The 72,089-nt window shown below is 37.9% G+C and overlaps 3 protein-coding genes, 1 long non-coding RNA gene and 1 pseudogene across 6 annotated transcripts; 1 reads left to right on the top strand and 4 right to left on the bottom strand.

Moving 5' to 3' along the window:
- The first annotated feature begins 2,870 nt into the window (after window positions 1-2,870).
- Window positions 2,871-6,357, top strand: LOC121049767. Its single transcript, XR_005801294.1, has 4 exons — window positions 2,871-2,990; window positions 3,211-3,295; window positions 3,435-3,531; window positions 6,328-6,357. It is a non-coding gene; the product is annotated as an uncharacterized LOC121049767 (long non-coding RNA).
- A 10,661-nt stretch (window positions 6,358-17,018) lies between these two features.
- Window positions 17,019-21,180, bottom strand: LOC112173869 (glutamate receptor 2.8). The gene is made up of 5 exons (XM_024311556.2): window positions 21,063-21,180; window positions 18,633-19,966; window positions 18,219-18,531; window positions 17,671-18,077; window positions 17,019-17,558 (listed from the first exon to the last, which is right to left on the bottom strand). Exons 1-5 carry the CDS (start codon window positions 21,163-21,165, stop codon window positions 17,019-17,021), a joined length of 2,697 nt encoding a protein of 898 aa, XP_024167324.2. The 5' UTR covers window positions 21,166-21,180.
- A 24,192-nt stretch (window positions 21,181-45,372) lies between these two features.
- On the bottom strand, window positions 45,373-59,885 carry LOC112169530 (annotated as a pseudogene).
- LOC121050192 lies at window positions 50,480-59,103 on the bottom strand. Of its 3 annotated transcripts, none has more exons than XM_040509561.1 (11): window positions 58,903-59,103; window positions 57,884-58,016; window positions 56,815-56,994; window positions 52,445-52,792; window positions 52,122-52,346; window positions 51,938-52,030; window positions 51,707-51,805; window positions 51,379-51,624; window positions 51,230-51,298; window positions 51,101-51,142; window positions 50,480-50,793 (listed from the first exon to the last, which is right to left on the bottom strand). In XM_040509561.1, exons 4-11 carry the CDS (start codon window positions 52,787-52,789, stop codon window positions 50,512-50,514), a joined length of 1,401 nt encoding a protein of 466 aa, XP_040365495.1. In that variant the 5' UTR covers window positions 52,790-52,792; window positions 56,815-56,994; window positions 57,884-58,016; window positions 58,903-59,103; the 3' UTR covers window positions 50,480-50,511. The 3 variants fall into 3 exon arrangements, with proteins under 3 accessions (XP_040365495.1, XP_040365496.1, XP_040365497.1); XM_040509562.1 differs by having other exon boundaries at window positions 56,815-56,942; XM_040509563.1 differs by lacking the exon at window positions 51,101-51,142.
- Window positions 59,886-69,723: 9,838 nt separating the features above from the next.
- On the bottom strand, window positions 69,724-70,506 carry LOC112171153 (uncharacterized mitochondrial protein AtMg00810-like). Its single transcript, XM_024308379.1, has one exon. The coding sequence runs from the start codon at window positions 70,504-70,506 to the stop codon at window positions 69,724-69,726; it is 783 nt and encodes a 260-aa protein (XP_024164147.1).
- Window positions 70,507-72,089: the final 1,583 nt, after the last annotated feature.

The raw sequence follows: 72,089 nt of genomic DNA, 5'->3' as shown, positions 1-72,089 counted from the left end.
CTTGAAAAGCCTTGGGTATGGTTGTTGATGCCACTATGAATTGAATGACCATTATTGTCGGAATATATTTGTGCATTAAATTTGGATAGGAGGATACCCTAGTGACCTAATTTCCACTTCTTGATAAGTTTCTATTATCTTTATTTTTAATTTTAATTTTAATTTTCAATTGTCAATTTTATTTTCTTCGCAATTAAAAAAAATCAAATTTCACTAACCACTTTCATTGTCCATAGCATTTGGTTGTGAGCTAACTTCCGCATTTATTTGTGGTTCTCTTAACCCATTTTAGGCTTGGTTATTCTGAGCCGGGCATGTAAATAGCTTGGTGCTATTTTTAGGTTTTGTTTGTTAAATTGTTGGTGACTTAGTAATCGGCATAAACAAGGATTGGAGTTAGCTTTTCAATCCCCGTGGTAAGATAATTTCAGGTTCAAATATTTTCCCTTACTTTGATGAGCATGCCCTTATTGCGTGTAAGTTGCATTTAAGCACCAAATCAAATAATAAAACAAAAATAAAAATCATATTGAAACTGAAAATTGTTTTACAAAGTATCAAAACCTAAAGCATAAAATAGGTTTCATGGTTACACTTTTTGATCTTCAAGGACGCAAGAAGCTTCAAAAGGTGGTGGAGTGGATGAGGATCATGACAATGATGCTTGAATGGAGATGGAGGACGCTCACGGCCTTGAACTTTGGAACTTGATGAAGTTGCCGAAATACTTAGAGGAGAAGGGGACGTGTTTGTGGTATTTGATTCAGAATTTTGTGGTGTGTAGAATGTCTTCACAAACCCCTCTATATATAGTACACGGCAAGGGCTAAGGTTTGAAGGTCGAAATCTACTTGTGACATCATTCAAAACAATGAAAATATTCCTTGAGCATTAGAGAGCAAGTCACCTCTTTGTCATAGCCGAAATCTTCAATGTACCTAGACTCTATTTCGGCCTCCTTGTATCTAGAATGGAATTAGGAATCCGATTTCAATATTTATTCCTTTATTTCCTTTTCCAAAATTCCATAGAAATCCAAAACTATCCCAAATTAGTCATGTGGAAATCCTTGTATTTCCTTTTAATTCTCAAGGCATAAATCAAGCAATATTGGATTAGGATTCCTCCAAGACATCATAGATGATTCTAGAGACTCATGCGCAAGTCACATGCTTCAATCTTCGGGCCAGACTTCTCAAATGGGTCAATTCGAAAGTCCACTTTAATTGTGACGCCATGCTGCTTCTTCTAGAACATTATTGAACAATCCTGAGTCATCTTCAAGACACAGCATCTCTTAGTCTCACCAGGTCTCCTAACAGCATCATGACTCCTAGTGTGATCAAGTTTCCTAGTCCAACTAAGACTCTGTCATTCCTCATTTCCGAACATCATTTTTCCGAGGTCACTCCTAGTTGAGTTAGGATTCCTACTTCGACTGGGATTCATTTTCCTGGTAGAACTTGGAAAACTTCATTTCTCTATTTCTTCTCATTTATGCGCTCTTTACTCCTTGCCTTCCATTTCTAGACTCAAAACTACCTAAAAACACAAAATAAGTTAGAAATGATAATGTTAAGAGAATAACCAAGCAAATTGTCACTATGCCAAAAAGGCCTTCAGACGACACGCATCAGACGACATAAGTCTTGTTTTATGTCGTCTGAGTTTTTCAGACAACATAATTTTTTTTTTCTGTCATCTGAATATACACTAAAACCATACTGGTTTAATTTGGAAAAATGGTGAGCATTCAGACAACAAATTTGTGTAGTTGTAGAAAGTGGTGATTTTCTATCTCAAATTTGGATAAATGGTGAGCATTTAGACAACACATTTGTGTAGTTGTAGAAGGTGGTGATTTCCTATCTCAAATTTGGATAAATGGTGAGCATTCAGACAACACATTTGTGTAGTTGTAGAAGGTGGTGATTTCCTATCAAATTTGGAGGGATATCCAAAAATTGATTGAGTCTTTTCCCTCTCAAATAGCCACGCTCTAGTTGACTAGAATTTGTGACATTCAGACAACATTTAAATGTCGTCTGAGTGTGGAGCTTGTTTTAAAATTTTCCAAGGTATTTTGACTTGTGCTTTTGGACATAGATCCCTCGCAATTAAGTCATTTTCTGTCATTCTCACTCGATCAGCTCTCTCAGCTTGACCTAGAACTCGCAAAACTGAAAACCTCAAAAACCAGCTTCTCTCCTAGCCTTCTCACTCAGCTTTCTCAAAACTCGATTCTTACTCTCTCCTTCGTCTTCTCGCTCTCTCGATTCTTCTTCTTAGTCTCTCCTTCTTCTTCTTAGTTTCAATTTTAGGTTTGATTTCGATTAGGTTTTTCTTCTATTTGGGGTGATTGGATTTTACTTTTCCTCTTATCCTCGTCAAAATGAGGTGTTCCAATTACTGAAAACCCAGACCTCTCTCTCTCTCTCTCTGACTTTCAGCCTCCTTCACTGTCGATGGTGGCAAACGGCGGCATTCAGTGACTCTTGTCTTGGTCTCTCTATGAATTCGAAGTCAATCACTTAGTGACTCGTCGTCTCTCTCTCAATCTCTCCTGGACGATTGCCGGCACTAGCCCTCTCCCTCTATCCTCGAAGGTCAATGGCACCGACCCTTTCTCCTCGAATTAGACTGGAGCAGTGGAAGACGATACTGTTGGAATCGAGAGAGCAGGAGAAGAAGTCTGTTCGCGTTTCATTTGGATCAATCTTGAAAGCTTAGCTATCGAAGGTATTGTTTCCCAGATTCCTATTTTTTTTTGTTTTGATTGGGGTTTTTGTTGCGGTTGGGTTTGGATTGATATGGGTTTCAATCTTTTTACTGTGGTTGGTTTTGAATTCAATTGGGTTTCGATTTTGTAGGGGTATTGTTCGGTTTTGCTGTGAGGAGGAAGAGGACCTGCGTTTTGGATAACTGTGTTTTGAGCCAAGGAGAAGTGAGGGACTTGGGTATAGGGTTGTGATCGATACTTAGTTTTTGGGGTAAGTTCACATAATTTCGATTTTGATTGAAATATTGAAACTCTGGTTTTGATTTGAATATGGATTCTATTTGATTGCTGGGTCAGTGAACAATTTTGAGAGTTGTTATACAATTTCTGCTTAAACCTTACTTTGGTGTTGAATGAATATGGTTAATGGTTCTAAATGTTTAATGAATGTCTTTGAAGTTTTCCCCTATTACGGCTTTTGTCATCTGCAGACGTGTTAGTGCAATAATGTTTGCGAGAAGAGGTCCAAGAGGCTGTGCTTATGCAGATCCAGAATGACACCTTATTAGTCCAAAGGTATTACAATTAGTTTTCTCTCTGCTTTGTCAGTGTCATGCTGATTAACCTGCCAATTACAATACAATTTCAATTCACAGAGTTAGTTCAGTTGTGATATGTCCTTGAATGGCAAGCTTATTATGCCTTTTACTTGCAGGAATATCAAAGTTGGCAATTCGTAAAAGGGCTCAACTCGTACTAACATGTGAGACATATTCTGGGTTGAGAAATTCTGGGAAAAATTTCAGTACAAGGTGCGGTTACTCGATCCTCTTTTTTTTTTCCCAATCTTTTGTTTATATAATTTGTTTGATACGTCGACTGTGTATTGATATTGGATTGTGTTATACTGATGATAATATAGTGTAGATATTGGATTGTGTTACACTATTGATAAGATGGTGTTGGAATACTATTGATAAGATAGTGTTGGAATACAATGAGATGAATTTCATATTTTCTTAGATAATCTTAATAAACTTTGTAGTTCCAGCATAACGTACAATAGCTTTGGATGTATAAGGATTGCCACATTCTTGAAGGATAAGTACTTTGGAAGTTGAGAAACTCCCGACTCATAGCTGCAATGAATTAGATTATATACAAAGTTTTATTGATAGGATATATTTTGTACATACTGGGGTTGTATTGTACATTAATAATTGACTTGCTCGCAAAAACGTAATATTCCTATGGCTGAGGTCGTCTATAAGACGCCCTATACGTTAGATGATGGAGCAGTTACATTTGGATCAAAGAAGACCACTATTGATGCGGCTGAAATAGCCTCACAATTTAACCCTGCAAAATGTAGTTGTCAGTATAGGATAAGCAGGGATCGTTCAGTCCGGGGATTGTAGGGTACACCTACACAAAAAGGTCAATTAACAAATAAAAGAATTAAATGGGGGGTTTTGAAATTTGGTTCCTAATCTACTTAAAATAAAAACAAAACAAATAAAACTATATACAATGATCGACTTCCCTAACCTAGACCACTACCACTCGGAAATTACTAAGTGTAAAAACAGAAAATCCATTTCAACATGCTACAAAAACGTGCCCATCTTAAATGCCTAGATAAGCACTCAAATGAAAAGCCTCAGCGGATCAATCCACTTATCTGATTCGCTCTAATGTAGGCTTGGATCGGAAAAGTCCTTACCAAGCCTAATACTACTAATTTTCGAAAACACTCAGCGTAATTCTCTTAACTAGTAGTATTAACTAACCCTCGAATCAACTCACACGTGCAAATTAACCATTAGACATAGAATTTAACAAGTAATTTCCATAATCATTTAACCATTGAACATAGTTTTTACCACTTTTTAGAACTAATTGCTACTTGTTTAACTCAGCACCTTATCAAATAACAATTACTCTTGGCAAATTAAGCAAACACACAAGAACTCTCACCGTTATTCTAGCATGCAAACTTATGAACCTAACTCTGAAAATTACCTAAACACATAAAAGGACACAAGATTGTAACATGCATCATAAAAGAATTCTCGAAATTAACTCAATAATAAACTGAAAATCTCAAAAATATTAATAAAAATATTCTGAAAATTCCGTGTCTCCAATTACACAACTCGCAAATTGAAACACACAAAACCGAAACAAAAATTATAAGTAGAGTCATAGTTACACTTTTAAGCTTTCCTCAGTGGCTTAGCAACACGGTGATGAACTCGTCTCTGCTATGGTGGTGGAGCGTCCTTGACTCAGCGCCTTAGAGCTTTGTAGATTGATGGATGGATGGTGTCACGGTCTTGTAGGTGATGGAAGTTTAAGGAGTGAATTAGGCAGAGTCTTGGAAAAGTTTTTGGCCAGGAAGTGATAGGCAAGGAATTATCTTGGCTGGGAAGTGATGTCAATTCTATTTTGGACGTTGCCTATTTATAGGGGAGCAATGGTTGGCTTTTGTCAATCATACCCTTCATCATTGGACGGATGAGATTGCATCGTAATTCCTTTAATTTTCCAACTGAAACATCTCCTTTAAGGCCTTAACTCCTCTCATAATGGGGCAATTCCTTTAATTTCCAAGTTGAAACATCTTTCTCCTATTTATTTTCCAGTTGAAACATCTTTCTCTTTTATTCCTCAACTGAAAACGTCTTTCTCCTTTATTCCCTAACTGAAAACGTCTTTCTCCTTTATTTCCCTTCTTCATTGCTTGGTCAAATATCTTAATGCTTTATTTTATGACTCCATCATTGTTGTTTCCAAGAGTTCCACCAGGCAAGGTTTCCTACAACAAGCAGGAGAATATCAGAATTTTCTAGAGAAAATAAAGGGAATTAAAATGTAAAGACCGCAAAAACAGTCGACAGTGAGGAATCCTGATCCAGCTAGGATTTTTCATGAATTTTACTTTTTCCGCCTATTTCACTCCAAACACTCAATAAGACTCTCAAAATGACTTAATGACTCAAAACACTAAACTAAGGGAGAAACAAGGCTAAAATGGGCCATATATTCAATAATATCGTCACACTTTTTGCTCCTATCAACTATCTCTGTGATTGATCCGATGACTGAGGGATAATCACAAATACACTTCATCTGGTGGAGAGGAGCAGGGTGTTCTGTACCCTGGTATTATTAAAGGAATTAAGCAATGGATTAAGGCTGTTCCAACTAATCCAAATGCTGCTAAGCCGCTACTATATGTCACGGTGACAGTTCCCTTGCTATATATTAGATAATGCCAACTTGTTAGATAATGCCCTTCTTATTTCTAATCATTGTAGTCTGCTTGGGATTTTGATCAAGGAAATAAGTTCACTTGGATTGTTGATAAAACCTTAAAAGCAAACTTTAGTCATCTCCTGGAATTAATTGAATTAAATAAGTCAAGGGATAAAGGGTGGTAGGGAATAAAGTTCTGACATAATCTGTTAGATGAGTTTCGAGGGCTGTTTTATATATATATATATATATATATATTTTTTTTTTCATTTTATATTTTCATTCTGATCATACCAAAACCTAAATAGATTTTAGTATGCCTCTCTAATATTGTTTTTATATTCTTGCAGGTGCTACTAATAAGCCTCAGGAATTAGATGACGCGGTTCTTAGGAGATTGGTTAGTTTTATTTTCTTCTCTCTTACACAACAAGATGGGGAATTTTAATCAAGCTTTGCAGTAACAACATAGTTGGTTAAAGGATCTGTGGTTCTGTTATGTGTATCCAGTTGTTTAGGAGTTTCATTTGGTGTTGGTTGAGTTCCAGTTGCTTAAGAGTTTCGCTTTTATCTGCTGAAATTAATGGGTATAAATCATGAATGCATTTGTGCGTGCTATATTTGTCTCTTCCTTTTTGTTCATAAACCCAGTACGAAAGAACTTTGCTTGCACTTTGTTAATTAAAGCCTTTTTGGTCTTATGCATTGCTTAATTAAAGTATCAGAACATTCATTCTTCTTTATAGTTATCATGCTCTGAACCATATTTAGCAGAGGATTATGAGTTCTAAATTCTTAGAAGCTCTTTTATATAAGGATCCTGTGGTACTATGTCTTTATGGATTCTGTATTACAATTTTGTTCCAAGAATATTTGAGGGAGTAGTACAATATAACCCTCCTAATGCCATATGCTCTTATTATTGAGTTATGAAATTTATGTGAAGAGAAAGGTTCATTATTGTTTGATGCACATCATTTTAGTTAACAAAAAAAAAAAACAAAATGGTTTGCTATCTGTTAGGTACAGCACGCTATGCATTACGTGAAAAGAAAAGAAAATATAGACAGCCCGTTGTTGTATGACAAAGAATAACCACTATAGTTTTAAAGTTCAAGCTTAAGGCAGTATCTTTTTAATAAGATAAAGTTTTATTTAACTACAGCTTTCTTTGACTTTTACTTATTTTGTCATCAACAATACTTCTGAATTGAAGAAAATAGGAGGGATGGTTCGGTTTTACCTAGACTAAGTTTTTTTTATATTTTTTTCACTAATCAATAGGAATTTAATTGATAGCTGTGTTTTTGGTTTTTTTTTTTTTAATTTGAAAATTTTTAATTGTATTGTTCATAGGTTGAGTCCGGTTTTTCATTTTTGTTGTCTGTTTTTAATTTGCAGGTATTACATATTGAAGGGGGAGAAATTTCGAATGGAAACAAAGAAAAGAGGTTTGTTGTTGTGCTGTAAATTGTATTGGTTGTTGTTTTGAATGGAAAATGTTGCCTTTTCTTATCTATTTCATCTCTGCTGTGGATGTTGTCTGTGTTTTGAAGACAAAATATCTATAGATTTTGGGGTTAAATTAAATTACTTTACTCATTTCTATGTTTTTTTGGTTTTGATTGAGTTCCCTGTTGTGGTTGCCTTTGAATTAATATGGATTTTGATATTTTAGGAGTATTGTTTGCGAGTCTGGGTTTTGAGCTAGCGATCAACTAGAAAAGGTTCAAGGTGAGGCTTTAATTTTGGGTGGTTTCAAGACTTTCGTTTTTGACTGATATGGGTTTTGACATTTTGAGTATTTTGTTTGTCTTGCAGTTTGTAAATTTCTTGATATCCTATTTACTACATTCATTTGCAAACTCTATGTAGGTTGTTTATATGGATGAGATTTCCTTTTTACTGGCATCTTAATTGAGATTTCCTTTTAACATGTTATGTTTGTTTCTCCCCTATTTTGCTGATAATCATGCATGCTTCTGTGTAGGAAGCTGTCAAGGGACAATTATGGAGATTATGTGATCCCCAAGGGAAGCCACCAGGTGTAATACAGTAGTACAGCTAGCTAGTTCCTATATTTAACTTGTGTCTAGTAGAAATTCTTCCTTCATTAAGAATGTGGACTTGTTTGCATATTCAAATTAGTAGATATGGGCCATTTTGAACTGATGCTCATGATTAGGTTTGTGTACATGAGACAATGATGGATTAGTGGAAATTGCAATGAATGATTTTGGATGTGGATTTTATGGTTTCATGAACGGGTAATTTTAATTTCCAGATGCATGCATACCAATTGTAACAGGAGACTATTAATGTGTTATTTCAAATTGCAAGCTACAACAAAAGCACACCAAAATGTGTGGTTGCAGCTAAACAAAAACAACACAAAAATCAAATAGAAGTCTATTGTCTTTTTGGCATTGGGACGACAGAAAATTGTAGTCTAAAGGGCAAAACAACAACATAAGTTAGACAAAAGTGTTGGCTAAAACGTATAATAACAACAAATAAGTGTAGTTGGAATCAATCACAGACAATATAAAAGACCTCATAAAAGACCTTTCACACAACACTTAAGTGTCGTATGTATGTACCCTAGAACGACACTTAATTGTCCTCTGATGCTCTTTACGATCACATATAATTGTCATTTAAAGTAAATTAGCACAACCTTTAAATGTTGTTGTATGAGATAAGACACTACATACGAGTCTTCATATTTCTTATTTAAGGGCATTCAGACCACACAAATAAGTCTTGCAAATATGCTTCACACAATAGTATTTAAAAAATACTGTGGTTGTTTTGTTTATCAGACAATACAAAACTGTTGTTTGAATGCTTTTAAAGATACAGATCACAATGTTCCCAAAATGCAAAACTCATCAGACAACACAAGACTTTTATTTTTTTATGTCTTCTGAAAAATCAGACGACAGAACACTTCTGTCGTCTGATGCCCCCAAGAGACGACATCGTACTAGACGACACATTTTTGTTCGTTTAGACGACAAAACAGTTCTGTCGTCTGAAGGCCTTTTTTGGCATAGTGTGTAGAGAGAAATGCACTAAAAATATAGTCAATATTAGTCTCAACACTTCACAAACCCACTTGTGATATCCGGTGCCCGTTGACAATGGAGCAAAATCTAATTTGTTTAGGTTGTTCGTGTGCGACATCCTGAAATAGAACAAGAGAAATGGGGTAGTTTTGGAGTTTAAAAGCTAACTATGAAAACAATAGGAATTTCTGAGCGTATTCGCTCCAAAGAAATTTGATTTCAAGAGATATTGGATTAGATCGAAACAACGTTTAATAAAGTCTCAACAAACCGAAGTTTGAAAATAGCACAAACCCCCCACAGTTTGGCTCAAATCCCACATTACAAAAAGGTGGGAGGTAGAAGAAGGGATATCAGAATCCCTGAGTGCAAGAAAGCAAGAAAGTAAATGAAAGCAGCAACTTTTAGAGAAATTTACCTCGAAAAGTCGCTTCAGAGGCTAAGTTGTGAAGAGATGAGTGGAGGTGCAGGGAAGCGAGGAAGCGCACGTGCGACTAGCTGCTGGCTGAAGGTCTGACCGAGATTCGGCCGCATTTCGCCGTGTTTGGAAATAGTCTAGCCACGTCTGACCGAAGTTTGGCTAAGGTCTATCAAGGTCTGGCCGTGGGCTGGTGGGGGCTGGCTAAGGTGTGGGATTTTTAATTTTGTAGGGTTTTGGCCTTTTGATTCAGGGTTAGGACTTTATGTCAAGAACATGTTATAGAAAAAGAGATTCGGGAGAATGATTGCATATATTCATTGATAGTAGGGGCCTATTTATTTATTAAAGGATTATAAGTACAGAATCTGAATCATACAAGGAAACCTAATCGAAGATTGATCAGGATATCTAGAAGATTCTACCCTATTATAATTGAAATAAGTAATCGTGTTTGGGCTAGGCACACTTATTCGGGTTTCCTTCAACAAAATGCATATTTTGGAACCTACAAATTTTTAGGGAGTCTAGCAATATATGTACTATTCCTCCGTTAGCTCTTATAGTACTTCCGTCAATTATTCTGTTAAAACTTCCTATCTGGTGGCCGTGTGACACTAATATGAGTAAAATATTAGGGGTAAAATAATTTTATCATTCATATATAGAATTATAATATTTATTATATTGAACATCTATACTTAAAAAATATTTTGGCACATAAAAAATAAAAATAATACCCAATTTGTTCTTTGGATTTTTTGGGCAATTAATTTAAGTACTTTTGTTTGTGTTTGGTTATTTTTTATGAAAATTTAATAAATATTAATTTGGGTTAGCTAATGAGATAATTTTTTTTCTTGAACAATTAATAGGATTAATCAATGGAGAAGGTAGGCAAATTTAGATATTCACTAAAATTCAATTCTAGCTATTTCTTATCAATGGTCCCCGTGGTTTGGGGTCATGACTACGTTTGTCCCTGTGGTTTAAAAATAGCTAATCTTGATCCTATGGTTTGATAAATAAGCTAATCTTAGTCAAACTATACCACCACCATTGGTAGAAACCCATTCCCTCAACTGGTGGCAGATTTTTCCTGGGCAATCGCATTCTACCTCAGGTGCCATACCCAAAATCAGATTCAGAGGTGAAAATCATTCTTCCTTTATCAAAGTCTGAATATGGCCATTAGAATTGAAATTTCAAATGATTTGGTATTAGTCCTCCTCTTTTTCATCAGTTTCGAACAAAACTTTGTCAGTTTGCCATGATTGCTGAAGGACAAAAATTGATTATGGGAAAGAGAGAAGAAGAAAACTAAGAAAGGGAATAGAGAAGATTAATTTAACCAATTAGAAAAATAAGCAAGGAGAGGAAGAAGAGAGAGAGAGAGAGAGAGAGAAACAATATGGTGCAGTGGTGTTGGTCCATGGCTGTTGCGCTATGGTAGTGGTGCAGTAAGACGTTCTTTCTTGTTCTTTATTTATCTTTTTTTTTTTTCATTTTTCTTATATCATGAGATTTTATTTTTTATTTAATAAAGATTGGTTGACTTTATCTTAAATGTAAAAGACAAAATTACCCCAACATGTGCTATACATGTGAGGGCATCATTAACGAAATGTTACAGGTGGATTAAGATTAGCTGATTTATCAAACCAAATAACCAAGATTAGATATTTTAAACCACAGGGGGTAAAAATAGTTATGACCTTAAACCACAGGGATCATTTATAACGTTTCAAATATGTATATATTGAATACATATCCTTTTTTTTTTTTTGAAAGGATTGAATACATATCCTTAAAGAGTTAAAGTTGCAAGATTGATATGCCAAATATATATTCGAGTATTGGTTTTGAACCAACAATAAGGTATGAAGAAAGATAGAAAGTTGTATGGAGCTGCAAGTCCTAATTCCTTAGGTACAATATCCTTAATCTAAATTGTTCTAAAACCATTACGTGCGGTTGCATATAGTCATCAACAGATCAGACCAATCTGAGTCCAAGCCAAGCCAGTGCATCGCTCAAGCAATCTCTGGCACTATAATTAGTTTTCTTATCGCCATTAATGCTTTACCTTTTCAGATCCTAAATTTCGTTACTAACAGTAAATCTTATAAACCAAGTGATCATAAAAGACGGTGCGAGCAATAAGTCCCTATAGTAATTGCGTAGGGTTAGTTGGGCTTTATGTCTGTGTGTGCACTTTAAGTGCCTTGTCTGCTCTAGGTAGGCGGTGAGTTCCTTACTTCATCAAATGGTCGCTACCTCCTGGTGGCAGCAAGACTAAGTGTTTTTGGATCTATTCTACTGCGGCAACATATTAGGAAAGCTGTGCTTATGGTAATAAGTTACGTTGTAATCGGATTACATATCGAGTTATCTTTCTGTTATGTCACCGCTATGTCAAAGCAAATAGAGTAACCAGTAGAGCACTATTTGCTAGTTGGTTCTTGTTAGAATACATGTTTTATGTAGAGATTTCTGATATTATTTCAAGAAATACTCTAGATATATTGAAAGAAATTGACTTATGTGTGCCTATTCAAACTAGGATTAGTTTCATGATTGTAATAGGAGGGAATGTTCTAGAATTCCTAGTCCTATTCGGAATAGTTTTCCTTGTAAGATTAGTACATGTACTTTGTAATCCCTATATATAGGGCTCCTATTCTCAATATTGAATACACAATTCTCTCATCAATTCTCTTTCAAATCTCTCATTCGTAAACACGTTATCAGTACGAGTTCTAACCACAAAAACAAAAAATCCAAAAACCGAAATTCTCTTCAACATCACCTTTTCACCGTTGCACCTACCCCGAGCTAGCCTAGCCACTGCTGCTCACCTGCGCACCCCTGCACCACACGCTGCTCCTGCATCCCTTACGCACCCGTGTGCAGCCTACTGCCCCTGCAGCATCGCCGCAAGCCTGCTGCCCCTGCAGCACAGCAGGACGCTCGTTCCTGTGCAGATCATCCTGCTTGTAAGCCCCGAAACATCTTGATCAGGACCTCAGATCAAAATCCTTCCTTCATCAAAGTTGTTCGTCTCTGTCTCTTCTATCTGACCTCCGAATTTCAGCTATATCAAAGTTGTTTTGAGACCCGGACAGCAATCGAAGTGAAAAATGTTCAGAGGCAAATCTGCTCCGAATTTCAACAAAAAAATCCTTGAAAACCGCCGCTTCCACCTTCAAGCATCACTGCAGCAGCTCCTAGCCCACGCTAGCCTGATATGCGTGTCTGCCCCTGCAGCGCCTACGTGCCCCTGCGCACGCATCCGTTGGCCAGCTCCTCAGCTTACCTCGGCCAGACCTGCATCGGCCACACAGCAGGGATTGAAAGATAGCTTGCAATCCCTGACCTAGGATCGATAGCATGCCTGCAATCCTACACGCCTGCATCAACACGCGCGTGTATTAAGAATTTCAAGTTTCGAAATTCATGAGTAAGTTTTCACAAGTAAGTTGTTCCCGTTTTTGAAATTTAAATTTACTTTTGTTCGGGGATTTACAAAATCCCTTCTTCTACATCCCACCTTTATGTACCGTGGGTTTGATTTGCTAAAAGCAGAATCGTGGGGATTCACGCTATATACTAACTAAGAGCGTTCGTGATCTTTAGACTAAGAGCGTCCGTGAGCATAGATTTTTACGAACTAAGAGCTTCGTAGGCTGCGGACTAAGAGCGTTTGTAAGCATAAAAATTTGACCATATAACGTCATTGGTTTCAATCCAAATCCAAAAATTTGGAAACTATCAACAAAAGACAGTGGTTATAACTCTTTCTCACTAGGCGTACTCAAGAGTAATTGTGATGTCTAGGAAAGGTTTGAACTGAGAGAACGGTTTTAAAAGTGAGCAACACTCCACCAAAATTTCGCCTTACCTTACATATTCACAACCAAATTGGAATTACCAAACTGATTGAGTAACTAATACTTGTCTAAGCTTGATTAACCTTTTTGGATTAAATTTAGAAACTTTGACGTGATCATTGGCTTTCATTGAATTAAAGTATCGATTTTGATTCGAACTTTATCCATTCAAGTATGTTCCCCAGAGAGCTAGAATGCCTCGTGGATAGTGCTACTACGCACACCATACTTCGAAATAGGCAGTTATTTCTTGAGATGACGCCTACTCGATCTTCAGTGACTACGATGGCAGGGTCATCTAAATTGAATCATGGTCGAGGACCAGCTCACTTCTTGTTGCCACATGGCACAATCATTATTGTCACTGAAGTTCTCTACGCTCCTAGGGCCGAAAGAACCCTTTTGAGCTTCAAAGATATAAGAGCCAATGGTTTTCATGTGGAAATGTGGAAACACATTGTGAGAATGGACAAGAGTTCCTTTGCATCACCTCTAATGACTACGGACAAAAAAGAGTCTTAGAGAAACTTATGTGTCGATCTAGTGGGTTGTATGCAACCACTATTCGATTAATTGAATCCAATCATGTTATGAGAGATGATTTATGGGATTCCGACACATATAGGCTTTGACACGACTGTTTGAGACATCCAGGTCGTGACATGATGATCCTTATATTAAAGACTTCGCACGGACATCCATTTTTCAGAACGAAAAGAAGTAAAAATTGAATTTTGGACCCCGAAAGAACCCATGAGCCTCATGGCGCCGTTCACCCCAAAAACCGGCCATCCTTGGCTTGCGCCGCCGTCCCCCTGCGGCCTCAGGGTGGCATTGAAGCTACCAATGCTCTTTCAACTCCAAATTTTACTTCTACAGTCAATTGTGACTTCGTGGCTCAACCAAAATCCTCATTGGTTGTTTCTAAAGCCCATCACTCGTTCTGCAAAGCCTGCTTTTTTGCAAAATTAGGATCGAGACCATCCTATGCAAAGGTCACTAAAGAAAATATACCATTCTTGCAAAGAATCCAAGGTGATATTTGTTGACCTATTCAACCACCATGCGGACCATTTAGATATTTTATGGTGTTGGTTGATGCATCGACACGCTGGTCACATGTCCTGCTTTTGTCCACAAGGAACGCTGCATTTGCTAAACTCCTAGCCCAAATTATTAAGTTAAGGGCTCACCACCCTGATCATCCTATTAAGTCTATAAGATTAGACAACGCTGGGGAGTTTACATCAAAGACTTTTGATGATTATTGCATGTCCATTGGGATTGAAGTTGAACATCCAGTTCCTCATGTTCACACCCAAAACGGTCTCGCAGAAGCCGCCATTAAAAGACTACAAATGGTCGCTAGGGCTTTGGTAATGCGCACCAATCTCCCCATTTCTGCTTGGGGCTATGCAATATTGCATGTAGTTGTGCTTATTCGTCTAAGGCCCACTGCCACTCAACCCTTCTCTGCGTCCCAGATGGTAACTAGGTATGAGCCTGATGTCTCACACTTACGCATATTTGGGTGTACAGTTTATGTGCCAATTGCGCACCAAAACGGGTCCTCAACGACGATTAGGCATTTATGTTGGATATGATTCTCCAATGATGGTCCGCTACTTAGAACCCTTGACAGGAGATCTGTTTACCGCTAGATTTGCGGATTGTCACTTCGATAAGACAATTTTCCCGTCGTTAGGGGGAGATAAGAACATAAATGTTCAACAGGAACAACAGGAATTGTCGTGGTCTGTCCCCACTCTGTCTCATCTTGATCCCTGAACCGCACAGTCCGAAATTGAAGTGTGGAGAATTCTCGATCTTCAGAAAGTAGCAGAATCGATCTTTAGAACGTAGTAGAATCGATGCCATGATCGGTCGTAGTCTTGAGCTCGGAAAAGATCCGTTTCGTCCAAGGGATGAGGACGAAGAATTATTAGAGGCCCTTAGCTCTATTTAAGTGCAATAGGCGCATTATTGTACTTAGCTCAATGCACAAGACCGGACATCTCATTCGCAGTGAACTTGTTAGCTCAACATAGCTCTGCGCCAACACGCTGCCATTGGATTGGTGTAAAGACAATCTTTCGATACTTAAGAGGTACAATTGATATGGGCCTATTTTATCCCTACAGAGAGAAAAGAAACGACGGAAATTTGGGATCGGACCCCAATAGGCAAAATGCCACCGTCCAAGGTTTTGGCACCGGCCATGTTGCCGCCGCCGTCCATGGTGGCCGGCGTCCCCCTACTCCCCTCCATCAAAACGACAATGATATTTTGATGGGTTTTGCTTATGCAGGGTACCTCTCTGATCCTCACAAAGGTCGCTCCCAAATGGGTTATGTCTTTACCATGGGAAGCACTGCAATTATGGAGGTCTGCAAACAGACTCTTGTTGCTACTTCCTCAAATCATGCAAAAATTATTGCTCTGCATGAAGCTGTATGTGAATGCATATGGCTAAGGTCTGTAAGTAGACATATTCAAGGAAGTTGTGGTTTGAAATCTACCACGGATGAACCTGCATGCATTAATGAGGATAATGCAGCTTGTATTGAGCAAATGAAGTTAGGTTTCATCAAGGGCGACAACACCAAGCATATATCGCCTAAGTTCTTTTATAATTAGCAACAACAATCACTTCTAAAGATTAAAGTGAATCAAATCCGATCAGAGGATAATGTAGCAGACTTATTCACTAAGTCATTACCTAAATCCACCTTCGAGAAACATGTAAAGAGCATCGGATTGAGAAAGTTATCCGAACTCCCACGATTGCAGCAATCAGGGGGAGATATCGACATCAGGGGGAGTTATGATGTCTACATGTTCGTTCTCGAAGAGTGAAGGACGTGTTGTACTCTTTTTCTCCTCCTCGAGCTTGTTTTTGTCCCACAAGGTTTTTGACTCGAGCAAGGTTTTTAACGAGGCAACGGATGAAGCGTCACCACCAAGTTTGAGCGGCACAAGGGGGAGTGTTGAAGGAAATTGACTTATGTGTGCCTATTCAAACTAGGATTAGTTTCATGATTGTAATAGGAGAGAATGTTCTAGAATTCCTAGTCCTATTCGGAATAGTTTTCCTTGTAACATTATTGTACTTTGTAATCCCTATATATAGGGCTCCTATTCTCAATATTAAATACACAATTCTCTCATCAATTCTCTCTCGAATCTCTCATTCTTAAACAAGATACTTATTGTAATTAGGGGTTTAGGCTCAATGTCACCCCCTGTATTCGATAGTTTCATTAATCAAGACTTAAAGGCAGCTACGCCAGCCCTTTATTCAAAAAGAAAAAAGAAAAAGAAAAAAAAAACGGTGCTAACATTTTCTTTCCTTTAGTTTCAATATTAGAACTAGGATTTTTTCTTTCCCACCAACTATTGTTTGAACTCTTTGCTAGCTGCTCAATTTGGTTTCTATATCAGTTGCTGCATCTCCTAGTTATATTGTCTTGCCGCTTTTTCTATAGTTTTGGTAAAGCTTTTTCGGTCCGGGACTGGCACTGCAGTTTAGGGCAACTAGAATTTCTAGGACGAATGTCAATCTGATTTAACAGCACCTTAATTATCATAACTAAATACAAATAAAAATCATGGTAACGATTGTGTACCAAACTGTTTTCTTGAGAAGAAGTACGTTCTTTACTTCTTTAGGCTTCTGGAAATGCAAAAGAAAGCTCTTCAAAATTTACTTCAGGAGACGCTTGACCCGTTGATGGAGTTTGTTGCTCTCCAAAGAACACAAGATTCCTATCAGTCTGGTTTGTATTATAGCTAAGTGGACTTTCTGGGAAGTTGTTTGGTGACGCCTTAACTGAATCATGTGGTGGACTACTTTTGAATGTATGACAGTCGAGGTCTTTTTCATTGAAAATTTTGAACATGACCCGAATCCTTCCCCATGTCGATGCTCTTGAATCAGGGTGCACCAAGATGTGTCTATGCCTGTATGTGAATGAAGCAAAAAAAATGACAAGAGCAATTATTGAAGCCACTCCGGCAACGAGGAATAGGCCCCAAAAGCTCTCAAGGCCAAGACTATAGCTAGACACTTTTGGGGCACTCAAGTCTTCACAGTTACTATCTTTCTTGAACCATTTATTTTCAAAGTCAAGTATCTTCTCTCCTTCGGTCACGCTTAGAACTGCATGCGAAATATCTGGTATAAGCGGGGAGCGTTTTGGAAAGACCTGCACAGCATCAAGCTCATCAAATTAACGAAAAATAATTCATGAATATATATATGAGAAACGCATCAGTTTTACATGGAATGAAGAGTAATAGTTTAGAAAGAGATCTTACAAAGGCAAATCCATCCGTTTTAAAGATGGGTCCAATCATTGTATATTTGGAGCAATATTTTCCAAGAAAAACCTTCATGTTGGGTGTTTCATCAATTGCAGCAGCAATCCCACCATTTGCACTTCCTTTCGAAAGAAGAGCATCCAAATCTTCTGTAGATTTAAACTCCTTAAGTTTTGAATCATCAAAACCTACTTCTCTCAAGACATTGTAAACGTATGTATTCTCTGCATATCCGACGGTATCCCCGTTCCTTAACAGATCCTTTATATCGGTGACAATAGGGTGGAGTTGTTGAACAGTTAATAGTGATGCTAAACTAGCCGTGTAACTTTGTGTGAGGATTAGCATCACAAATACCCATATTATCATCACGAATCTGGCCAAGTTACTAACCACTTTCTCCCCTGTATAGTGTGGACCAATACTAAAGTTAAAATCAACAAAAATATATATATATCCATAGTTGCATGGTGGAAAACAAAAGAATGAACAGAAGACCACTACTGATATAGTGATATATATTTGAGAAAGAGAAGAATAGTTACTCTGTGCAAAAACCATTGTGGAGAAAGAGAACCAGATGCTGGTGCCGACCTGATGTAGGGGAGGGCCACGAAAATCGTCATTAATTCGATGTTCAAGAACCCACACCACAAAACCAATAAAGACCAAGAAACAAGAAATCGTGAGCCAAAGGTCCCATGTCAAAGGTTTCAAGAAAGCCCATGCATTTTTACTTCTAGTGTCTACTATTGGCACAACCATCACAATACCAGATTCCGTATACGGCATTGAAAAGTCCACATACAAGGACCTATTTGCTCGGATTGTTGTATCCCCCACCACAGCATCAAATGTCTGTCAAGCAAATATATTTCTTTAAATGTCTTAGTCTAGTAAATATAAAATTGAGTGAAGAAAAATTGTTTTACAATTCTAATAAACCTAAAAAATTTTACCTCAAGAAACACTTGATAGACTAAATCATTGTAAGTGCCTGCACTGGTGCCATCAGGCTTTGCAAATGGAATCAACTCATAAGGAAGAGCATATGGTAACAATTCCACCGCAGCCTTAAACACGTCGATACTAAACCCAGTGATATCTGTTCTGTTGGTACTTGGATCTTTGGTTACCTTAACAAACTCAGTAAAGCCATCCTTCATTGGAACTCCTATTCTCAACTTCTTGCCATTTGTCGGAATCTCCCATCCCTTGGGAACAGAGAAGGAATCTCCCGGCCATATAATTGGGCCAAGATTGCAATTCAATGTTGAACAGTTTGCGGAGGATTGACCCAATGTTTTCTTGATTCCACTTTGTAATGTCCAAAATCCAACTCCTCTTGCTACATCCCCATTTATATTGACTATCTTAAAAGTGGATGATTGAAGCTGCCCATCAATGAGGCTAACGTCTCCAGCTATGCCGTTGAATCTAGTACTTGACAATGCTTGAGCAAGTTTTGGACCATATTGAGATACCTTAAGCGTATCAAGATCTGTTGAGTTGAAGGAAGCATTTGAGTTTTTGAAGCCAGAGTTTGTAATCCCAACGTCTTCAACTGCCATGGCTAGTGCAACTGTAGCATCATAAGCCCATAATCCAAAAACTTCATAATCAGCATCAATGATGGCTGGATTCTCTTTTTGAAATTGTTGTTTCCACCTTTTGTTGAATTCATCGAGCTCACTTGTTATTGGAACGTAAGTTTGTACACCCAGTAAACCACGCATCGAATGGATTACTGAAGATTTCATCGACTTTAAACTGTTTGGTATCTCATTAGTGGTTAGCCAAGCATATCCTTCTCTCATCATTCCAAGCTCTTTAGCTTTGGCAAACAGCCTAGAAGATAGATCAGAAGTCATGTGGACTATGAAGACTCTAGTTTGCATGGTCATCAACTTGTACAGTTCTTCAAGAATTTGATTATCTGTGGCTGATGGGGAAATGGCACTCCGGTAGGGGACAAAAGCATCAACCTCTTGTAGAGCATCAGTTATATGTGACATGACTCCCTCCCCAAAATCATTGTCTATATAGACAAGCACAACTTGTCTCCATCCAAAACCTTTTACAATAGCACTTATGGCGTTCACTTGGGATGAGTCATTTTGTGTAAATCGGAAAAAGTAGGAGCTCCGGAGAGAAGTGAGAGAAGGGCTTGTTGCCGAAAATGATATAATAGGTACATGAGCTTGGTCTCCCAGGTTGATAACAAAGTTTGCCTGCATTGATGTCACTGGCCCTAATATTGCTTGCACTTCTGCATTTTTTATAAGATCCAGAGCTGTGTCCAGTAAAAAAAAGAGAAGATCATGTTTCATACTTGATACGATTCAATATTTCTTATATTGCTTATATACTATTATCTAGCTTATTAATTATTTGAGCTAATTTCATTTTACCTCCCTAACATTTACATGTTAAATCACTTGTAGCCCTGCACTTTTAATTTCATCACATATACCCATATGCTCTCCAATTTAATCAATCAAGTCCAATAATTTATTTTTTAGTCAAGCATTTTGTAAATTGAAAATGTGGCTCTAATGGTCTCCCTAGTATGATGATGATTCACTAGTGTGGCATGCAAAATTTTATTGTATGTGACTACAATTTCAAAATACATCACACAATAGTTCGCCAAAAAGCCAGGGGTTAGACAAAATTGATTGAAATTGGTAAGTTCATGGGCATCCGTGATGAAATTAAAAATGCATGAGCACAAATGATTTAGGGTGTAAAAGTCAGAAAGGTAAAATGAAATTTGGTCTTATTTGAATTTATATGATTAAATAATCCTCATATGCTTACAAACAGGTAGTCCTAACAATTCAATATAAGCAATATTGAATTGGTAATGAATCTGTCTAGAACAAAGTTTATCAAAGAAAATAAACGAATAAAGAAATGTATCTGAAATTAATGCAGCTATTTTTCTTTATCTTCAGTTCATTTAATCAACAATATATACAGATTTTTAAGGTAGCTAAACCAAGTAGCATATCTTTCCATCTTAATTGTAAGCGTATCAAATTCAAGAACCATCTTTGTTACGCACCTAATATGATCCATTACAACATATACAGTGGTAGTTTTCCCCTACACATAACATACTATTTTTAAGTTATCTCAATTAAGCCATAAAAAAGCGTTCTCTAATTTCCACCTTTCCCTAATTTTTATTTGATCCTTCTGAGTTATATATTTGGTGTAGGAATTTTGATTTTTCCCAGTTTAAAAGAACAATTTATCGCTCATCTTAACCTAAAAGAGCGATATGCTAGTTGACCAAAAAATAAAATAAATAACAAAATAACAAAAACAGAAGGGAGATATTAGAGCTAGAAAATCTTCAAGAAATTTATATGAGTAGGGAGAACCTGCAGCAGCTGCCCCTACAACGTTTTGATTGGAGTCCCTAACGTTCAAAACCAGCCTAGTCTTGTAGTGAGAATGAGAAGCATAGAAATCTGAAAGGGCCATTTTGATACAGCTCAACCAAGCCTTCCCCTCCATTGAATGAAGATCATCAAGAACAACCCCCACATTGACGGGGATGGTTTCATTTCCTAACATGGCCAAGCCAATTCTTGATGAAACAAAGAAGAAACAAATGAAAACAACAAGAGTAAGATTTGCGAGGTTCTTGTTGATCATATTTGAATCTTTTGGAAGCTGCTTAATGGATCAGGCCTTGTATTAAGTCCAATGTTATAGTCATGGATATATATGGAGATGGTGTAATAATTTGAAAGAACGCAAGCGATTTCTTTGGTAACCAGTTCATTAGAGACGTTGTTGTTTGAATATTTTAAGAGTGGGAAGAGGCAACAGCTATATAAGTCGGTCTATAATATGCTTGGTTGATCACCATTATTAAGGGGGGAAGAAAAAAATTGAGAGAGACAGAACAAAATAATTAAACTAATTAAAACAATTAAGTTGACTTTTTGCGAGTTATTCTCTGGACAAAATAACTAGTTGAACTAATGCAGACTAATCTTTAGCTGACAACAGGACACAGTTGCATTTTTCTATAACTAATTAAACTAAGCCCCTTAAAACTTATTTAAAATAGAATAGACTTTGAAGACTTCGTTGAATACTGTAGTGGGTGCCAGACAAAGAGGGACATAGTTTGTCCTACCGTCAAAAATGGTAACTAGGGAATAAAAAGAACAAAACTTCAGGGATTCTAGAGTTCTACTTTGTGTCTGCTGGTTCAGGTCAATTAGCTCCATTTACTTTGAACAAATCAAACTATAATTTGGTTTATAAAATACACATACTGGTGATGGTCAAGTTTTGCGATGATAAAAACAAATGAAAATCTAATGTTTCAAGCATTCTTGACTAAAATCAGTGTCGTTAGAGTTCGGATTACAATATATAATTATATCTCTATGCAGATATTCTGTGTATGTTAATTCAAACCATATTTAATCATGTTTTAATGAATCTTGTATTATATTTAGCATGTTCATGTTATTCTTTTGATTATCTAAATGCAATTGCAGATGCAGTGGTTTGTTAATTTGGCAAAGCTAATCTGGCAATTGCAGTAGCCGTCTCTGGACTTTAAAACAATTGACTTTCTTACTCTAATTAATTGTATGCTTTCTCGTCACTGCTTTCATATCAAGGAAATTTTTTTTAGTCACTATACTTCACTGGAAAACTCCAAACAGTTGGTTTAGAGAGGGCAGCCTTTGAGAGGGGGGCAGCAGTTGCAATATTTACAAATTAACTTTCCATAATGAAATAAGCTTGTTGAAGTTTTGTTTGTATATCTTCTTTTCTTTGTTTAGTCTTAGGTGTCCAAATTTGTTTTATACTTTTTCTTTTGGTTAAATTACTCTAAAACAAAAAGAGATAAACAAGTGACCTACTTGTTCTCCTTGTCTTGTTTATTTTCAAACTTTAACATTATGATCAAGTGATGGCTTTGATCATTTGTTGTTTCAGCTTGAGGAGAATTGGAGACATTTTTCCACTGCTTCCAATTTCTGTTTATAAGTATGTATTTTCGTAAAAGTTACATGCAGCACAACTGACTAGTAGTAACTGCGCTTTCTGTTTCTTGGTTTTCATATTAGGTTGTGGATGGTCATTTTTGACTCTCCCGTACTTATATTCTATAATTCTATCTCTTGTGAATATATTTTGGATTATCTCTCAAAAAAACTTGTAAAGCTCCTAAGAATTGGAAATGACAGTTCCATAGGGGGACATTGGCAACCTTTGCAAATTGTTCCGAAACAAAAATTAAAAAAGGTTTTGAAAGGCATCAGAATGGTTCGCTGAATATTTACAACCTCTTATGTACGCTCGCATTTGTCTACTTCTTCAAGATGTTATAATACCACTCATACTTGTAGAATCGCTGTAAATCTGTATGTAATTAGGATTTTATTTAATTAGAATATCCTGTAATTATGGAAAGATTGTTTCCTATTAGAGTTAGACTACTCCTTTGTATTTGTATATATATATCCCCATTGTGGGATGAATAGATTTATCGAATTAACCCTGAATTGAAGTATTCTTTTCTACTTGGTATCAGAGCCTAGTTCAATCCTTTGAACTTGCGCTGCATCCTTTGAATCCTGAACCCTGAATCCCGAAGAATACCACAAACCGCTGCGTACCACCACCGTTGAAATCAAACCATCCTGAATTTCAAACCACCATCACCCTACCTTTTTTCCAAAACATTCATATCCATCTTGAAACCCTTGAAAATCCAATCCTGCGAAAATCATGAATTTCTCAATGATGCAATCAGAGAAACAGGCTATGGGGCATTCGGTAACTACCGAATTTTCTATTATGGCCCAACGCAAATAGGGTCCTCCTCCAGGCTTCTCAGGACCTTCTCCACACCATCCTCTAGGTAAACCAAATCCATATGCAAACAAAAGGTGCATTATCTGTGGGGAATTAGGTCATAGCAAGGAGCGGTGCTATGAAGTGATTGGTTACCCTGATTGGTGGGACTTCACCAAGAAACCGCGAAAGAATCTGGGCAAGGCCGCTGTTGCTACTAAAGAGGAAGTTTACCTAGACAATGCCTCCGCTAATGTAGCGCAGTCAGGTATGAAGGGTAAGGTTACTTTTAATAGTACATGGATAATTGATACAGGTGCATCTGACCATATGACCAATGACCTAAGTCTTGTGAAAAACCTTAGACTTTCCCCTCAAGACGTTGTCTCTACTGCTGATGGTACTCCAACTCCGGTCACCGGAGAAGGTTCTATTGCTTTATATGATACCTTAACCCTTGAATCTGTCTTAGTTGTTCCATCACTAGCTTATAATCTCCTGTCTGTTGGTCAAGTTATTTTAGCTCTTGCATGTATTGTGACCTTCTATTCGTCTTTCTGTGTGTTTCAGGACATTCTGACTCGACGGATTCTTGGTTATGGTGTTAGAAGGGGGAAATTATACTATTTGGATCTGACAGAGACTGGAAAGAAACAGAAGCATCTTTTGGGACAAGCTAATCAGATCAACGGGGTAGAGAATGCGAAGGAAGCTGCATGGTTATGGCATCGCCGTTTAGGTCATCTATCCTTTCGTTATCTTAAGAAGCTGCAACCTCAATTGTTTTCAGTTGTTAGTGATTTGGATTTCCACTGTGACATCTGTGAACTGGCCAAGAGTCACCGTATTTCATATTCACCAAGTCTTAATAAAAGTCCTGTTCCTTTTATGAAGATTCACTCCGATGTCTGGGGTCCTGCGAAAATTCCTTCTCTTTCTGGAGCTCGGTATTTTGTAACATTTATTGATGATTGCACTCGCATGACATGGGTGTCATTACTGAAGAATAAGAGTGATGTATTTGGAATGTTTACCGAATTTCACAAAATGGTGGCAACTCAGTATCAACAATCCATCAGAGTGTTTCAGTCTGACAATGGTGGAGAGTTTGTGAATGGCCCTATGATTGACTTTTGCCGGTCACATGGAATTCGTCATCAAACCTCCAATTCTTATACTCCTCAATAGAATGGTTTAGCAGAACGGAAGAACAGGCAGTTGATGGAAGTTGTTCGTGCTTCCTTGTTTGGCATGAATGTACCTTGGTCCTATTGGGGCGAAGCAGTGAAATCAGCAGCATATCTTATCAACCGTACTCCTTCCCGGGTGATTGAGTTTCAGAATCCTCATCAGAAGCTTCATACACTTTTGACCATCCCTTCTATGCCTAATTTGGAGCCCCGGGTGTTTGGGTGCACAACTTATGTTCATATTCCCAAGCCTCAATGTAGCAAGCTTGATCCCCGTGCCCGTAAGTGTATATTTGTTGGTTATGCTGACTTCCAGAAGGGTTATCGATGTTATGATCCTCTTACTGGCACTATACATATATCTCTTGATGTCTCATTTGAAGGTAGAAATTCCGAAACAGTAAATGCGACTGCCGAACAGAGTGTTGTGAATTCCGAAACAAGTAATGTGACTGCCGAACAGAGTGTTGTAAATTCCGAAACAGAAAATGCGACTGCCGAATGGAGTGTTGTGAATTCCGAAACAAGGAATGCGACTGCCGAACAGAGTGTTGTGAATTCCGAAACAGAGAATGCAACTGCTGAAACTGCCGAACAGAGCGTTGTGAATTCCGAGACAGAAGAGACGACTTTTCTGGATAATTTGAAACAAAATCAAGACGTATCTGAAGCTCACACATAAGATATTTCCCCTTCTGCCTCACCAACTGAAGATCCCAGTCAGAATGATCCACCTCAGGTACCCCTAAACTTTAATGAGTCTTCTGGGTTAGAAAGTGTCGAACCTAGGAAATCACAAAGGGTTACCAAGGGAATTCCTAAGAAACAATATGAACCAGATATCAAAGCCAAAGCTAAATACCCTATAGCTAATTTTATGTCTAACCATAGGATTTCTGGGTCACATGCACTTGTTGTTGATCAATTATCTACTGTATCTATTCCTAGTAACGTGCAGGATGCATTGACAAATCCAAAATGGACCAAGGCGATGAATGAAGAATTGGAAGCTCTTCAGAAAAATGCAACATGGGAGCTAGTACCTATGCCGGTTGGAAAGAAGACTGTAGGATGTCGTTGGGTATTTACTGTGAAGCTTAATGCAGATGGAACTATTAATAGATACAAGGCGAGGTTGGTTGCCAAAGGATATACACAACGCTATGGGATTGATTATGAGGAGACTTTTGCACCTGTGGCAAAGATTAATACTGTCCGGATTCTAATCTCACTTGCAGCAAACAAAGATTGGCCCTTGCACCAGTTTGATGTGAAGAATGCGTTTCTTAATGGGAATTTGGAGGAAGAAGTGTACATGGATATGCTCCCAGGTGTTAAGAATTACCCAAGTGATGTTGGCAAGGTGTGTAAATTGAAGAAGTCTTTGTATGGCCTAAAGCAGTCTCCAAGAGCTTGGTTTGGAAGATTTTCAAAGTCCATGAAAGCCTTTGGATATAGACAGAGCAATTCTGACCATACCTTGTTCATCAAGCGCAAGAATGGTAAGATTACAGCTCTTATTGTGTATGTTGATGACATGATTGTTACAGGAGATGATCCGAAGGAGATAAATGAATTGCAAAAGTATTTGTCAAAGGAGTTTGAAATGAAGGATCTGGGACAACTAAAGTATTTTTTGGGTATTGAAGTTGCAAGGTCTAAGAAGGGGATTTCACTTTCACAGAGGAAATATTTTCTTGATTTACTTGCTGAAAAGGGGATGCTGGACTGCCGACCCATCGAGACACCCATTGAGATGAATCACGGACTTGCTATCTATCCTAATCAAGTGCCAATTGATAAAGGGAGGTATCAACGTCTTGTAGGAAGGTTGATTTATCTTTCACATACTAGACCTGATATTGCTTATGCTGTGAGTGTTGTTAGTCAATTTATGCATTGTCCTAGTGAAGAGCATATGGATGCAGTCTTTCGTATTTTGAGGTACTTGAAGAGGGCGCCAGGTAAAAGGTTACTGTTTCAGAAAAAAAGATGAATTGGAAGTTGTTGGGTACACAGATGCAGATTGGGCTGGTGATAAAACGGACAGACGTTCTACATCTGGGTACTTCACTTTTGTTGGAGGGAACCTTGTCACTTGGCGTAGCAAAAAGCAAAAAGTCGTTGCCAAATCAAGTGCAGAAGCTGAGTTCCGAGGTATGGCACATGGAGTATGTGAAATATTGTGGATTCGTAATGTCTTGAAGGACCTGGGTTACAAGCTTAAAAAGCCTATGGATTTGCATTGTGATAATACAGCTGCCATTGAGATTGCACATAATCCAATTCAGCATGATAGAACAAAGCATGTGGAGGTTGACCGTCATTTTATTAAAGAAAATCTTGATAGAAAGGTTATTCGCTTTCCATTTGTAAACTCAGAGGAGCAATTAGCTGATGTTCTTACTAAAGGAGTGTCCAGGAAGGTATTTGACAGCTCGGTTGACAAGTTGGGCATGATAGACATTTATGCACCAACTTGAGGGGGAGTGTAGAATCGCTGTAAATCTGTATGTAATTAGGATTTTATTTAATTAGAATATCCTGTAATTATGGAAAGATTGTTTCCTATTAGAGTTAGACTACTCCTTTGTATTTGTATATATATATATATATATATATATATCCCCATTGTGGGATAAATAGATTTATCGAATTAACCCTGAATTGAAGTATTCTTTTCTACTATACTTTCACTTGCAATGAGTCTGTTCTGCAAAATTGAAAAAACTAGAGAGTTCTGAAGTAAATTAAGAGCAGAACTTGTTGCAGAAAATGATAAAAGTGCACCGTACCTGATCTTGGTCTTGAAAAGGACGTTCACTTCCATCGAATTTGGTGGCTCTAATTAAGATCGCTTGCTCTCTTACATTCTTTATCACATCCAGAGCTGCATCTCGGTGAAATTGAAAATTAAATTTTTGATTAAGTCAATCAGATTAAAAGGAGTACATGTATATTCTTGAACATCATGGTTAAGAATAGGATAAAGTTACAACTGTGGATGCTTGCTTAAGCACAAATTCTATAATCACCTGCAACAACTGCACCAACAACAATTTGTGAAACCATTTCATCTGTGTACCACTACAATATTTAGATGACCAGCTGGTTATAGTCTTATTAAAATATAATACTAGCAATCAGCACTGTTCAAATTAAAATCTTTGTTGAAGGAAAACTTTGTGTGCCTAATCAAACTAGGAGTAGTTCCATAATTGTAATAGGAGAGAAGGTTCTAGTCTTCCTAGTCGTACTCTGATTAGTTTTCTGTTAATGTCTAAAGTTCAGCGGTGGCTAAACCTGGGTTAACGCTGGTCCAATGGGCGGACCGCTACTTGTGATATTCTCAGAGCTTCCGCTACCTGTCAAGTAAAATACAGAGGGCGTCAGAGGGAGACCGCGTTGGGCGGTCTTCTCTTCTCCGATGCCTAAGTTAGTCAATGTATTTATATCGACAAAATAACAGTAGGTAAGTAGTGAATGCGTAATTAATGAGGAGAGATGAGAGAACCTTTTATAGGTGAGGAGGGAGTTGATCTTCTCCATGTTTTCAATATGGGACTGATGTGCCTCAGCTCCCAGCTTCTGGAGCTTCTGATGCTATCTTGGCGCGGCGCGTGGCAGCGCGTCAGCGGTGATCTAGGGGTAAGCCAGGGCTCAGGCGGTAGCCTGCTTGGTTGTGTTCCCGTAGGTCACTCATTTGGCGGAAGTTGGTACCGCTGGTGGTAGCATAAGCGTGGCTCATTATAGCTAATTATGTTTGCAAATGCTCATGTAAGTACATTTTCCTTGTAACATTAGAACATGTACTTTGTAATCCCTATATGTAGGGCTCCTATTCTCAATATTGAATACAACGATTCTCTCATCAATCTCTCTCGAATTCTCTCATTCTAAAACAAGTTATCAACACGAGCCCTAACCACAAAACAAAAACCAAAAAGCCAAAAACTCTTCTCACCAAAATATGCCGCAGCCCCTAGCCCAAGCTAGCCGAGCCATCACCGCAACCTGCCCCGTGCGTGCCCTACGCTACGCACTCCCTGCTACCGGCCTACGCGCCCGTGCGTTTGCAGCCTTGCACCACTGCGCTTCTGCCCCTGCAGCCTTGCCACAACGTAGCTAGCCCTGCTAGCCTTCGGTCGACCGCCTCTGTACAATAAGCTCCTACTCTAGACCTTTCCCCCTTTGGCAGCTACTACTCACTATTGCCTACACGTTTGCCACCCACCTTTAAGCCATCCAAGGTTCTTTTCACCGAAGCTACATCAACTCAAAGATCAAGTTTTTAAGTTTTCAAGCTTCAATTAACCAAGTAAGTATTTACATTAAAGTTACCGCTTTTGAAATTTAAATTCCTCTTTCTTTTTCTCGAGGACTTGCAACCTCCCTTCTTCTTCATCCCACCTTTCTTATAACATGGGTTCGATCCTTGAGAAAGCGGAATCGTGGGGATTTCTACTAACGAACTAAGAGCGTTCGTAAGACTTCGAACTAAGAGCGTCTGCAAGCATCGATTTATGACCATATAAACATCATTGTTTCTGTCTAATCCAAAATTTCTTGGAAATCGATTTTTTAGTAGCATAGCTCGGAAATCTTATTATTTAATTTTTGTGGAAGCATTGACTTCGAAACTAACTTGTTCTTGTTTCATCTTTCAGGATGTCAAACACGAACAAACTCAATTTTGTTCCATTGGATTATGCAAGCAAAGGATATTTAGACTGGTGATGTAGGACGAGAATGGACCCAGTTTAGCTGAAAAACCATAAAAGTAAAGAAGCGGCGTAGAATCAAGAAAAGTGATTGGAAAATAGGTAACTCAAGCGTAATCAGGTTACTAGCCGCTGGAATATTCAAGAAGATTTGGTTTTGGACTTTTCGGGTTTCTCGTGCTGAAAGTCAAGTTTTGATTTTAAATCAGATTTGACTAACTTTTGGCCAGAATTTCCGTTTGAGACGCATGATACCTTTCCAGAATGGGAACGACGAGATCTTCAAGACTCACTATAGTGAGCCCTATCAGATTTAGGCCAAAATGTATAGTCTTAATTATCCGAATCGTGATTTAATATTTTTAGGCTAGTTTTACATTCTTTTTATTATAGGTTTTCTAGTTTATTTTGGATTTGTTTTCGTTTTTACCCATGGGCTTTAGGGTCTCATTGTTAGTCGCCCTAGGGTACTTTTCTCTTATTTATGCAACCGCAAGCGGCTGCAGAACCTATCTTTCAACTTTTAATCAATAAAATAGAGATTTTCTCTTTTATCTCTGGTGGACTCCAGAATCCTTTTGTTAGGTTTATTGCTGGTAAACCTAGTTATCAATCCAACTGCGTCAGGTGGTATCCTGACGCAGTCGGATTGATTCTTAACCTGGCTCTGATACCACCTGACTCAGTCGGATTGATAACTAGGTTTACCAGCAATAACCCTAACAAAAGGATTCTAGAGTCAATCAGAGATAAAAGAGAAAATCTCTATTTTATTGATTAAAAGTTGAAAGATAGGTTCTGCAGCCGCGAGGCTGCATAAATAAGAGAAAAGTATCCTAGGGCGACTAACAATGAAACCCTAAAGCCCATGGGTAAAAACGAAAACAAATCCAAAATAAACTAGAAAACCTAAAATAAAAAGAATGTAAAACTAGCCTAAAAATATTAAATCACGATTTGGATAATTAAGACTATATATTTTGGCCTATATCTGATAGGGCTCACTACAGTGAGTCTTGAAGATCTCGTCATTCCCATTCTGGAAAGGTATCATGCGTCTCAAACGGACATTCTGGCCAAAAGTTAGTCAAATCTGATTTAAAATCAAAACCAGACTTTTAGCACGAGAAACCCGAAAAGTCCAAAACCAAATCTTCTTGAATATTCCAGCGGCTAGTAACCTGATTACGTGTGAGTTACCTATTTTCCAATCACTTTTGTTGATTCTACGCCGCTTCTTTACTTTTAAGGTTTTTCGGCTAAACTGGGTTCATTCTCGTCCTACATCATTCTCCTCCACTATGAAAGAACTCGCCCTCGAGTTCCTCTTAAATAAAGGACAAGAATAGGTAGACAAAAGACCTAAGAAAAAATTAGACAATTGAACCTGTAGATTATTGGCTGGATCTTCTGCATATTCTGATGGCATGAACCCAACACCATAGATGAGTCTGTCATATGCATTTTGGCTTTCATAGGCAACCGTAGTAGATTCTTCTTGGTGCTCAAGGTTGCATTCTTGAATGACATCGGGTTCTGAATGATTTATTTTAGGATCCAAGACTTCACCATTACAAATAACCATGTCTTCATGAGCAATTTCATCTTTAACATCTTCTTGATCATCATGGATGATTTCTTGTGGAGTTTCTTCCATCAGAAAATTTTCTGGCTTTTCTTCAGATAAACTATTAATCTCAACGGGCAAAGAAAATTCTTTGGACTTTAACTTCTTCTCAAAAACCTTGGGAGGGTAATTCTTGATCGAAAAATCTCTAGGCAAAAATTTTTCGTTAAGAAGACCTTTCATCTTCCTCTATGTTCGAACACGCTCTTTTCCTTGCCTCTGACGAGAACTCTGCAATTGATCCCACCAATAAGCAGCATTTGTTTTTAGCTTCCGAGAAACCATCTTAGCCTGCTTGTGTTTTGGAACCTCCATGATCTCAAAGAATCTATCCACTTCAACCTGCCAATCCAGAAAATCTTCTACACCCAAGTTGCCTGAAAAGAAAGGAATCTCAGCCTTGACTTTGTAATCCTGGTCAGCTTGTGATAGGAGCATTTTTATGCGACGTTTTAATAATTATTTTCTCATATTTTTCTTAGTTATTTCCTTTATTTAATCATTTTTAATTTATTTTTTATTTTATAGGTACATGGAAATAAATGGAGAAGAAATGAGCTGAAATGAAGAAATGGAGTTTTCCTGGTCCGACTAGGAATCCTGATGAGGCTAGGAAACCTGAAGGCATTAGGAGACTACATGGCTTGAAGATGACGTGGGAGATATTATGGGAGATTAAATCTGATTTTTGCCATGGGAAATCATGACGATAACGTGAAAAATCAAGGAGAATATCAAGGGAGAGTTTCAAGGGATTGTGCAACAAGAAAAAGCTCAAAACAAGTCCAGATTCGTTCCCTAATTCCCTCAAGATATGTTGGCTGAAATTAGAGAATAAAATCTGCAATTTTAATTTGGAAATCAAGAGAAAATCAAGGGGAGGATGTTAAGGATAAAGCCATGGAGAGATTTAAGGGAGAAAAGGTCCAAAACAAGTCCCGATTCATTCCTATTTTCACTCAAGATTATTTTGGCCGAAAATTAAGAGAAAAATCAGATAAAATCTTGGGAAAATCAGCAATAATATATTTGGAAAGATTAGGGATTGATTTTGGAGCTTCCTGATTGGTTGAATGACATGGCAGAGCTGACGTGGCATTAATTCATTGGTTGGAGCTGTGTGGTGCAACCAGAAAATTCCTTGGAAATTAAATTCATGAAGCCTTGCCTTCCCCTATATAAACCCCCCTATGCTAGATGTTCTATCACCAACAACAACACACCACACCATCACACCAACACACCACACCATCACACAACAACATCACACCACAACACACCTCTTCATTCAGAAAATTCTCTCCATCCTCTAAAGCAAGCCACGGGATTCAAGCAAGGCTGAAGCAAGAGAAGAAGGAGCCGTGACCTTTTCCTCCACCATCCACCATTGAAGACTTGATTTCAAGCTTCAAGGATCGCAACGTCAATCACCCATCCTCATCTTCCATCCACGGTGTAATTCGACCTCTACTTTGTAACCTTTGCTTTGAATTTCGTTGGTTTTGTTTTAGTTGACATTCATGATTGAACAAAATTATTATTTCTGGAATTTTTATGATTAAATGAGAATTTCGACTCTTATATTGTAATTCGAGAGTTGCTTATGTGAGTCTGTTTAATTAAATTTGCTTTATAGATATCTTTTGTATTTTAATCTTATGTGGTTCGAAACACTTAGGGTTTTGATATGAATGGTGCTAGATTTAAGAACATGAAATCAACTTTTTGTTTTGTGTAACTTGAATCGAAGTAGTAAAGGTTTTGGACAAAAACCGAATTTAATTAAAGAGGATTGCAATTAGGTGGACTTTTTCATACTAAGTTGCACACTTGAGTTGATAGCATTTCTTTGTTCTTAATGCGTTAAACATGTCATGATTGACTAGCTTTCTAGGGCTTGATTACATGTTTGATAGGATTAATCTTTGTGCTTTCACTTAGTTTAATTAGCATTGAAAAGTAAAAAATGGGAAATTATTTGCTTTCGAATATTTCACATGATCAACTCCTTTCTCATGACTTAGATGAACAATATGAGGGTTTAATCGAATTTGATCATAGTTTCGGTTTTGATCTTTGTTTCTCTCATTTCATTATTGTAATTATGTTTTTGTGTTTTAATTATTTTCTTTACTTAGTTAATTTTCGGAACCCTAAATCAAAATCCCCCCTTAATTTAGTAAATATGTTCATACTTTGTTTTATTTTTGTAAATAATTTACTTTGTACTTATTTTAATTCTTTAATTGTTTGACAATGACAGGTGTACCCTCAATCCACGGAATAGAACGATCCCTACTTGTTTATACTACTAATGATATTTATAGGGTTAAATTATGCGCTTGCTTTTAGCGTATCAGCTTGTCCTTGGTGTTCATGTTGCACAATTTCTTCTTCAGACTCAGACTCTGAAGTATTAACAACAACTTCACCATGTGGAGCCCTATCTTGCTGGCCTCCTTCCCCGCCTCTACACCGATTATTGTTGTCGTTGTTCCTCTCACTCAACAATCCACGAATTTCTCCAATCTGATTATTCATGAAATTGATGGCAGCGGTAAACGCTGTTGTAAGAGCTTCAATATCTGATTTCGTAACTTCACCCATTGCTACTAAGGCAAATAAAAGAGATGGGGAAGACCTGCTCTGATACCACCTAACGTAGTCGGATTGATAACTAGGTTTACCAGTAATAAACCTAACAAAAGGATTCTAGAGTCCACCAGAGATAAAAGAGAAAATCTCTATTTTATTGATTAAAAGTTGAAAGATAGGTTCTGCAGCCGCTTGCGGTTGCATAAATAAGAGAAAAGTACCCTAGGGCGACTAACAATGAAACCCTAAAGCCCATGGGTAAAAACGAAAACAAATCAAAAATAAACTAGAAAACCTAAAATAAAAAGAATGTAAAACTAGCCTAAAAATATTAAATCACGATTCGGATAATTAAGACTATACATTTTGGCCTAAATCTGATAGGGCTCACTAAAGTGAGTCTTGAAGATCTCGTCGTTCCCATTCTGGAAAGGTATCATGCGTCTCAAACGGAAATTCTGGCCAAAAGTTAGTCAAATCTGATTTAAAATCAAAACTTGACTTTCAGCACGAGAAACCCGAAAAGTCCAAAACCAAATCTTCTTGAATATTCCAGCGGCTAGTAACCTGATTACGCTTGAGTTACCTATTTTCCAATCACTTTTCTTGATTCTACGCCGCTTCTTTACTTTTATGGTTTTTCGGCTAAACTGGGTCCATTCTCGTCCTACATCACCCAGTCTAAATATCCTTTGCTTGCATAATCCAATGGAACAAAATTGAGTTTGTTCGTGTTTGACATCCTGAAAGTTGAAACAAGAACAAGTTAGTTTCGAAGTCAATGCTTCCACAAAAACTAAATAATAAGATTTCCGAGCTATGCTACCAAAAAATCGATTTCCAAGAAATTTTGTATTAGACAGAAACAATGATGTTTATATGGTCATAAATCGATGCTTGCAGACGCTCTTAGTTCGAAGTCTTACGAACACTCTTAGTTCGTTAGTAGAAATCCCCACGATTCCGCTTTATCAAGGATCGAACCCATGTTATAAGAAAGGTGGGATGAAGAAGAAGGGAGGTTGCAAGTCCTTGAGAAAAAGAAAGAGGAATTTAAATTTCAAAAGCGGTAACTTTAATGTAAATACTTACTTGGTTAATTGAAGCTTGAAAACTTAAAAACTTGATCTTGGAGTTGATGTACCTTCGGTGAAAAGAACCTTGGATGGTTTGAAGGTGGGTGGCAAACGTGTAGGCAATAGTGAGTAGTAGCTGCCAAAGGGGGAAGGGCTGAGAGTAGGAGCTTATTGTGCAGAGGCGGTTAACCGAAGGCTAGCAGGGCTAGCTGCGTTAAGGCAAGGCTGTAGGGGCAGCAGCGCAGTGGTGCAAGGCTGCAAACGCACGGGCGCGTAGGCTAGCAGCAGGGAGTGCGTAGCGCAGGGCACGCACGGGGTATCACCTGACGCAGTCGGATTGATTCTTAACCTGGCTCTGATACCACCTGACGCAGTCGGATTGATAACTAGGTTTACCAGCAATAACCCTAACAAAAGGATTCTGGAGTTCATAAGAGATAAAAGAGAAAATCTCTATTTTATTGATTAAAAGTTGAAAGATAGGTTCTGCAGCCACTTGCGGCTGCATAAATAAGAGAAAAGTATCCTAGGGCGACTAACAATGAAACCCTAAAGCCCATGGGTAAAAACGAAAACAAATCCAAAATAAACTAGAAAACCTAAAATAAAAAGAATGTAAAAGTAGCCTAAAAATATTAAATCAGAAATCGGATAATTAAGACTATACATTTTTGGCCTAAATCTAATAGGGCTCACTATAGTGAGTCTCGAAGATCTTGTCGTTCCCATTCTGGAAAGGTATTATGCGTCTCAAACGGAAATTCTGGCTAAAAGTTAGTCAAATCTGATTTAAAATCCAAACCTGACTTTTAGCACAAGAAACCCGAAAAGTCTAAAACCAAATCCTCTTGAATATTCCAACGGCTAGTAACCTGATTACGCGTGAGTTATCTATTTTCCAATCACTTTTCTTGATTCTACGCCGCTTCTTTACTTTTATGGTTTTTCGGCTAAATTGGGTCCATTCTCGTCCTACATCACTGGGCCATTGACATCGAGACCCATCTTACTGCCCAAGATTTATTTCATATAATCCAAGAGCTTTGTCCTATAGAAACAGCTCCAGACCCTCAAACTGAGAAAGATAATTCCAGAGCACTTGCCTTCATGAAACGTCACATGGATAATGACTTACAGTTTGAGTTTGTAAATGAGGATAGCGCTATAAAGCTTTGGCAAGCACTTCACGAACGATATGGAAATGTTCGTGACTCTATCCTTCCAAATCTAGTAGTAGAATGGAATGATCTTCGCTTCTCTGAATTTGTCACTGTCATGCAATTTTATTCGGAAGCTCACCGCATCAAAACAACGATACATCTCTGTGGAAAAACAATCACAAAAGACCAATTGATTGAGAAAACCCTCAATATCTTCCCCGTCCATGCTATGAGGTCGTCTAAATTATTTCAGACTCATGTAAATACTAGACTGATCACAAGTTTTCAACAACTTATTGAAGCTATGGCCACTGCTGAAAGACATGGCAACGAGATTGTGAAAAGAGAAATTGATAGGCTTCAAGATAGCGATTAAGAGCATCGTCCTATGGCTAGAGAAAGTCGTCATCGACGTCGTAATCCATATGATCGAAATGCTCAAGAAGGTAATCGCCTAAAGCGACAATCGCACGACCGTAGGAGGCGTGACTTTGAGGAAAGAAGGGTTGGAAATCATGGAGCCAACGTTGGCCATGGTCATCACTTTCCAACACCACCAGTCCTAGGGACTATGAGTATTGCGCCAATATGCCTCAATCAAGGGAGAATCCTCTTTATGGTGTCTATTTCTGATATGGAACGTCTGATCAATGGACCTGAATTCGCAATGTACCTAAGAAGGTAGACGCATCATGGTGATCAAGATATCGAGTTCAAAAAGACTTTAAATCTGGCGATGAATACAAAATGCCGCATATTTTTATTTAGAATAGTCTTTTACTTTTCCAAGAATTATATAATGGCAATTATGCCTTAAATCCATAAAATGACTTATTGTATTAACTCTTTCCCTCTAGGCGTACTCAAGAGTAATTGTGATGTCTAGGAAAGGTTTGAACTGAGAGAACATTTTTAAAAGTGAGCAATGCTCCACCAAAATCTCGCCTTACCTTACCTGGTCACAACCAAATTGGAATTACCGAACGGATTGAGTAACTACGATTTGTCTAAAGTATGATTTTATTATGTTGGATTAGATTTTGGTCAAGAAACTTTGATGTAATCATTGCCTATTTTATTAATAAAGTATCGATTTCTTTTTACATGTCTTGGACATATTTTAATTTCGAACTTTATTATTTTTTAGTATGTTTCCCGAAGAGCTAGAATGCCTCATGGATAGTGCTACTACACACACCATCCTTCAAAATAGGCAACTATTCCTATGGATGACGCCTTCTCGATCTTCCGTGACTACGATGGCTGGATCATCTCAATTGATTCATGGTCGAGGACCAGCCCAATTTATATTGCCAAATGGCACAACTTTAAATGTCACCGAAGCTCTTTATGCTCCTAGAGCAGGAAGAACCCTATTGAGCTTCAAAGATATAAGAGCCAATGATTTTCATGTGGAAACACATTGTGAGAATGGACAAGAGTTCTTTTGCATCACCTCTAATGACTACAAACATAAAAGAGTCTTAGAGAAACTTATGTGTCGATCTAGTGGGTTGTATGTAACCACTATTCAAATAATTGAATCCAATCTTGTTATGAGTGATGATTTATGGGATTCCGACACATATAGGCTTTGACATGACTGTTTGGGACATCCAGGTCGTGATATGATGATCCGTATATTAAAGACTTCACACGGACATCCATTTTTCAGAATGAAAAGAAGTAAAAATCGGATGTTGGACCCCGAAAGAGCCCCTGCGCCTCACAACGCCGTTCACCCCCAAAATCGACCATTTTAGCTGGCGCCACCGTCCCCCTGCGGCCCAAGGGTGGCTTTGACGCCACCAAGGCTCTTTTGCCTCCAAATTTTACTTCTAAAGTCAATTGTGACTTCGTGGCTAAACCAAAATCCTCATTGGTTGTTTCTAACGCCCATTATCCGTTCTGCAAAGCCTGCTCTTTAGCAAAATTAGGATCGAGACCATCCTATGCAAAGGACACTAAAGAAAATATACCATTCTTGCAAAGAATCCAAGGTGATATTTGTGGACCTATTCAACCACCGTGCGGACCATTTAGATATTTTATGGTGTTGGTTGATGCAACGACACGCTGGTCACATGTCATGCTATTATCCATAAGGAACACTGCATTTGCTAAACTCCTAGCACAAATTATTAAGTTAAGGGCTCACCACCCTAATTATCCTATTAAGTCTATAAGATTAGACAATGCTGGGGAGTTTGCATCAAAAACTTTTGATGATTATTGTATGTCCATTGGGATTGAAGTTGAACATCCTATTCCCCATGTTCACACCCAAAATGGTCTCGCAGAAGCCGTCATTAAACGACTACAAATGGTCGCAAGGGCATTGGTAATGCGCATCAATCTCCCTATTTATGCTTGGGGCTATGCAATATTGCATGCAGCTATGCTTATTCGTCTGAGGCCCACCGCCACTCAACCCTTCTCTGCGTCTGATACGTGCAAAAGTATTCGCCAATTTAAACCCTGAAAATGTCGAGCGTTAGTATAGGATAAGCAGGGATCGTTCTAAACCGAGAATTGAGGGTGCTACATGTGAGACAAATTTAAAGAGAAGAATATACAAGTGTACAAAATTTACAAGAACATTTACAAGTTATGAAAATTAGAAGTTTACATGCATAAAATTAGAATAACAAAAGTTAGAGAGCACACATACATTTAACATTCGAATTTAGAGAACAATGAACACTAGAGAGCAACGAAATCACATATATATATATACACACACAATTCGAAGAGAAGAGAGAATACAAGTTAGGATGGGTTTTGGAAATCCTACTCCTACTTAAATACATTTTACAAATCCATATCACATTAGAAGTCCATATACAACAAGGATTACTAGTTATAAACTAATTAGTATTACTTAATTATTAAGAAAACAAATTAAAGACCAAGTCAAACAAGGAATCCTAAGTCAAAACTAACTCTAACTACTTTCCCTAAAAATTAGGAACCAATCCCTAAAAAATAGGAGCACACCCTAAAAAGTAGGAAAACATCCCTAAAAATTAGGAAACATATAACAAACACATATACACAAAATACAATTCACGGAGACACTATTCACAAAATTTTAAAAACATTTTTTATTTTATTTATTTTATTATTTATGTGAACATGCTATCTAAAAATCCTAAAATTAATTTTATTTAATTACAAATGTACAAAAACATCAAGAACATAACAAAGGGGGTTTTTGGAGATTGAAATATAAAATTTACGAAAACAAGTAAAGAACAAAAATCATTTTTATTTACGAAGGTGGGAAAAGAAGAATCTTTGGAAAACAATTCATCAAGAACAATTCAAGATCAACATATTCATGCATCCCTTAATCTTTATTAATCACCAAGAACGCCATCAATCAAGACACAAAGATCAAAGCAACCAATGTCCCTTTTAAACTTTCTTTCTTATGTTAATCGAAATAACAATGCATCAAATCAATTTATTTTGAAAACCCGAATACACACATACGTTGAAAATTCGTTTTCAAATCATTAAGTTCAAGAAAGAATTGACGAACATGTAAATCCAAGCACTCAAAGCAAGTCAAAACTTATCATCACATGCATAATCTGATTTCGACTCAAAGCAAGCCTTTACTACTTATTTCGAATTAGAGTTTACAAAGCATAAACCTAATTACTAGCAAGTTACATGCAAGTCATCCTATTTGTTTGTCAAACCAAGCGAATCGTTAACATGTAATGAAGCATAAAATCAGATCATCATTCTTTTAATTCGGCAATTAATCAAGATCAAGAACACATAAACACATCAAACATGAAAAGAACCATCTAAATCGAATCCAAAAATCAGTTTTGTCACATCATAGTTTCAGTTTACACAATAGAAATTCCAAAGCAGAAATTCTAACTACAAGAAAGCCAAAACCGCAAAATACATGAGAAGATGATGGTGTGAACAACCCTTGATCACGTCCCAAGGTCCAAAGCAGCTCCAAGGTGTCGCACAGGTGTTGATCACGGCTAGGAAGGTGGATGGTCACGGCTTTGCTCCTTGAAGATTGCGAAACCTAAAAACTAGAGAGAACAAGTGAGAATACGAAATTGTGGAGAAAATTGTTCACCTTGAAACGTCAAATACACTAGGTATATATAGCAAGACGTCCCAAGGCACTCCCAATTCGTTTCTACTTGACTTCTCTCAGTTTGTGTTGATCTAGGACTTCTTTGACACAAAACAGATTTCCGGCAGAATTGACCTCAGCGCTAGGGGCGGAACTATGTTGGGGTCTGGGGGGGTCCGGACCCCTGCTAGTTTTTTTCAATATCTTCCTTATTTAGATATTTTATTCATAAAATATTAATATATACCATACTTATCTCACTAAAATCAATATATTAACCAATCACAACCCATAATAATTAATATTTGGTATGACTTTAGATTAAACTTGTGTTTTCTTTTGGAAACTATTAAACCCTTATAAAATATTTAAGCTTCTTTCTTACTAAAATTTTTGTTCAAACATAAATTATGGTATAAAACTATTAATTACTTCTTGGCTAATTAGCTTTTTTCATTATTTTGAATATTTGGTACTTGCGAAAATTGCCCAAACTTTCAATCCTAGTTCCGCCCCTGCTCAGCGCACTAAAATGGCCATAACTTCTTCTAGAAAATATATATCGACGATCTATAAAAATTTCTGGAAACTAGACATCTGTAGCTTTCCAACCATATAAAGATCATAATTTTCTGAACTCTGACCGATTTTTGACACTCCGTTGAAGTTGACTGATCTGCACAGGCAGTTTTCCGAATCTATAATGATTTCGACTTTTGAAGCATAAGTTGAGTCCAATTCGATTTTCCTTTGCATCACATGCCTCTCACATGTCTTCCACGCCTTATTGAAGAATGAAACGTCAAGAACTCCCTAGAACCTTCAAGAATCTCACGGCAACTCCAATTCTTTCTCAACAAGAAATCCAAACTCCATATTGCTTTGCAATTTGAATTCCTTGAGACTTCCTCCTCATGTGCACGGCATATGATCTTCTTGAATCTTCTAGATGCTTCATGGACATTCCAAGGCTCTCCTAGTATGAGTAGAACTCCATATGCAAGTAGGTTTCATAGTTGATTACAAACTCCCTTTTCTGCGATTCTTCCACACTCTTCCAGAACCTTCTTGAGTAATCCTTATCCAACAGGGACTCCTTGTCACACTAGGATTCCTTATCTAAGTAGAATTGGGTTTCCTTGTCCAGGTAGAACTTCTAATTTCCGCAACTTAAGAGTTTGAATCCAAGTCAGCTTCTGATTCCTACTCCAACTAGGATTCCTTTTCCTAGTCAAACTGGGAGAACTTCCATTTCTTCATTTCTTTCCATTCTGCGCCACTTGTGCCTTCCTTAGTCATTTTCGGACTTTGAGACTCCATTTTACTTGTAAAAACACTAACTAAGTTAAATTGATCAAGATAAAGGAAATAACTTAGCAAAATATAGGGTTTAAACATTATAAACGTCGCATTTTATGCTCCTATCAGCGTCCCAGATGGTAACTGGGTATGAGCCTGATGTCTCACACTTATGCATATTTGGGTGCAAGGGCGTAGCCAGCCTAGGGTTAGAAGGGTCAATTGACCCTTCTTAATTTTTAGAAAATCTTTAATTAGTGTTAATGATTTATCAACCTTTAATGGAATGAAATGAAATTGACCCTTCTCAATTTTTGAAAAATCCTTAATTAGTCTCAATTTTCAAAATTCAATACAAATTTATCTTAATTAGTTTTAATTATCCTTGAACTTTAATGGAATGAAATAATATTTAACACTATTAATACACTGCATATATCTAATTAATACAAATCTTTTCAAGGTTTTCTTACCCTATTGATCGATATATGCCCATATGCGCATATTTACGATTCTTTGTTAATATGCTAAATTGAAGTAACACATAATTTTTTCTATATTTAGCGTTCATCTTGAATCCCAAAATTTATTCAACATGATTTAAGGATGTTTCAATTTCAGCATTAGTACAAGAAATATTGCACCTAAATTTTCTTAAGGGTCTATACTAATATATATATATATATATATATTTGGGCAAAATATTATGTTATTTTTGGAGGATGACTGAAAATGAGTATAATAAAGTTTGACCCTCCTAAGTGAGATTTTTGGCTACGCCACTGTTTGGGTGTGCAGTTTATGTGGCAATTGCGCCGCCACAGCGCACTAAAATGGGTCCTCAACGACGATTAGGCGTTTATGTTGGATATGATTCTCCAACAATTGTCCGCTACTTAGAACCCTTGACAGGCGATCTTTTTACCGCTAGATTTGTGGATTGTCACTTCGATGAGATAGTCTTCCCGTCGTTAGGGGGAGATAAGAACATAAATATTCAACAGGAACGACAGGAATTGTCGTCGTCTGTCCCCACTCTGTCTCATCTTGATCCCTAAACCGCACAGTCTAAAATTGAAGTGCGGAGAATTCTCGAACTTCAGTACGTAGCAAAATCGATGCCTGATGCGTTTTCTGATATCGCTAAAGTGATAAGATCACACATACCTGCTGCAAACGTGCCTGCAAGGATTGATGTCCCTAAAACTAGAGGACATGACGCCACCTCAAGAGTACTGGAGCATGGAGCCAACGTCCCCTCTCATAGTGATGGTGAAGTTGTGGCTAGGCCCATGGCTCCTACCAGAAAGCGCGGGAAGCCCATAGGTTCGATGGATTCTCGCCCAAGAAAGAAAGCGAGTTTGGCACAAAATAATCCATTAATCATTGATGTAAATAATCCATCTCATGAGAATATTCCAGATTATGGTTATGTCCAAGAGACATCATTGGGGGACGCTCCAATGTCAGAACCAACTCTAGAGAATAGAGAGATCTCCATGAATTACACTAGTGTACATGAAATGATGGATAGAAATTCTATGGCAATTGATGATGCATTTGCATATCATGTTGCAAAATGAATTATAGAATATGATGATATGAAACCTCTCTCTGTCGAAGAATGTCAATGAAGAGCGGATTGGCCTAAATGGAAATATGCGATCTAGGCTGAATTGGATTCACTAGCAAAGAGACAGGTATTTGGGCCTATAACGCAGACACCCCAACATGTAAAACCTGTTGGCCATAAATGGGTCTTTGTTACAAAGCGTAATGAGAAAAATGAGGTGGTTAGATATAAAGCCCGCCTCGTAGCGCAAGGTTTCTCACAACGCCTTGGAATCGACAACGAGACATATTCTCCCGTAATGGACGTTATAACGTTCCGCTACCTTGTCAGTTTGGTAGTTTCCGAAAAACTTGACATGCAGCTTATGGATGTGGTTACAGCATATCTCTATGGGGATCTAGATTCAGAGATATATATATATATATATATATATATATATATATATATATGAAGGTTCCAGATGGACTTCAATTACCCAAATCAAGTAGCTCTAAACCACGGAGCGCGTTTTCAATAAGATTAAAACGCTCACTATATGGATTAAAACAATCCAGACGGATGTGGTATAACCGTCTAAGTGACTACTTGATTGGGAAGAGATATATTAATAATCAAATATGCCCATGCGTGTTCATTAAAAGAACAAGTTTCGGATTTGCAATCGTAGCAGTTTATGTCGATGACATGAACCTAATTGGAACTCGTGATGAGTTGAAGGAAACTGCTAAATACTTGAAATCCGAATTCGAGATGAAAGATCTTGGGAAAACACTGTTTTGTCTCGATTTAGAACTCGAGCACCGTAGTGATGGGATTTTGATCCATCAGTCTACATATACTCAGAAAATTCTAAGGTGCTTTAATGAAGATAAAGCAAAGCATGTAAGTACTCCCATGATCGGCCGTAGTCTTGAGCTCGGAAAAGATCCTTTTCGTCCAAATGATGAGGACGAAGAACCATTAGAGGCCGAAGTGCCCTATTTAAGTGCAATAGGTGCATTATTGTACTTAGCTCAATGCACAAGACCGGACATCTCATTCGCAGTGAACTTGTTAGCTTGACATAGCTCTGCGCCAACACGCCGCCATTGGATTGGTGTAAAGACAATCTTTCGATACCTAAGAGGTACGATTGATATGGGACTATTTTATCCCTACAGAGAGAAAAGAAACGACAAAAATTTGGGATCAGACCCCAAGAGGGCAAAACGCCACCTTCCAAAATATTGCTGCCGGTCATGTTACCACCGGCGTCCACCTACTTCCCTCCATCAAAATGACAATGATATTTTGATGGGTTTTGCTAATGTAGGGTACCTTTCTGACCCTCACAAAGGTCGCTCCCACAGTTATATCTTTACCATGGGAAGCACTATGATATCTTGGAGGTCTACAAAACAGACCCTTGTTGATACTTCCTCAAATCATGTAGAGATTATTGCTCTACATGAAGCCGTGCGTGAATGTATATGGCTAAGGTCTGTAATTAGACATATTCAAGGAAGTTGTGGTTTGAAATCTACCATGGATGAACTCACATGCATTTATGAGGATAATGCAGCTTGTATTGAACAAATGAAGTTGGGTTTCATCAAGGGCGACAACACCAAGCATATATCGCCTAAATTCTTTTATAATTAGCAACAACAATCGCTTCTAAAGATTGAAGTGAATCAAATCCGATCAGAGGATAATGTAGCGGACTTATTCACTAAGTCGTTACCTAAATCCACCTTCGAGAAACATGTGAAGAGCATCGGATTGAGAAAGTTATCCGAACTCCCATGATTGTAGCAATCAGGGGGAGATATCGACATCAGGGGGAGTTATGATGTCTACATGTTCGATCTCGAAGAGTGACAGACGTGTTTTACTCTTTTTCTCCTCCTCGAGTTTGTTTTTGTCCCATAGGGTTTTTCACTCGAGCAAGGTTTTTAACGAGGCAACGGATGAAGCGTCACCACCAAGTTTGAGCGGCACAAGGGGGAGTGTTGAAGGAATATCAACTTTGTGTGCCTAATCAAACTAGGAGTAGTTCCATAATTGTAATAGGAGAGAAGGTTCTAGATTTCCTAGTCAAACTCGGATTAGTTTTCCTTGTAACATTAGAATATGTACTTTGTAATCCCTATATATAGGGCTCCTATTCTCAATATTGAATACAACGATTCTCTCATCAATCTCTCTTGAATTCTCTCATTCTAAAACAATCTTAGGATTATGACAACAATGTACTGGAGTTGAAGATCCTTAAGAAAAATATCTATAAAGAAGGCCAATCAAAGGAAAGAAAAAGTATCTGCAAATATATATAGTTATGAAGCCAAGCTAATAACTTTCCGGATGATAAACTATCGGCATATAATCTTGAAAAATTATGTACTGAATTTTATTTTTGTGCCATACTGTTTCAGTTCTGTAATCTTCCCTGAATATTAACTATTTTCTCCAGTTCGTATCAAAAAAACTATTTTCTCCAGTTGTTTCAGGAGTTGTATACATTTCTTGAGAGTCATAGGAATCCATGCCTTGGAACTGATTCTAAAGCTGCTTGACCTGGAGGTGGTATGTGTTGCTCTGAATTGCCATTACTGTGATTGTTGTAGCTAAATGGACTTTCTGGCCAGTTGTTATTTGGTGAGATGTTTACTTCATCTCTAGCATCAGTGATACGATCTCTCGGTTGACTGCTCTTAAATGTACGAGAATTTAGGTCTTTCTGATTGAAAATTTTGAACAAGACCCCAATCCTTTCTGATGTCGAAGCTTCTGAATCAGAATTTATCAATAGGTGTCCATTCTCAAAAAGAAATGAAGCTACAAATATGATGAGAGCGAATATTGAAGCCACTCCAGCAATGAGGAATAACCCCCAAAAGCTATCGAGTCCAAGACTATTGCTCGAACCCAGTTGGCTGGAGCTTTGACAATTGCTTTCTTTCTTGAACCATTTTGATTCAATGCTCATCATCTGCTCTCCTTCAGTTACGGCTAGGATTGCTTGTGAAACATAATGTACAAGAGGGGAACGCTTTGGAAACACCTGCAATTACTCCACATCAGGAATTCTATATTGTTTGTGTTGACATTGTAGTCTTGCATCGATAATTCTAAGCCTTGCATAATGATATATAAAACAAACATTCTGAGAGGAGAAGGAACTTACAAAACCAAACCCTTCAGTTTTAAAGATGGGTCCAATCATGGTATATTTAGAACAATACTTTGCAAGAAAAAGCTTCATAGTTGGGGTTTCATCAACAAAAGCAGCAATACCACCATTTGCACTCCCTTTTGAAAGAGCTTCATCAAGTGCTTCCATAGTTCTAAAATCTTTAAGATTTGAATCTTTGAAACCTACTTCTTTCAAGAGTCCATAAACATAAGCATTCTTAGCGTACCCGACATTATCCCCCTTCCTTAATAGATCCTTAATATCAACAACGGTTGGCTTAAGTTGTTGGACAGTTAATAGCGATGCTAGATTAGCTGTATAACTTTGTGTCAATATTAGGACAACGAATACCCATATAATCATCACGAATCTAGCCAAGTTGCTAATCACATTCTCTTCTGTAAAGGCAAAGGATTAAGGAAATCTGTTAATTAAAGTTAGCACAATAGCTAGCCACAGGTTATATATAAATATGAATAAAAGCGAGTTGGTAGATAATTACTGTGTGAGAAAACCATCGTTGAGAAGGAAAACCAGACACTAGTCCCAAATTGATGTGAAGGAGGACCACGAAAATCTTCATTAATTCGATGTTCAAGAACCCAAACAACAAAACCAGTAAAGAGGAAGAAACAAAAAGTTGTAAGCCACAGGTCCCAAGTCAATGGCTTTAAGAAAACCCATGCATTCTTGCTCGTTCTGTCTATGATTGGCACCACCATTACAACACCAGATTCTGTGTATGGCATTGTAAAGTCCACATACAAGGACCTATTTGCTCTAATTGTTGTATCTCCGACGACGGCATCAAACTTCTGTCAATTAATTAAAAGATCTGCATTATCATCTTAGCATGAAGAAAATAAAATAAGACAATAGTATCCGGTAATAATGTCAAACAATTATTGTAATCGATAGATCAAACATGGATAGAGTTTTACCCCAAGATATACTTGATAGACCAAATCATTATAATTGCCAGCGCTGGTGCCATCAGGGTTTGAGAAGGGAGTGAACTCATAAGGAAGAGCATAAGGTAATACTTTCAATGCAGCATGAAAGACATCAATACAGAACCCAGTGACATCCATTGTGCCGGTCTTTGGATCTTTCGAGATCTTAACAAATTCAGTAAAATCAATCTTGACAGGAACTCCTATTATCAACTTCTTGCCATTTGTTGGTATCTCCCATCCCCTTGGAACAGAGAGAGAATTTCCAGGCCATTTAATTGGTCCAAGATTTCTCATGGAATTAGTTGAAAGGATGCTTGTGTTTGTTGAGTCATTCAACTGTTTCACCATTTGATTTTCCGGCCGGAGTCCAAAATGCAACTGGTTTTTCTCCCTCACTTTTTATATTAACAATTATAAAAGTTGATGACTGAAGTTGCCCTTCTACAAGCTTGAAGTCTCCAGCTATGCCTTTAAATCTAGTAATTGATAATGCTTCACCAAGTTTAGGACCATTTTTAGAGACCTTATAAGTATCAAGGTCAGTTGAGTTGAAGGAAGTATCCTTGTGGATTTCAGAGCTTGTACTGATCCCAACATTTTCAATTGACATGGCTAATGCAAAAGCAGCATCATAAGCCTGAAGTGCATAAACATCCAATTGAACATCTATAATGGTTGGGTTGTCTTGTTGGAATTGTCCTTTCCACCGGAGCTCGAATTTTTCAAGTTCTGTTGTTCTCGGGATGAATGTTTGGATACCTAACACACCTTCCATGGAAGCTATGACTGAAGAATTCATCGAATTTAAACGATTAGAAATCCCATCGGTCAAGATCCAAACATATCCTTTACTCATCATTCCTATCTCTTTTGCCTTGGAAAACAGCTTAGAGCAAAGATTGGTATTCATATGCACGATGAAGACTCTAGTTTGCATTGTCATTAATTTGTAAAGCTCTTTTATAATCTGGTCACCAGTTGCTGATGGGGAAATGACACTACGGTAAGGGACATGAGCGTCAACATCTTGCAAGGCATCAATGAGAAAAGGTATGATTCCCTCCCCATACATATTGTCCACGTAGATTGGTACAACTTGTCTCCATCCAAAATTTTGAACAATGCTACTAATGGCTTTCACTTGGTATGAGTCGGTTTGAGTAATTCTGAAAAAGTAAGGGCTCCGGAGGGAAGTAAGATAAGGTGCTGATGCAGAAAATGATAAAATGGGCACATGAGCTTCGTCTCCCAAATTAACAATGAAGCTCGCCTGCGTTGATGTTTCAGGCCCTAATATTGCTAGAACTTCTGCATTCTTTATCAGATCTAGAGCTGTCTCAATGAAAAAGAGCAGAGATTATTTGAGAAGATTAGATAATGGATAAGTAGACTTAATTATGTATACTTTATCAGCATGGCCAACTTTTCTCATCATAGCTCCCCGCTCAACCAAACTGTAATTCCAACATGACAGAGAACACTTAACAAATGATAGTTAACGAAGAATAGATGATAACACAGGAAATTGGGAGCTTTGTAGGTGCTAAACAGTTGGGAGGCGACCTTGGACCCCCTTTTTTAGTGAGATTTGTTAAATGAAGGAATAGTTGGTCAAGCAAAGCCTAAAACTCTTACACTGTTAGTGCTACCTAGTCAGAATCGAGATTACGTTTTAACTCACAACAGAGACATTTGAATAAAAACCTATAATACTCGTTGCCAAGCAATTCAATGATGTAAATCACTCAGCACTATCCTTCATTCTCCAAAAGTTATCATGGGCTAAAAAAGATGCTGGGTGATCAATAGGGCCTTGATCATAATTAAATCTTCAAGTTTGATAATCTGCACTGACGTCATGACCTGCTTCAACTCTTTCATTGGCAGAGTAAATTGCAGGGCACATGCAAGAGTCATGAACAAGGTTTATTAATCCATTACCACCGAGTATAGATTCAATTAGGATTGGACTATTAAGATGTGATAGAAAGTAGATTGGGGCACTGGAGAAATGACAGGTTTTTTTTTTTTTTTTCTTTTTCGCTTCAAGGACTAAAACTTTGAATCATGTGTTGAGATATGAATTTTACACTAACTGTTCTACTGCAAATAGTATCAGAAGATAGAGATCAAGGAAGAGAAGTGGAGCAGTAGAAATGAGGGATTAAGGTGAAAAATGAGTACTTTAGGGATATAGTACAAGGAAAAGGGAGAATGAGTATTTCAGGATCTGCTGACCCCAGTGTCAAGCTGCCATCATTACTTTCTGATGATTCTACTAATAGATCCTAACTCCTATCAGGTCTCTAGTTCTCTTAGGCTAATAATGGTAGTTGACTTGGGTGTTTTTCATCAAAAAAAAATCTTTTTAACATATGTTATAAACTAGATATTGTGGTGAATTTAAGAACAAATCAAACAGGAAATACATGCTACTCACCTCCTTTTGAAACTATTGAAACATACATATCCATAGCACACTCGGGTGACTCGGCTTAAATCTATAATTTTCTAAATGTTTCGACACCAATAGGTTTCTTATTGAACAAATCCATATTCCTTAAGAAGTACAAAGTGCTATATAAGCTGTATTAATTTGTGATGACTCCCTTTTTTCGTGATATTATTTGTCTGGAAGTCTTCTCATATTATGAAGTGCTTTTAATTGTTTGATATGAAATCAAAGAGAAAGTATACTATACAGCGCATGAGAGAGAGAGAGAGAGAGAGAGAGAGAGATCCACTACTACACAAAAACATTTAATGACGTTTGAAAAACGTCATAAAATGGTTTTCATGACGTTTTTCAAACGTCATGCAGAACGTCGTCTCTACTGGTGCCGTCTTATGTGGCATGAATCGATGACAATCGGAAAACGTCATAGAAAGTATTTTCATGACATTTAGAAAACGTCATAGAAAGTTTTTTCATGACATTTAGGAAACGTCATAGAAAGTTTTTCCATGGCATTTAGTAAACGTCATAGAAAGTTTTTCCATGACATTGGATAAACGCCATGAAAAGTATTCCATGACGTTTCATAAATGCCATCAAAACTATTTCCATGACGTTTATGAATAGCCATAAAAATTATTTCCATGATGGTTTTCAATTGTCATCTAAAGTGTCAAAGATGACGTTTATAGAGTGCCATAAAATAGCTTTAGTGGCGGTTAGGAGTCGCCATGGAATAATTTCCATGACGTTTTTTAGTTGCCATAGAAATGTTTTCACGATGTTTTGTGAATGTCATTCTATGTTTTCATGACGTTTAATGAATGCTATGCTCATATGTTCAATGACATTGACAAAGTGTCATAAAATAAATAAAATTTTGAAAAAAAAAATTATTCAATTTATTTAATATTTAATTAAAAACAAATATTATATAAATCCATCATCAAATATATCTGACATTGTTATTGAATTCAAAGTACAAGATACTTATAGGTATATATATATATATAGCTAGCTGCTTATAATGCCTTGTCCAAAAAAGAGCTAGTTGCCTATACTATGTCAATTGTCACAAAGAATGTACTTAATCGGCCAAGCAACAGTACTTCCAAGTGCATCTTCCATAGTCACAAATTCGGGCTGACTTCGATAGAATACAGCATCAGGCATGACAACTTCCTCAATAGCAATTCTATAACAATCAGGTCCAAGTTTGTAGCCATGCACTTTTGATTCTGGGTGAATATCAGAAATGTGTCCTCTAGCCACTACTTCACTTGTACCCTCCCAGTTTAGCAACTTGCATTTATCATTGATAGAAAGTTGGGTGCTATCTTGTCCTGACTACAAAATCCAAAATGGAATATACACAATCCAAAGTTAACAACAGTTTCAAAACATGTTCCAAAATGTAGAAATGTTACACAATCTCATAAACATGTTTCGGGGCTGGATACTATGAGGAGAAAGTTTAAACAATCTCATAATAGACCAAAGCAACATAACACAAAACCTCACCAAAGTAAAGCAACAACAATCTCAGAACAGCCAAAGCAACAGATCACATTTCACCAAAGCAACATAACACAAAACCTCACCAAAGAAAAACACAAATTCCAGTAAATATTTAACTACCCAAATGTAAATGTACCTTAGAATTTCCAGTACCAGGTTCACCATGTCCATGTCCATTCTAATTTATATATAAACAATGAGAACAGTATATATATAAGTGTAAATCTGATTCTAAGTAACAAAGTGGAATGCACCAAATTCTTACTTGAGGAGTACCAACAGGATCAGCATGCATATTTTCACCATCACCACCACCACCATGCCCATTTTGGCTCTTTCAAAACAATCACAAACAATTTTAGTTCTTATAATTACAGTATTCTAAACCACACTATGCATTAGCATAAAACTTACCATCTTTAAAATTATATCCTCCAGAAGCTTTGTACGCTCACTCATTGCATCAATTTTATTCTCTAATGTTTGTTTCCATGAGCTACTTTCTAGTTGAGCATCTACCTTTGAAGGTGTAACCCCTGATCCCAGACCTCTAACACGACCAGGACGCTCCTTACCAAGAACCTGACTCAATATATCATATTTTACAGGAATATGACCTTCACTAGGCGGTTGCACATCAAGTTTAGCTTGTATCTCAATCTAAACAAATGAATGAAGAAAACATTAATAATACCATATGCATTCACAACTTTAGGAAAATTTGTTCATGGAGAATACTTACAATTTTGGCAGCCACATGTTCATTTTTTGACTTCTTCTGCTCGTGTCCTTTAATCCATAATTCTGCCCTACTCAACAATTTTCCAGGATTTTCCTTTTTCTGTAATATAAATAGAGATATATGTTAATAAATTCATGCTCCAATTTATGGTTATTACTATTTCAAAGACTTATCATTCATTTATAAAATAGGGAAAAAGAAATGTCTCTAAACTTGTCTAATTTGACTTACATAGTCATCTTCCAACCTTGCATAACCTTTTCGGCTCATTGTGTGTGTTAAAGTCTGTTTTGCTCTTATTTTTTTCATTTTCTCACTCTTTTCCTGCAAATCATCACACCATATGCTCAAGTTACACATAAATCTTTGGTTCATTTTATTTGTTCCCTACATGTTATCAAGAAAAATAACTTACTTGCCATGACTCTGAACTACGTTCTGCCACGAACTCATCCCACTCTTTTAGTGGCACATCAGATGGCTTAAGAATGCTAAGTAGCCTTGTAGTTTCTGACTTAGTGCGTCTACTATCTACAATTATCCTGATGTTAGTTGAGAGATCAGATTTCCAAGCTCTCCATAGCCTTCCCATTTGTTGTAAGATAAATGTCTTATGAGTAAGATCCACCACATATTTTTGCTACATTTCAAAATATCAAACTATTATTAGTTAATCTAGAATAAAATATATAGTAAAGCAGAAAAAAAAAAAAAAAAACAAATGAGAAAACACATTACCATCAAAAGACCCCAGATGCTGTTCTTCGTTTTATCATCCACAGCAGGCCAAGTTTGTATGTTGATCGGCACAGTCTCTCTTACTAAAACCCCAACAGTTGAGCTAAACCTTTTTGAAAAATCCCCAACAGGTTGTCCTCTTTCATTCCACTCAACAGATTGTCGATTAGATTCTCCCGTTGGAATGACCTGCAATGTAGTTTTACCTCTTACAGCCTTTTTTCCATTGCTAGCAGGATCAGGAGTAAGCTCAAGTTCAGGATTTGATTCTGAACAATCATCTGATTGTCTAGCACGTGCATCTTCTGTATATCCGGTTCTGCCTCTTTTTTTCACTGTTTCCATAGTCTTTTTAACATGAAAAGAAAGTTAGAACTTAATATTACAAAATATATTGCATCCACAGAACAGCACAGAGACAATATGAAGAAGTAAGCCCAGAACATTGTAATTGAAACAAAAATGGCAAATATGATATATTAGTACAAAATATCTCTGATTCACAGTACATCACAGAGACATTAATTACAAAAAATTATCATTTACATGTACCACCCCTAGATACATAAGCGATCAGCTTTCATCATTATCCTCATTGTCTATGTGAAGTGCAGAGGTGTCTTAAGGAACATAAGATGTAAACACACTCTCATCAAAAATATCCAGATCATGAAAACCTCTTGGTGGTGCCTTTAATACCACATACCAACTTGAAGTTTCGTTATCTCTAGAGTAAAACACTTGTTGAGCATGTGATGCTAAAATGAATGGATCCTTTTTACTTAAACCTTCATGAAGATTAACTAAGGTGAATCCATCCACTTTCTTTACACCAGAAACAATGTTGGCCCAATCACAAAGAAATACAGCCAACCGAAATTTGTAGAAGTCCAAGATCAAAATGTCTTTAATAATACCATAATAATTGCATAAGGTATCTGCTTCTATATGTACGCCATAATCTTGTGTCAAAACATTAGCTTCCATAGTATGAAAGCGTTTTCCATTAATAAGAAAACCAGTGTGGGACATTGCAGAACGCCGAGGCCCTTTTACAAGCAATGGGAATGTTTCAGACTTGAAACTAGTACTACCAGCTTCAAGTTTAATCTGGAAAAAAAAATTTAATAACAAAAGTTTACATTTAAAAGCAAGAAAGACAATCAATACCCTAGAACACATGAACCAAGTATCAATGTTTCAAACCTTAGCTTGTAACCATTCAACAAATGTCTCCAAATGCCTTTTCTCTAGCAATTTTGTATCTTTTATCAAATGTTGATCAGAGCACTTTAACTCTTCCTTATGAACCCTAATGAAAACATCAAGACAACTAATCATTATATTATATGAAAAGTTTTTTACCTTAAGATGGGTTACTTACTCAATATAGGGTACAACTTCTTCACTGTTAAGAAGTACACATAGATGAACAGCTTTATGCATAACATCAGTCAATTGTACAGATCGCCCCTTTAGAAGTGTGGATCCTTCTATGATTGTCTCATCTTCAACTACAGCATTGCGTTTTCGTTTACTACTAAACACAGCAACTTGTTTCATGTATCGACCACAAAACCTAACACACTCATCTGCTAAATAGTTTTCTGCAATACTTCCTTCAGGAAATGCACGATTCTTAACATAATCTTTAAGAACCTTCATGTATCTAAAAATATAAACAAAATAAACAATTAACAGAAGAAGAAAGAGACATCACTAGAAAACAGAATATTAACAGCACAATACCTCTCAAAAGGGTACATCCACCTATAATGCACTGGACCACATAATTTTGCTTCTCTTCCTATGTGAATTGTAAGGTGAATCATTATGTCAAAAAACGATGGAGGGAAGTACCTTTCCAACAAACAGAGAGTCTCGATAATCTCATCTTCCAACTCTTCTAATCTTTTTTTATCAAGTACTCTTTGACACAGCTCATGAAAAAATGATGAGAGACGAAATATTGCTTTTCTAATACCTACAGGTAAAAGTCCTTTCACAGCAACAGACAATAGCTGCTGCATCAACACATGATGGTCATGGGACTTGAGACCAAGTATTTTACATTCTTTCAACTTGATACAATTCCCAATATTTGAGCAATATCCATCAGGAAACCTCTGCATATATAGCCTCCAACAGAATTTTGGCTTCTCATCTTTTGTTAAAGTGTAAGGTTCTGATGGTTCCAGCTTATCCTTTCGTTCTTCTAATGGAACTTCATCCATAAGTTCCAGCAACTCTAGATCTCTACGTGACTCTAACCCAATTTTAGATTTCCCCTTCACATCTAAGATAGTTTCTAAAACACTCTCACACACATTCTTTTCAATATGCATTACATCCAAATTATGACGCAAAGGCAATTCCTATATGGTATCAAACAAAAAACATATCATAATAAAATTCAATATTCTATTGAGAAATAAATGAAGTAATTATTTAGAAATTCAATGGTGAAAATACTAACCTCCCAATATGGCAAATAAAAAAATATTGACTTCTTTTTCAACAATTTAGATGGGTCACCTTTCTTTAATTTCTTCTCTGATTTTTTTTTCTTCCCCCACTTGTTTATGAACCCAGATAAAGCATGAACTATAGCTCTCCCTGTAAATATTTTAGGCCGCAGCCGTTTTTCTTTTCTTCCATTGAACCACTTGTGTTTGGAACGTAAGACATGGTTTGATGGAAGAAATCGTCTATGATCCATGTATACCGTCTTTTTTGCAAGTGGTAACCATTGAGAGCATGTACTAGGACCACATATAGGACAAGCAAATTCTCCTTTTGTAGTTAACCCGGCTAAATTTCCATAAGCTGGAAAATCATTGATTGTCCACAACAAGATAGCTCTGAGGTTAAACGTGGCTTTATTATAGGCATCATACATCTCCACGCCATTATTCCATAGCTCTTTCAAGTCATCTAAAAGTGGCTGCAAATATATGTCGATGTCGTTTCCTGGTTGTCTAGGGCCTGGAATGAGTAAACTTAGCATTAAGTTTTCAGATGACATACACACATTTGGTGGAAGATTGTATATGACTAGGATCACTGGCCAAGTACTATGTGTGGAGCTAAGGTTACTAAATGGATTGAACCCATCAGTTGCAAGTCCAAATCTCAAATTTCTTGGATCAGAAGCAAAACTAGGCCACTTTTTATCTATGGTACTCCAACTAATTGAGTCGACTGGATGACGCATCTTGCCATCTTGACTGTGATGAGTGGAGTGCCATGTTAATTGCTCTCCTAATTCTGGTGAAAGAAACATCCTTTGAATTCTTGGAAGTATAGGAAAGTAGCGCAAGACTTTTGCAGGCACTCCCTTTTTTATCTTCTTAGTGCGTGGATTTACTTTCCACCTCGAAGAATCACATTTAGGACATGTTTCTAAGTGCTCATACTCTTTCTTGAACAAGCAACAGTCATTGATGCATGCATGAATCTTCTCATACCCTAAATCAAAATCTTTAAGGGTTTTTTTTACCATGTATAAAGACTCAGGGAAGTTGTTTTCATCTGGCAGCATATTTTTGAATTCCTTCAGGAAGTCATCAAACCCAGAATTGGAAAGACCAGATGCGGCTTTCAATTTGTACAAGTTTAAGGTGGCTGATAGCTTTGTGTATTTTGTACAACCTGGGTATAGAGGAACTTCAGCCTCCATAATCTTCTTTTTGTACTCATCTTCTATATTTGTACAAGATGCACTTGCAACGCCATCAGGAAACTGAAAGCAGGCATCTTTATACATCTGATGCGCTTCTGGCATTTCATAATCCTCATCAAGGTGAGGTGACATTACATAATCATTAACTTGTACAGATGTGCTAGGCTCGCCGTGGGCGACCCAAACTTTATATTTAGGATCAAAGCCGTATTTGATCAAATGTAAGAACAAGTCATCATCAGTTTGTGGGCTACAGTTTCCACAAACAGCACAAGGACATATGACCATGTCAGGATTCCTTGCATACTTCTTAGAGTTTAAGATAAATTCCTTAACTTTTGCTCTGTACTCAGAACTATTTGGTGACCATTTTATCCAGCTCTTATCCATGCTAAACTAGAAAGGCATTACACCTAAACAAATTTGTAAATCCAAACAAATTATAAACTAATTAACTAAAGAATAACTATATCAAGAGTTATGATCAGTTTAAATTTCACCACATCTCATCAAAAACTGAATTCTATTGCTAACACAAAACTCAATCTTCACAGCCAAAGAAAGTAATTCAAACCAATATTAAAAAAAGAAATGAGGAGAAAAGTAATATGCATAACTCAAACTCAATCTGGACAGACAATAGGTAGATAATAAATACATCGTCCAATACAAATTAATGAAAACTTACAGTTTTTTTAAGCCTTTCGCTGACAGAGGATAATGTAGATCTGCAGTACTTAATCAACCAATGAAGGAATCGAATTACGAAATAGAGCGAGAGGGGAGAGAATCCAGAGAGTTTGTGTTTTCTATATCCTGTGATTGCAAAACCATAATTAGGAGGGACTATAATAACAAGCAGCTACAGCTGGAAATAAAAAAAAACCTGAGTTATCTCCAACCAACCCAAAAAAAAAAAAAAAAAGACGTGTATGATCTGATCAAGATATGAACCGATCACAAATATATGTATATAAATATGTATATATAGATATGGGGCAGTGCAGATTTGAACTTGTCAACTAAATAAACCATGATCACCATAAAGTAAAAAAGAAACTGAACTAGAGGCGATGGAAAAAATGAAGATAATGAGAAGTGTAAGGATTCCAGCAAACCCATACATATATATCTAGTTGATAAAAGACAAGATATAGTTGCAGCTGTGAATCCTCAAAATGTGGGCCTTTATCTCAGATTTTACGAAGAGAAGCTAGCTAGGAGAATATATAAATATAATAGAATATTGAAGTTAAAATTGGGAAACTCCACGCAAACTTCATCACATTCTCGAAAAAGAACACTTTATACATGGCATATTGAACAAGTTACTTATGTTTGTGTGCAAGGAAGGTACAAATAAGTTGACATTATATAATGCCCATGCATAACCAAGTCAAATGACCTCAAGAGGTGCTCGATTTTCCAAAAGGTCTCTATATATTGTACACTTAACCCTTCCTGACCATTTTGGGAGTTTTGAAATGTCATGGAATGGATTCATGATTTCAAATGTTCATATTGCATAACCAACAAACAGTTTACGGTATGCAATCCTTCTTTATATCATGTTATATGTTCTTACTCCTTCACTGGTTTTTAGCATAGCATATTCAGGTCAGTAACCTTTTCATACACTCATACCGAATTCTTGCAGTGAACCACATAAAATTTTCAAAGCTTAAACTAAACTTCTGTACTTGGAAAGCAAAGAAGCATTCAAAATCACAAAATTTGCGAGGTAAGTTTAAGCATACCAGATATGGTTTGCCTTCCAAGGTGCAGTTAATGACAATATGATCATATGGAATTGCCAAGACTTGGTGTACAAGAGCGTACTGAAGCAACCAGCTCACAAGTGCCCGTTTCCTATCTTCCAGACATACAAATCTAGCAATGACAAATATAATGATAAGTCGGAAAGAGCCACAATTGTTCCAAAAACTCTAATACATTGAAAACAGTAGCAGTTGATACAATTCAAAGACCACATGTATGTTCTCAAACAAGCTTGTGTATATCAATCCAAAAAAAAAAATACACAAGTTTGGTCAAATCTTCAGTCTAATCATAAGATCAAGTATAAGTAAGTATTCACATAAGATTAAGGGAAATCGACAAGTCTGATTACCATACTTTACAAGTCTACTATGAACAACATTAGTTTCCAATCAAAATTAATGAAATTTACAGCAGAATATGTCTAGCTTGTTTATAAATTATGAAACAAAGGTATAACGTTCAGCAGATTGGTTTATAAGATGACATGTATAGTAACTTCTTAAAACCTCTATATATAAAGTATCTCATTAGACAAAGATATAAAAGAATAACATGTCTAGAGGATAGACAGGCACAAAACTAATTTTCTTCTACTATGTTGACTTCTGCAATTGAACTTGAGTAAGCTGTTTCAGCAGTCCAGATACCAAGTATAAGTTCTGGGTTTATTTTTACTCTTTCTGTACTATGGTGAGAGGGCAGTAATCCAGATATCAAGTATAAACATTTCTGGGTTTTGTTTTGCTTTTTATTTCGTACTAATATGCTCAAGTTTGCATAAGCTTGTGGGATACCAGCTGCCCGTGTGACAAAGAAGGAACATCTTAAAGAGGCAATCCAGAAAATTCTTGACACTCCTGGTCCATACTTGTTTAATTAGTGGCATGCCCCTATCTCTTAATCATAATCTACTTCAAACAAATATCAACCAATATTCTGACTAATAAACCACATAAAGTAATCCAATTCCCAATCTGAAAATTAGGGTTCTTACCTCAATACAGTGAGAGAGACGATGAAGGCCGTGGAGAGAATAGATCGAGAGAGACGATGGAGAGAGCCTTCACACAGTGAGAAGGAGATTTAATTAGATGATGACTACAGTGATCTCTGTTGTAGAAATCGAGAGGGGAGAGTTCTTTTCGAGTCTTAGATGAATTTTCTTTCCTTTTTGTTTGTTTGTCTGGCTAAGATGTCTTCCTAAGATTAGAAAGACTTCCAAAAAATAATAAAAAAATATATAATTGGGCTATATGGCGCCAGATGAAAAGATCTGGATTGGCTAAGGCGCCTAATGAAAATTTGGCGCGGGGTCTTTAAATTTTGGGCCAAATTTTTTTATGACGTTTATGAAACGCCATGGCTCGTTTTAGAATCAAAGACACTTAACAAACGTCATAGAAAAAATTTTCATGACATTTTCCAAACGCCATGACCCATTTCAATCATGGCACTTATCAAGCGTCATGAAAACTTTTTTTTGACGATTTCCAAACGCCATGGCCCATTGTCGTTTACTACATTTATCAAACGTCATGGAAAAACTTTTCATGACGTTTGAAAAATGTCATAAGAATGATGGCACTTAGAAAACGTCATCAAATAGTAAGACTTTCAATGACGTTTGCAAAACGTCATAAACTTAAGATGAAATTTTAATCCATGACGTTTTCTAATAAAAACGTCATGTAAAGAGTATTTAATGACGTTTTTACCCAATGTCATCAAATTATTGTCATTAAAAGTCATATTTGTAGTAGTGAGAGAACCTGCCGCAGCTGCACCAACAACAGTTTGTTTGGAGTTCCTTGTGTTCAATACTATCCTCGTCTTGAAGTAAGGATGAGATGCATAAATATCTGAGAGGGCCATTTCTATGCAACTCAAGTACACCTTTGCAGTCTTCCCGGCCCCTGAATCAAAGTCAAGAACAACACCAACGTTCACTGGGATTGTTGTATTTTGTGCATTAATCATGGCCAGAAAAATCCATGAGAAGAGAAAGGTATGATTTTTATTCTTGATCATCATATATGAATCTTTTCAAAGCTTTGGTCATGTATTCTGGGAAGGATCAAGGTCCAAATTATGTATATGGATTGTAAGTATATATACATAGGATATATTTGAATCTCCCCAGGATACAAAAGAATCTTTCTATGGCTTCAAATCTTCTGTCCCCATAATTTCCCTATCCCCTTCTTTGTCTCCCTATAAAATTTTGACACTTGGCATTTGTTGACTACTCAGCCTAACCATCTCTTACCAGCCTACTAACCCAATCAAACTCTAACTCAATTCTAACTCAACATCTCTAAATTAAAAAGATAAATTTATATTTACAAAAAATTCAGGTGAATACCAAAGGTCGACTAAAACACTAAAACAACGACTCTTCTTCTTCTTTTCCTTCTTCGTCTGTCTTGTTCTTTGTCTGGAACTCCTCTTCAAAAATGCCATAGCTATAATTAGAAGAAAACCATGAGTACTACGTTGAACCTCATCATGATTTGAAACCAATTGATCGCATATTGGTATATTGCATCCTTCTGCATTTCCATTTGTTTTTTAGGGTGAATTGTTTCACCATTCTTACACTTGCCAATCATGGAACTTGACACTTCTTCTTCTTTTTTGGCTGAATCAACTTGTTTGTTTATTTTGACATTTGAGGGCTTACATTTTCTTTTTGCCCATACCGGCAAAGTATCTCAAACTCATCTCCATCTATATATTGTCTGTGAAGTAAATTGAATTTTCTCAACAATCTGAAAAGTTAGAGGAGGACAACGACATTGAATGATTTCGACCAAAAAACAAAACCCGATCATGCAAGCATTTCACTCTCTCTAATACTTCACTATTGGCAATTAGATTATAGATTTGCATCAAATGCTGCGATATAGATTCTATGGAGCTCCTTATGTATATTGACCAAATGAAACTTTCTATGAAGTCCTCTAATTGCCATCTTGTCACTACTAAATTTTTCGTAAACATTCCAGAACAAAAGTTTGAGAGACACAGCTGTATCAACATTGAATTCTCTTAACAAATTCACATCACAAATTTAGAAGCTTGCTCATCAAAGAACTTCTCCTCTCATGTGAACTTATAAAAAACAAGGAGAGATATCTTATCAAGGAAAACATATCTAATTGAGGGGAATATTTTGTCGAGGAGCATATTTCTTATCAAGGAAGAAATATCTCGTCAAAGAGGGAATAATTTATCGAGGAGCATAATTCTTATTAAGGAAGAAATATCTAGTCGAGGGGGGAATATTTTGTTGATTTGTTGTCAAGGAAGACTAGTTGATGAGGAAATATTTTGTCGAGGAGCATGTTTCTTAGATAAGAGGAAATATCTCGTCGGGGAAGATCTAGTTATGACAAAACCATTCAAGAAAGATTTGCTAGAAAAGAGATTTGAGTAATCTCATCAAGGCAGGAAAGATGGTAATTAAGAGGAGTAGAACAGACCCTTTTTCCCCTGGAAAATAAGTTCTTCAGAAAAGAACGAAAGGCTTCTTCATCATCATCTAATTATTCCTTTCTCTTTTTCTTCCACTCCCATAATAACCACATTGCTTTTCATGTTCAGAACCAATGCCTAATATCTGAGCCAAAGAGGTTGAGTCCTCTTTCCATACATCAACCACTGGTCCTAGCCTTCTTAACATTTTTATCTACCTTCCTTGAATTTGATCTCATAGAACTGATAACATGATAATCACTACTAGAACCAGACAAAGAACAAGATAGATGAAAAAGAAAAAGAAGAACAAGAGTCATTGTTTTAGTGCTCCCAAATTTTTTGTAAATATAAATTTATCATTTTAATTCAGAGATGTTGAGTTAGGGTTGAATTAGGGTGAGTTAGAGTTGAGTTAGAGTTTAACGGAGTTAGTAGGATGCTAAGAGATTGTTAGGGCAACAAATGCCAAGTGTCAAAATTCTATAGGGAGACAGGGAAAGGGATGGGGAAATGGGGACAGAAGATTTGAAGCCTCTTTCTATTACCACTAACTAACACCTAACCCGACATAGACGCAATAATATTTTTTTTTTTAAGCGCCCGAGGGCGAAAAATATATACATCATAAGCCAGAATAGGTCATTACATATGCTTCTATAGACAGACAAGAAGATAGTGGTAGTACCCACAGTGGTAAATAGAAAAAAAGATCTACTCATTGTACAATCAAGTACCTAGACATAGCGGGATCCACCTTTGGTACTACGCCGAAGGCGCTGGAAGGATCCAGCCCTCCCAACCTAACTTATACCCAGTAAATCTAGTCGCCTAGAGACCTCAATTGGTGTACAACTAAAGACACTGAGAATTAAGTTGACAAGACCAAGACCAAGACCAAATGCTAAAACTAGATGCACAAATGTGCCTAGACTGTCCCTGAAACTAGGGAATTATTGAAAACAAAAAACTAAAGAAAAACTAAATAATAAGGTAGGGCCCAAAAGAACCCCAACCCAAACTTCAGCCCTAATGGGCCCATAGCCAGTGCCCAAGCCCGGAAGGTAGGCCATACCCATCCCTCCCGGCCTAGACCAGCCTCGCTGCACCTCCATCCTCGTCTCCACCACTGTTGTCAGATAGAAAATGGCATCGTTACCGTCAGAGCCCCCGGCAAGGAATGCCACTAAACACCATCCCTATCCCACACCAGACCGCACCCTAAAATCTGCGTCAAATCCAAACCAGCAATCCCATCACCATCGTCAATCAGTCGAGCAACATCCGATCCATTCCATTGAACACGGCCCGCCGGATTTCGACCGTCACCAGACACCGCTACGCCCCTGCAGAGCCCCGAGTCCACTCCGATCCCATTCCGTAGCCACGCCTCAGCTACTCTTTTCAACCGAGAGAGAGGGGTAGGTACATCCCCAGATCTGCTCCTTTGAGCCTGAAACATAGCCTCAAAAAATGAATTACCCGTCCGGCTGCACCCAACGTGTGTTGGCTAGGCCAAAGGTCGTAGCCATTGCCGGGGCGTAGCAGGACAGGCACTAGCACAGCTATGGCGACTAGAGCGACGGAACAGTCTCTAGGGCTTCTTTGTTTTTGATTAGAAATTCATGTATTGATGTTGTGACATAGACACAATAATTAGTCATACTTTTGGTTATTGTAATTAACTAAACATTAATATACCTAACAGTCTCATAGACCAAAAATATATGGAAATGTCTATCTTCCAACTACCTCGAAAGCATCCTAATTGTTCTTGATAGAGACTGGACAAGCATCTACTTGGTTTGATTACATAGACATTAAAAATAAACAGAGAGTTGAGATGACATCTGAACCAAAACTCACTCAATCAATTAACTGACGATGGTACCAGATGAACATTCTAGACTTCAAACTTAGAGAAGACACGGTCTATGAAGGAACTAATAACTATTGATCAAATGCTAGCATTACACAAGAATGAATTAATAACTAGAACAAGAAGGTAAACAAACCTGAAATGAAGGAATGAAAAGAAGACGAGGATGAATGCGGGGATTGAGATTGGCTAATTCTGCATTGATGGAAACCGGCAATCGTCCATTCCTTTGAGAAATTCTCAGAGCTCCCCCGCTCCGATTCATATCGAAATAAAAAAATAAAAAAATATGATAGAAAAGGAAACAGACCACTGCTTTGGCTTTGGCTTTGTGAAGACCGTGTGTCTTCTCAGAGCTGAATGTGCATTATGTTTAGCTGAAAACGACGCCATCCGACCTTTCCTACTCGACTATTTCAATTCAAGGGTAAAATTCTTTTTCCATGCTATTTGGTACCATTTTAGATAATTTCATTATTGTTCAAGCAAAACCAGAATATGTGTCTGGCCCAAACTAGAGGTTACTTGCTCTAGTTGAAATAGGGTTTATATTTGAGATATTCTCGGAGAATCTTAGGAGATATCCAATCAATGTACGATTATGTTTCCATGTGCAACTCTATTTCTATGTTTGTAATCCTTTATATAAAGAGGTCCCTATTATCAATGAAAGTACAACTCAATTCTCTCCCAATTCAGTTTTCCTTAAACACGTTATCAGCACGACGTCCTAACCCTAAAACAAATAGCCAAACCCTAAATCCAAATACAAAATCTTGAAACTCTTTCGGCCCCCACCACACATCTTGAAACCCTTCTTCCTAGGAGTCCAGAACCGGCGTCGCCACCCCAAGAACCAGCCGAAAACCTACCGAACCGACCATCGGAAGCTCCAAACCACCCGCAGCAAATATTCTATCTGTTCACCACCTTCCGGACTTCCAATTGCTACCAAATTTGTCAAGCAGTAGCATCTCAAACCCAGAAATCTAGAACCAGAAGAAAAACCCTTAAAACCGACAGACTAAATCTACCGGCAGAAGGAAAAGAAAGAAAAAAAAAAAAAAAGAGGAGGAAGGAGAAGCCCACTGCAACTGGCCCAAGCCTTCGGCCCAGAAGAAGATGTTCTCGGCCCAGAAGCCCACTGACCCAAGCCTAGGAGCCCGTTGATGTCAGCAGCCACGTCAACGCGACACATCATCCTGTCAGGTCAGCGCAACACGTCATCCAGCCACGTCAGCACCGGTCAACAAAGTCAACTCCGGTCAACAATTTTCCGGCTACTTTCCAGCAGCTTTTCCGGCCATTTCCGGCGACTTTTTCCTGCCAAATTTTCCGGCGACCTATTTCAAGGTATTTTTTACTAAAAGTTCCTGTTTTTGAGTTTTTATTCAATTTCTCTTCTTTTTCTCGGAGACTTGCAAACTCCCTTCTTCTACCCCCCTTTCTTCATCATAGGGGAGACCTAATTAAGCCGACCTGTGTGGGTTCGTGCTCACTCCAAGCTTGGAGCTTGTTGAGATCTCCAAACTTAGAGTTTGTAAAGAATTTATGATCGACCACTTATGTCATTGTTTCGATCTAATCCAATACCCTCTTGGAATTGAATTTGTTCGAAGCAATTACGCTAAGAAATTCCTAATTTCTTAGAAGCGACTACACTCAGAAATTTTATATGTTTTCGTGGTAGTTTTTTTTGCTCCAAAACTAACCTTTTTTCTTGTTCTCTTTCAGGATGAGTAACCTGAACAAATTGGACTTTGCTCCATTGGGAACAACTGGCTCTAAATATCACAGGTGGGTTCGTGATGTCCGCCAGCATCTCAACGCCGATGGAATCCTGGATACGATTCTCGAGCCTAGCCAGGATGTGCTAACTGTTGAGCAAGCTCAAGCTTTAGAAGCAAATAGAGCAGCCTTAGAGGCAAATAAGGCGAAAGCCATCATCCTAATGACTTGTCATATGGATGGTTCGATCCAGTACGAGTGTATGAATGAAGAAGACCCCAGAAGGCTGTGGGTCTCACTCGAAAAAAGATTTGGCAACGTCCGTGACTCCCTGCTTCCTGACCTAGAAGTGAGATGGCATAGCCTCTGCTTCTGTGATTTCAAGTCAGTTCTTGACTACAACTAGGAAGCACTTCGCATTAAATCCATAATGGAATTCTGTGGTAAAAAGATCACAGATGCGATGTTTGATTGAGAAGACTCTCTCTACCTTCCTCGTCTCTGCATTGATGGTTGCTAAGAACTATCGAATCGATGTTACTGCAGGACGGATCACAAGGTTTCATGAGCTCATTAGAGCTATGAATGTCGCTGAAAAGCATGACAACATCCTTGTGAAGAACTATAATTCGAGATCCGTGGAAACAGAGCATATTTCGGAATCCAATTATAGTCGCGCCCCTAAGAGAGGGCGCCAAGAGCAAAACCCTAATCTTAGGGATACTTCTGGACGTTCTGGTCCATATAATCGCTCTATTTGGGAAGGTAATCGCCAAAATAGGCGAACACGGAATTGAAGAGGTAAACGTGGAAAGAGAGACGGAGGCAACACCTCTGGCCATGTTGGTGGCGCCACCAACACTAAGAGTCATCTAAATGACGCTTTCAAAACGCCTCAATCAATGGATTATGAGCAAAGAGATGTATGTTCTCGATGTGGAGTATCTGGTCATTAGGCACACATTTGTAGAGCTCGTGAAGAAGTTGTCACCGCCTACAAAGCATATTGTGAAGCAAGAGAAGCTCATGATGTTGAACAAGAAGATCAAGAAGATGATCTAGAGTGAAAGGTTAAAGACTACAAATTTGGCTAGGATCAATAGATCACCAATTCTATTTAAGTCTTTATTTTCCAAGATATGTAATAGGCAATTGCCATATACTTTGTAGTAAATGTCATTGGTTTAGTTTTTCTTCACATAGGCTCATCCAAAATGAGTGTGATGTCTAGGAAGGTTTTGAGATAAGTGGTATTTAAGCGAGCTTTGCTCCACCGACATCTCTCTACTCACCTGGTCATATTTATTTTGGAGTTACTGAAAGAAGTCAAACGACTACCTTTGTTTTGCATTCGCTAGCATTTGGATTAGATTCTCCTAATGGTTAAAAGACAATGATGTACTCTGTTGGCTTATGAATAAAATTTTGAGTTCTTTTCATTTTGACTCCATTTTGATTCTGAGCATATTACTTTTGTGACTATGATGACTGGATCATCAATATTAATTCAAGGACATGGAATAGCCTAAGTTCCCCTTTGCCAAATGGCACCTTGATTACTATCACAGAAACTCTCTACGCTCCTAGGGCAAATTGCCCCTATGAATAGCCAACGGATTCCATATGAAAACGCATGTAGAGAACTGAAATGAGTTCCTTTGCAATACCTCTAATGATTGCGAATAAAGGGGCATCTTAGAGAAGTTTATGTGTCTCTCTAGTGGACTCTATGTCACTATCCGAGCTATTAAATCCAATAAAAGTTATGAGAGAAGATCTCTTGGATTTAGACACATATTGGCTTTGTCACGACAGGATAGGTCATCCTAGTCCTGATATGATGATCCGTCTACTAAAGTCTTCACACGGACATCTATTTTCTCGAGCGAAATGAAGCATCAATCAACAGTTGATTCCTGGACTAAGTGTGATCGCTGTCGCTACCGTCCACCACCAGCTTAGGGCTGGCATAGTCCTTATCCATGACGCCATGGATAGCATACATCATGGTGATGATGCCCCAGGTGATGTAGCAATCACCAACTTTGCTTCAAATAGCGTTTCAAATGCTCAAGCCCAACCAAAATCCTCATTGGTTACTTCTAAAGCCTCTCTCTCTTTTTACAAAGCTCGTTCCTTAGGGAAACTAGGATTGAACCCTCCTATGCAAAGGATATGAAAATACTCATTTTGTTCTTACATAGAACCCATGGGGATTCTATGGACTGATTCAACGAACTTGCAGACGTTTAAATATCTCATGATATTGGTTGACACGCAAACACGCTGGTCACGTGTTGTGCCATTGTCCACTAATAATGCTGCTTATGCTACACTCCTAGCACATATCATATGACAACAGGCTCACTCCCCGAATCATCTTATTCAGTCAATTGGATTTGACTATGCTAGTGAGTTTACATCGAAGACCTTCGATGGTTATTGCATTGGGACTAATGTTGGACATCATATTCCCATGAGCACATCCAAATAGTCTGGCGGAAAAGACTACGATAGTATTCTGGACATTGGTAATGCCCACCAATCTCCTAATATTCGCTTGGGGTGGCGCAATATCGCATGCACCTATGCTAATTCGTCTACGACCCACCGCCACTCAATCTATCTTTGCATTACAGCTAGTGACTGGGTACAAGTATCGTACTTAAGCATATTTGAGTGTGCCATTTATGTGCCAATTGCGCCGCCACAGCGCTCTATGATGGGTTCTCACAGACGAATGGGCAACTACGTTGGATTTGAGACTCCAACAATCGTCTGCCACTTCATGCCCTTGCTAGGCGATCTCCTTACCGCTAGATTTGCGGATGTCACTTTGATGAGATAGTCTTCCCATCGTTAGAGGGAGATAAGAACACAGATGTTCAGCAGGAACGACAGGAATTGTCGCAGTCTATCCCCACTATGTCTCATCTCGATCCCTACTAAAGTGATGAGATCACACAAATATGATGCAAACATGCCTACAAGGAAGGACGTCCCTACGAGAGGACGTAGCGCCACCCTACATGGATGTAGGCATGGCGCCAACGCCAAAGAGAGTGGCACTCTGGCGTTACAAGCCATGGCCCCAGCTAGGATGCATGGGGGGCCCGTAGGTTCGAAGGATACTTTGACACACTCCAATCCTTTGATCATCAACACTCAAAATCTGTCTCATGAGTATCTTTCGGGTTATGGTTATCTTTGGATGACGCCCCAACGTCAGAACCTATTCCTGAGAATATAGAGCTCTATGAAACTTACACTAGTGTACATGAGACGTGGGATAGAAACTCCATCATAATTGATGATGTAGTTGCGCATGAGTTTGTTGAGTCAGATGATATCGAACCACGCTCTGTTGATGAATGTATGCCAACATAGAGAGATTTGGCCTAAATGGAAAGATGTGATCTAGGTTAAGTTGGATTCTCTAACGAAGAGGAAGGTTTTTGAGCCAGTAATGCCAACACCTCCTAACATAAAACCTACTGACTAATGGGTCTTCGTTAGAAAGCGTGATGAGAAAAAGATATGGCAATCTCACCTTATGGCACAAGGCTTCTCACAAAACGCCCTGGAATCGACTACGATGAGACATATTCTTTCATAATGGATGTCATTGCACTCCACTACCTTATCAGTTTGGTAGTTTCCGAATAACTGAACATGCAGCTTACAAATGTGGTCACTACGTATCTATATGGGGATCTAGATACGGAATATACATGAAGGTTCATGGTGAACTTCATCTACCCAAGTCAAGTGGCTCTAGACCACGGAGCACGTTTACAATAAGATTGAAACGCTCACTAAAGTGACTACTTGATTGGGAAGGGATATGCTCACGCGTTTCTATAACAAGTTTCGGATTCTATCGCGGTTTATGTTGGACATGATCTTCATTGGAAGCCCTTAAAGAGTTAAGGGAAACCGCTGAACACTTGAAATCCGAGTTTGAGATGAAGGATTTTGGGAGAACACGATTATGTCTTGGTTTGGAACTTAAGCATCGTGTCGATAGATGCGTAGGCATTTTGACAAGGTCAAGCCTTCAAGCACCCCCATGATCATCTGTAGTCTTAATCCTGAAAAGGATCCTCTTCGTCCAAAGGATGATGACGAAGATGTGCTAGAGGTAGAAGTGCCTTACTTAGTACAATAGGCACATTATTGTACTTAGCCGAATGCATAAGACCAGACATCTCATTTGCAGTAAGCTTGTTAGCTAAGATATAGCTCTGCGCCAACGCGACGCCATTAGGATTGGTGTAAAAGATATCTTTCAGTACTTGAGATGTACGATTGATATGGGCTTGTTCTATCCCTACAGAAAGATGATGGATTCGGACCCATGATACACCAGGAACGCCGCCAACACTGGCCTGCGTCCTCTATCCCTATCCCAAAACGACATGTGTTTTGCCTTGAGAATAAGAATGTATATGAGAGAATGATGAGATAATTTTATTCTTCTCACAAGGAGGTATTTATACACTAAGGTTACATATACTAACTAGGTAAGTGCTAATTACAATTAAAGGGATAATTACATTCCTAATTGCATACAATAAGTACATTCCTAATAGAATAAGAATATTCTAAATAGGATACATTGACACACGCTAACACTCCCCCTCAAGTTGGAGCATACAAGTCACAGATGTCCAACTTGTCAAGTGAGTCATGGAACACCTTGGTGGAAACTCCTTTAGTCAACACATCTGCTAATTACTCTTCAGTTGGAACAAATGGAAAGTCAATCAACTTCACGTCTAGCTTCTCCTTAATAAAGTGCCTATCAACTTCCACATGCTTGGTACGATCATGTTGTACCGGATTCTGTGATATATCGATTGCTGCCTTATTGTCACAGTGTAACTTCATGGCTTGCTTAGGTTTGAACCCTAAGTCACGCAATAAATTACGCAGCCATAGTAGCTCACAAACTCCATGAGCCATCCCTCTATACTCTGCTTCAGCACTAGACCTTGCTACCACCTTTTGCTTCTTACTTCTCCAAGTAACCAAGTTTCCTCCTACAAATGTAAAGTACCCTGAAGTAGATCTCTGGTCAGTAATACAGCCAGCCCAATCTGCATCAGTAAAGCCACTCACCTCCAGGTGATTATGTTTAGAAAACATCAAACCTTTCCCTGGTGCAGTATTTAAGTATCTTAAAATTCTCACAACGGCATCCATATGAGCCTCACTTGGGTTGTGCATGAACTGACTCACTACACTGACTGCATATGCTACATCTGGTCTGGTATGAGACAAGTAAATTAATCTTCCAACCAATCTTTGATATCTAGCCCTATCTGTAGAAACTTGATCAGGATACTCTGCCAACTTGTGATTTTGCTCAATAGGTGTGTCAACCGGTCTGCAATCTAACAAACCTGTTTCAGTCAGAAGGTCCAGAACATACTTCCATTGGCATAAGAAGATTCCACTTCTCCCCCTTGCTACCTCAATGCCCAGAAAATACTTTAGGTCTCCAAGATCTTTCATCTCAAACTCAGAAGCCAATTGCTATTGCAGTCTTCCAATCTCATCACTATCGTCACCTGTAATCACCATATCAGCCACATAGATTATCAACACAGTTATCTGACCCTTCTGACGCTTGAGAAAAGAGTGTAATCTGAGTTGCTTTGTTTATAACCAATGCGGCGCATTGATTGAGTAAACCTCCCAAACCATGCAAGGACTTTTTCAATCTGCAAACCACATCAATATTTGTAGTAGTTTCATATCCAGGAGGAAGGCTCATGTAAACTTCTTCAACTAAATCCCCATGAAGGAATGCATTCTTCACATCAAACTGCCGAAGTGGCCAATCTAGGTTTGCAACCAAAGACAATAGCACCCTGATGGTATTGATCTTTGCTACAGGGCCAAACGTCTCATCATAGTCCACACCATAAGTCTGTGTGAACCCCTTGGCCACCAATCTCGCCTTGTATCTATTAATTGAACCATCTGCATTGTGTTTCACTGTATAAATCCATCTACACCCCACAGTCTTCTTTCCACTTGGAAGTGGTACTAACTCCCATGTATTATTCTTCTGCAATGCTTCCATCTCTTCTTCCATTGCCTTAGACCACTTGGGATCTCTCAAAGCATCCTACACTTTGTTAGGAATAGATACAGAAGATATCTGGTGCACAAAAGATTCATATGACTTAGATAACTTATGGGTTGACACATAATTGGCAACGGGATACTTTGACTTGGCACTAATGGTAGGTTCATATCTTTTTGAAGGTTTACCACGATTGACTCGATTAGGCAAAGTGTATTTGGTAGGTTCGGACTCTTCATCTTAATTAACAACATTAAGAAGACTAGACACATGTTCAGGATTTACCTCAGAATGATCTTCAAAACCTTGGGAACCCCTGCATATAATTTAGTTCAGGAGGTCACACTAAGTCAAGTAATTCAAATCATAGTAATCATCGTAATCCCACACTCTGATGTCTGTAGGTAGCCCCGACCATCACAGCAGTCCTCTTGATCTTTGTTAACTTAATAACAATTCAACTCCGCTACCGAGCTGTCATCACACTGATCATCACACAGATAGCCATCATCTTACTAATCATCACACAGATAGCCATCATCCAACCAATCATCACACAGATATTGCCAGTCATCACACAGATAGCGCCGGTCATCACACAGATAGCGATCATCCAACTAATCATCACACAGCTATCGCTGGTCATCACATAGATAGCGTCGGTCATCACACAGATATCGCCGGTCATCACATATATAGCGATTGTACATACTGGGGAGTCTCAACAAGGTTTAGCACTAGCCTTTGAGCCCCCTCGGTACCCCTAGGTACTGCGCCATGGGCCGGGGTCACAACCCACCATGGCGGGCCTCACATGCAATGCCACCCTGGACACCCAGGGCCCGGGACAAGGCCAGCACAGCCCATCCATTTTACGCAACAAGAGAGCTGATATGGCATCAAGAGAGGAAGCTGTGTCCTACATCGAGGATAGGGGAGACTCCCTTCCCACGCCCGAGTATAAAGACATTAGCACAACCACCTTTCACGGGTAAGGACTCCTAGA

Source organism: Rosa chinensis, chromosome 6 (assembly GCF_002994745.2).
Source record: "Rosa chinensis cultivar Old Blush chromosome 6, RchiOBHm-V2, whole genome shotgun sequence".
NCBI lineage: Eukaryota > Viridiplantae > Streptophyta > Magnoliopsida > Rosales > Rosaceae > Rosa > Rosa chinensis.
The sequence above is the reverse complement of the archived record's forward strand: the minus strand, read 5'-3'. Positions and strand labels throughout refer to the sequence as shown.

Excerpts from the sequence above, each read along its gene's own strand:
- LOC112173869 (XM_024311556.2), bottom strand. The coding sequence starts at position 21,165 with ATGGCCCTTTCAGATTTCTATGCTTCTCATTCTCACTACAAGACTAGG. Across the intron at positions 18,532-18,632 it reads TCTATCAAGTGTTTCTTGAG|ACATTTGATGCTGTGGTGGG; the intron begins GTAAAATTTTTT and ends TTTGCTTGACAG. Across the intron at positions 17,559-17,670 it reads AAACGGATGGATTTGCCTTT|GTCTTTCCAAAACGCTCCCC; the intron begins GTAAGATCTCTT and ends GATGCTGTGCAG.
- LOC112171153 (XM_024308379.1), bottom strand. The coding sequence starts at position 70,506 with ATGAAAGATCTTGGAGACCTAAAGTATTTTCTGGGCATTGAGGTAGCA.
- LOC121050192 (XM_040509561.1), bottom strand. The coding sequence starts at position 52,789 with ATGGAAACAGTGAAAAAAAGAGGCAGAACCGGATATACAGAAGATGCA. Across the intron at positions 52,347-52,444 it reads GCATCTGGGGTCTTTTGATG|CAAAAATATGTGGTGGATCT; the intron begins GTAATGTGTTTT and ends TTTGAAATGTAG. Across the intron at positions 51,143-51,229 it reads ATCCTGTTGGTACTCCTCAA|AATGGACATGGACATGGTGA; the intron begins GTAAGAATTTGG and ends TATATAAATTAG.